We start from the raw sequence: 57,619 nt of genomic DNA, 5'->3' as shown, positions 1-57,619 counted from the left end.
CTTGCATCTTTGTTTTTGTTGTTTTCCAAGACACTTGAGCTTAATCTGGCGAGAGTTCATGCATCCATCCCTATGCGCTTTGTGATCTCCTTCTCTAGGGACAGATCGTTTTTTATTGTGTATCTTAAGTAGCAAAGCTCATGCACAGCATCCAGCAGGGATTTATTGTTTAATTTGGTTGATGCTGATGGATCATGTAATCCCATCACATATGTTTCTTATCTTATAGCGCACAGATAATTACGTCCAAGATCTAAAGGCAAAAATAAATTTCATTTGGCAACACTGACTATAGAAACGGTCACAACCTTGATTATACTCTATTGTTTGGCTTGATTGTGTACAGTCATTAGATCTACATAGGCCTATAACGTAAATAGATATTGATCTCTAGTCTAGATCTACTTTAATGATAATTTGTTAAAAGGCTCAATTTATTTAGAATCTATTAATCATCTTTTAAAATGAGTAGAATAAATGGACGTGGCTCACCACCGGACTTAAGAGGAATGTTTTCGGTTAAAGTTGACAATGTTGATTACAGAGCAACAGCCGATGATCTTCGTCCTGTCTTTGCAAGGTTTGGCATTTTGGCAGATGTTTACATTCCAAGAGACCCATCGACGAAAAAAAGTAGAGGCTATGCATTTGTGAGATATTTTGATAAAAGAGATGCAAAAGATGCAGTGAGAGCAATGGATGGCTTTATCTTCAATGGCAGAGAACTACTATGCAAAATAGCAAGATATGGACGACCCATCGACGAATACAGGCGTATTCGTCGAGAACAACTCGCCCATCTACTTGGGCAAAGGGACCGGTAAGTTGATTTTGATCTAGATTATAATAGATCTAGTCTAGATATTCTTCAAAGATTGCATGTATTTTCATTTCAAATGCATTTAATGGTGTGAGCAGGGCTGCCGCTACCTCTTTGCAATGTGTGCATTGCACGCAGGCGGCCAAATCATTATTTCAAGGTTAATAAAAAAAATTACTCAAATATTTTAATATTTTATATAATTTCTAATTATTCCATTATCCTGTGAAAACTATTTAATAAAAAGAAAACGATATTCGTTCATAAGAAGCTATTATGGAAACTTGTTAATAAGAAAAACTTGAGCGCGCGCGAGGGATTCCCACGGGTTTTTCCATTAGGCGCCTATTCATTTCTGACCTTGAATTTTCGCGGGTTATCTGTAATATTTGTTTCGAATGACGCTTACAGTAAGTTAAAACATTTTTTTTCTTCTAAAGTAGGTAGCTACTAACTACATATAAATATTGTTGTTTAGTCGAGTACCCCGCCTTGTAAGTAGACCAACAAAAAAAAAAGGGGGGGGGGGCGGCGATTTTCATAGTAGTTATTAATCCGTGTCTGAACAATACCAATGTTTACAAATTAAAATATCTTAAGTAAGAGATATCGTTTCATCTTCTTATAAGACCTTATCAAATGTAGACCGTTTTCGCGAGAGGCGTACCGTAAGCAACAATATGGGTTAAAACTTTTTTAAGAAAACATTTGAAAACGTCTCCGCTAGAGTGATTCTTCTGGATTTTCTTACCTGGGGCTAGTCGAATTTCTTGCGACTATTGTACTATTATAGTGACGATTATTGCGTGAAAAAAATGTACGAGACAGAAACGTCTTAAGTAGCATGAAGATGATCTTTAAAAAAAAAATCACGCCATTACAGACTTCCGTGTCCTATATATACCTACTTTTTACCTAGATTGTCCCTCGAATAATACTATTGACCAGGGATGCCTCTTTATTACTAGATATTTGTTTTACTAGTTTGAATAGTTCGCTCTTAAAGAAAACTCCTTATTATTGGCCTTTTTTAAATATTCTTTCTACTTATTACGAGAAAAGGTGTAAACGCTAGGAGAAAGAATTTCTGAAGCTGATAACGCCAAAGTACGCTGAGCGCAGGGACCCGGCCCCGAAATCAGACCCCTTACCGACTTGAGCAGAAACCCGCCGAGTGTTCAATTCGTTCTCCAGAAAGAACTTTTTAAAACGCTTAAAAATTATGTAGGCAACACTATTCCCCCCCCCCCAAAAAAAAAAAAGAAATAAACAACAACGGACTCGTTTTAGTTAAATTTCATTATGTAATTTTGGATTCTAAACATAGTGTTCAATTACTATAATGAAAAATAAAACTTAAAAATTGTGTTATAATTATGACGAAGTTTTTTGTTTCATTACATTATTAGAAAAACTCACGGTCCTCAATGTGGGAGCCTATATTGCTCCTCTAGGTCTCCAGCTTCTAAGGAGCTCGAACGAAAATTTTAATATGTATTGGGTCGCCACCCGGAAATGCTTAAGAAACACTGCCTTAATGTGTTTTATTTCAAGTCATTGTATAAGTGACTTGTACTTGGGCTTATTTGTTTTAAATCAATTCAAGAAAAATATTCAGCGCTGAGTTGCTTCATGTTGTGCTAGTGGTGTGCTGGATAAATTTGTAATCACCTCCGAATCGGCGAATATCAGATGATTTTAGACACAATGCATATCTCTCCAAAATACTATCGTGATAATCATTATCAAAGTTTACGAAACGTTTTGTGTTTCGAGTCACTTTATTTTGTATTTAATGGTCCATATCGGTTGTTTTAGGAATAAATAAATAAATAAATAAAGACGACATTACAGATAGAAAAGGAATAAATGATTAGGGTCTTATTAATTCTGAAAAGGCACGAATATATATCTAATGCAGAAAGAAAATTTTAAAAATGCTTTTGAAAAGAAAACAATAGATGCAACGCATTAAAGAATGAATGACTTTCAAAAGCAGCCTTAGCATACTTTATAGAATGAATTATTATCGGCTATGTCTCGCTTTTAAAGGATCCACTAATAGCTTATTTCACACACACACACTTATCAATTAATACAGGCAGTTTCAAAATTTGGGTGAAATAGAAAATAAAATCCTTAAAATTGTAGATGTAAGCACACAAATACTTTCACAAAAAAACAACATTAGATTGTATACCAGATATGTCTCATACGAACAAATCACAATTATTAGCCAATCGCTTCTGTTTCTTGCCTAATGTTGCAATACATGAACATTCTCAGGGTTTTGTCCATTACTGGTACAACTGGAGAAGGACTCTATGACTTTGTAATAGAAACAAAGACAAAGTTACAATTGGAACTAAAACATCTTAGAGGGCATGAGAGATACGACAAGGCGTGAATATTGTTGTAAACCTGGTGGTGACACAGATGGGGGTAGTGCTGTGTGTGTTCTTAGCCTTCCCAAATCGCCTCAGTCCAGCGCAGGACGAGCGGTCAACTGTGACCAGTGACAGTACACGCCAGTTCGGCAACGACCTGTGTGTAAATATTACGCACGCAAGTCACGGCGATTGTGATCATTCTGAGTGGTCAAGAACGTTCCATCCGATTCTATAAGAGCGAGTGTGTCAGAAAGACGGGACTTCACATTACCTCGCTATGTGACCAGTACGAGGCACGGTGTGTGTAGTCAGGCGGAGCAAGACTAGGTTTTTGTAAAGACAGTGTTAATGTTGTTGCCAATTGCGATGTATTTGAAATTAAACTGACTGATACTTTGGAGCCCTGAGTTGTGAGGTTCTTTAAGTTCGTTGTGTCGTGTGGTGCAGTTAGCAGAGAACCTGGATAGTAGGAAAGATCGTTACAATATGAAAGGGAAAAAAAGAATGATCTAAAAAAAATGGTAGGCTACATGGTCCAGCTCAGTCGTAATACTTTTTTTTTTTAGAAAAAAAAAAAGGGGGGGGGAGCGGCATTTTTTTTATTTCGCACGAAGGCGGCCACAACCCTCGCGGCGGCCCTGGGTGTGAGACAAATAGTATGATCAATTTCTTTGCAGAAAGCATATAGATCTATGAGATATTTTTCTTTTAATTTCAGATCCAGATCTCCCATAGGACGATCTAGATCTAGGTCTGCAGATGAATCAGACAGTAGTACTAGCAATGAGTCGGTCGGAGAATATTATAGACTTGTCAGAAGATAGGAGTCCTCGCTGTAACGGACCCTTTACTGATGTGTATGCTTGGTGGAGAAGAATTTAAGTTCAGATGAATTTGTGAGACACGTTTGTACTCAACATTTACTTAGATCTAGTTTTAAATGTTTAGAATATGTCCATTCATAAAATAGAGACCTAATGATTGATAAAGAAAACTGTGGAATCTTTGAGGAAAGGAAGTAGAGGCTGACAGAGTAAATGCAATTAAAGTATGTCTATGTTTCTATGTGAAATTTAAAAAAAAAAAGAGCTATGTTCAAAGACATTCAGATAAAAAATTCTTTTCATTTCTAGGTATAAAGAGAAACTTATTTGATGTGATTATTTTTTTTAATATTAAAGGGACATTTTTAGAGCAGAAAAAAAAGAAAGCATATTTAATGATTTTTTTTTTCTTTTAATTCGTAAAGGGTCTGAGATTGCAATGTCCATAACTCTCATGCCAATCATGTTAGAATGTCACTTTAGAAATTAGTTCTAAAGGGTTGGGGTTTTTTTTTTGGTCAGTATATATTTATTTTGAATACAGATATATATAAAAATACAATTATATATATATATATACACCCAATATATTTATACTGTATAAAATGACATATTTTTGTCAAATGACTGCCATTTTATAAACAGGCAATGATATGTAATATAATAAAATGTGTTGCAACAATGAAGAATGTATTGTTAATGTGCTACATAACTTAATGTTGTAAGTTTCTTTATAGTAAAAGTGTGGTTCGAGTAATGTACCTAGAACTTGGTTTAAAAAAGCAACAACTGTCCTTTACATTTAAAAGTAGACTCATGAATAAAGCCTATTAATATGTTTCTTAAACTAAAAAAAAGTATACAAGTACAGCAAAAGGAAAAGGCTTACAACCTAATATAGAAAGCAGTTACCACTTGCAAAATAGAATATGAACTGAAAATGTGATTGCCCGCATGCTTTGAAACTCTTCTAGACAACGTTTTGCTGCTGAGCTGTAAGCTCTTTTTCAGAAATAAAGTAATTAAAAATTGTAGCGAAATCTACTCTGCTACAAATACATTTAAAATGCATTGCTGTTGTCTTTCATTTATTTCCAGAAATATTCACTGACAAAATGAAAACAGTAGGTCTTTTAATTATCACGTTTATACTATTTTCAACCACTTGTAAATTCATTGTCCAATTGACTTAGGTTTAAAATGTTTCTATAGACTGAACTAAAACGAAATGTGTCATTACTTTTACAATGAATCGATTTGAACGGATAGCCACAGAAGGTAGATCACATCATGGACAGTCCACATGTAGTCCTCCTTTTGACGTCTTCACAAAATCCATATAAATGTTGCTGGTGTGTTTATTGATTCTAGGTTCAAATGACTGTGCCACTTGCTTAAAAACGTATGGTGGGTCCTTTTAAATAAAATGTGGTAACACATTTACGATTTAAATTAATGAATAATGTAATAAAGCAAATGTGTATTGTAGAGAAAAGAAATAATACAACTGTTTTAAATGTACAAATGTTCAAAACACTGAAACAAAACGCGAATGCACATCTGACTCACTACACAACACTTTATTCTCTCTCTTTATGTAGTCATTCGCTGGCATTACGCAAAACTAATTACAACGACAGCAAACGAAACGAACAATCATGCAACAGGTTACCTCAAACATAAGATTCACATGTGAAATGTGCTGTTTACGTTTGACTCTAGGATGTCTTTGTATTCTTCAAGTCTGTTTAGCTTTGTTAAAAAAAATATTTTTTTTTCTGAAATAGGTATCCAATTGTATCCAATAGTTATCCAATGGTTGATCTTTGCTAATTTTGTTTTTAGTTTCTAGAGGTCTCATTTTCAATGTTTGGATTGTCAAACCAGGCAGCATGTTGAAACTTAAACTACTACAGATAAGACCGAAATGAGGACGTAAAAATCGCCCCTGGCATTACGACCCTATCATTAATTAGTTAATATTGAATGCTTTATCAGATTATCATCATTATATATAAGTCAATATTGAGTGCTTTATCGGATGATTTTGAAGCTATTTAGACTCTTCTATTATTGAAGAATAATGCATAACACTTGAAAAAGGAAATTACTTAACGTGAAAAGTTATTGCTACCGTCCAAATTAACTGACTCGTATGTCTGCTCATCTCTCTATTCAACGATTTAGATGTACACGCTGGCACATCGTTTATGACTGGCTCCAAATCAGAATGTCTCTATCAACATTCTTCAAGTTGAAATCTACCAAGTACTAGTGTTCTTATGTCAAGATGAATTGTTATTACAATAAGAATGACATGTTTCTGCTGGTCATTTGAAAACATGCAATAATTAGTTTAATTTTCATGCTTAATATTCAATTCCTACTCCTACTTAGAAGATGAAACGAGCTTACTTACTTTAATGTTTTAAGTATTTGTTATAATGTCATTTTTAAAATTAATTAATTCAATACGTGCCTCAGGTAGATTTTTTTAATAAGGAACTGTGGCAAAGAACAAAGCAGCAGCACATCGCGAAGACGATATCCTTCAGAGACACTAACGATCGGTAGGCCACACGTCTGCATTCAACATCACAAAGAAAGAGGAAGAAAAGATAGCCCACAAATAACCTCGCGCCGAGATTAGGATGCAGATCCCAAGCAGATGGGCAAGACGCGAAGACAGTTGGAGAGACCGCCCAGAACCAAGACACCAGGAGGAAGCTGATTGGTGGCCTGTGCCCCTGACGTGATCACAGGCAGAGATGAGATATTTGTTTTGTATTCTCGGTTTTATCCTTTGTGAAGACCTTCAGCTTAGAACACCATTCATGGGCGTAGCCAGGGGGGGGGGTTCTTGGGGTTCAACCCCCCCCCCCCGAAATGAAATCCCCCCCCGGGGGGGGGGGAACGGAATTAAGTGACTGATTTTTGCTTTCCTTTTGTTTATTTTAGGTGAGATTTTAATACTAAATCATCACTTACCACAGCACAGCCGAAGGGGCTTTGAGTTAAAAACCCTCTACCAGGGGGTTTTGAGTTTAAAACCCCCTACCAGGGGGTTTTGAAATTTAAAAAAAAAAACCTATCAGGGGGTTTTGAGATACAAATCCCTCTACCAGGGGGTTTTGAGTTTAAACCCCCCTACCAAAGGCTTTGAGTTTAAAACCCCCTACAGGGGGTTTTGAGTTTTTAACCCCCTACCAGAGGTTTTTGCAGTTAAATCCCCCTCTTCTATACAACAAAAAAAAAATGCAAACAACAATCCCCAAATTCCAACAGCACAGTTAAGGAAGATTTTGATTTTAAAACCCCATCCAAAATTTACGATAAACCCCCTCTTCAATATAAAAAAAGAAAATTACACATTCAAAATTCTATGAGCGTAGCCAAAGGTGTTTTGAGTTGATGGCTTTTTCTTTAAAGTTTAAAACCCCTCTCTCTTGAGTCTACAATAAACAATAAACGTCTTCCGAAAGGGTCAAAATGTAATAAAGATTAATTATGTACACACACACACATATATATTTTTTTTTTTCGCGGGGGGGGGGGGGGGGAATCCCCCCAACCCCCCCCCCCCCCCGAAAAAAAATCCTGGCTACGCCCATGTCACCATTTACAAGTAAGTTGCAAACGATGCCTCAGATAGCGTCAGTGATAATTAAAGTCTAAATATGAGGTACACTTAAATATGATAAACATTTGCAAGAGAAGACAAAACATATTTGAAGAATGTTCAGTAGAGTTATGAGTTACGACAAAATACAAGCTCATCTCCGAAAAGTTTAATTCATTTCTATAGTCTAGTTCAACTATGTTTTTTTAATTGGTGATAAACTATTAGTTAAGCTATTTTTTTTTAGTTTAAAGTTAGTTATAGATCTAGTTTCCTTTCGACATAGATGGTATGGCAAGAACAGAAGAAGAATTTACTGACTTGGTGATGCGCATAGACAAAACTTCCGCAGCAAATTAAGATCAATAGCCAACAGGGATTTAAATGGGACATCAGTGTTGGAGGCGATGGAATTGAGATGCTACAGAAAGATCCTAGGTATCACTTACTAAGAACGCATCACAAAAGGAGATATTAGAAACTTAATTAATACAGCAATTGGATCCCACGATGACCTCTTACTACCGTCAAAAAAAACAACCTTAAACTCTATGGCCATATCACAGGTCCTCACTGCTCGCAAAGACTTTCCTTCAGAGAACAGTAACAAGAAAAAGAAGGAGAGCAGACAGAAAAAGTGATTGAAGACAACATCAGACAATGGACAGACCTGTCATTGAAAGAAATTTTATCCAAGGAAAAATATAGAGAAGAATGGATAAAGACTGTCAACAGATCTTGTGTTGTGCCCCAACGGCCTAACAGACTAAGAGATAGGTGAAGGTGAATTTAAGTTCACATCATTTTTGTTTGGTGAGATTTTGGAACTGTTACAACACCCCTACTACGAAGTCATTAAACAGATGAAAGATGTAAGCACATGACTACAGTAGTAATAGAAAAGTCAATTAGCATCTAGCTAATGAGTAGATTAGCTCTATCTAGATCAGGGGTGGGCAAATTACGACCCGAGGGCCACAAGCGGCCCGCCGGAGTGTTTTATGCGGCCCGCGAACACTTACAGAAACAGGTGTGTCCACAGTATATTTAAAAAAATTAAAAAATGCAAATATTTTCAAAATAATTATTAATATCTATATAAAGTATTGAAACTATTAAAGGTTCAAGTAAACGAAGATTATTCTTATTGATTTTACTTCTATACACTCAGTTTAAGATACAATCTCAGGCCAGTATTTATTCAATGCTATGAAGAGCTGTGTTTAGTGTTGGGTGTTTGGAACTTCCCTTGAAAGTGAGGCGTAATTTGACACTATACTACCTAGATATGTGAAGGGGTCTACCACGTTAAAGGGCGGTCCGTTTACGGTGATCTTTGGGGCTGAGTATGTTTTATTGGATGACTTCTGGAACATGACTTCTGTTTTCCCGAGGTTTATAGATAGACTGAAAGAGGCGGCAGCTGATAACCGTTGATAACCGTCTGGCAGTAGCGCTTTTGGACGCCTTCAGGAGAGAGTTTGGCTGAACAAATCGCTCCGCCTGCCTACAAAAATCAATGTCTACCAGGCGGTGGTTCTCTCAACCCTTCTATGTGGCTCTGAGACATGGACACTATACAGAAAACAACTAAGACTTCTTCCACCAAAGATGCTTGCGCACCATCATGGACATACGGTGGCAAGACCGTACTACTAACAGCGATGTCCTTGCGAACGCCGGTAAGGACAGTATAAAGGGACTTCTTAAGGTCTGACAGTTACGTTGGGTAGGGCACATGTCCCGTATGGGAGAGGAACATATGCCAAAGGCAGTCTTTTTTTGGTGAGCTAAAAGGTGGTCGACATAAACAGAGGCGCCCCACGGAAACGCTTCAAAGACCAGCTTAGGCGTCAACTTTCCTTGGCTGACATAGAAGAGAGCACCTGGTTGTACGCGGACGAGACAGCTGGAGGTCACTCACGAAGGCCGCGGGATACACATTTGAGACCAAAAGAAAATCCGCTGCCGAGGACAAACGCAGACGGCGAAAAGAAAATCTAAATCGACCACCTGCGGCCTGCGGACAATGGTTATGCTTGCCCTGGATGTGGCAAAATATGTAGGTCACAGGAAATTTTGCACAAAGCTGCATAAAATATCAATATAATAGAGGCACAAATATCACAATGATGAAACTTGTCAAAACTAAGGGTCTAACCAAAGGCAGTTCCGAAAAGTACTTGAAGATCTAGAAACAAAATATTCTGATGTATCCGCTGGCTTAGCATGGGCAAGGTAATAAGAAGAATATAAAATCTCAAGAAAGAAATTTGTACGTACCTTGAAGGACATTGACAGTGACTTTGTTACAGACTTCATGTTTTTCATAATAAGTATTATAATGGGTTGTTTGCATATGAAATGTACGAGCATGTTAAATCTTTTCAAACAAACCTTTTCCATTTCTTAAGGCAAGCAAGTGAAATCAGGCTTTGTCATTTTCCTTTGCTGAAAGGTGAAACTATTTCTAGTAAAATAGTTAAAAGACCTATTTAGATTCCTTAATTGTGGAATTTATAAAAGCAAATTTTAAGACGTCAAGAATCAGTTTTCAATAACCAGCTTATCATTTAGCGGAGAAGCTGATTCAGCTCCAGAGTACATAACTCCAAGCAAATTATTACCTGAAAGAGAAGTTCCAGTAAGTTCTTTCGCGGGAGTTTCATGGATGCCAGAATCCCTCTCACAATTACCAAAATTTTTTAATGCGGCCCTCGATACAAAAAGGTTGCCCACCCCTGATCTAGATCAAAGTTTCAATCATAGTTTAATAGAGGATATGGAACTAAATCCTTTAGATCTAGACATCTATTTCTTAATGAAACAAAAGATTTATCTCTAATCTTGCTGAATACATTCAGTACATTAAAATTAAAATACCCGAATGTGTTTCAGTGCACCGAATCAATCTATATTAAACGTTCTTTTCCGATTCAAAATAGATGGCGCTAAGAACGTTTTCACATGGCCAAGCTAGCTATTTTCGTACTAAATCTAGTTTTACTTATATTTGCACAAACTATTGTTTTGCATTTAATTCAAATGCATAGAATAACGCTAATGACTATATATTGGTTATAGTAATTGTAACAATAATTTTAAATCTAATATAAATCTATCCATTTTCTATTTCACAGACTAAACTCATACTGTCTCGATTTTCGGTTAAAATGTTTTCTGAAATCAGCATAAAATAAATTAACGTCGTCCTAACACGGATATCGTTGCCAAGTTGGAACTCGAGAAATCTAAGAAAAGTATTAATATAAAAGATAATATTAATAATATTCATCTATTTATATATCTGAAGTAATCTGAACTACTAAAAAATATTTCTTTCAACTTTGACAAACCTATTTAACTCCATTTCTAATGTAGTGTTAGACCTTGGACGTTAAAAAATTAAATTTAAGCTCGACTTCCACATGTGGAAAATTGTAAACGTAAACAGTTGATAAAAATGTATAATCTTTGCCTGACATAGGCCTAAACAGTTGATAAAAATGTATAATCTTTGCCTGGGATCTTTGTTTTCTCCTAACCGAAACAAAATCTGACGAATTGTAGCATAGCTTTAGCGCGCAGGAAGTCACACGAAACGGTTTTCGCCGTTAGGGAAAAGACGTACGGCTGAAAGTGTAAAAAGGGAAAATGATTTTTACATTACACCGTGGCAGCAAAATGATCTTTGAACTGCACGGCCCAAGCATTACGAGTTGGCCCACTTAACTAAATAAATACTTGTTCTCAATCTATAATATACTGCTATGATGAGTTGTGTTTTGCTTTTATTTTACTTAAGTATGCCTAGTTTTCTTTTCATTATACTGTAAGAATGGATGACGGTATTGATGCTGAACTACTTATTACGTAGATTGAACCCAGACCTGTTCTAGGATACAAAACTGTAAAAAGATCTCACAGCTACGAAAAATGCTTGGCGAGAAGTTTACACAATACCGATTGAAGTTTTGAATAACTTGGAAGATAAAGATAGGCTAAGTAGGCTATGTATGACATTCGTTGACAATTGCCATGGTACGCTTCCAGCACTTGTCTTAAAATTGTTTTAGTTACAAGTCCTCTTCTTATGATATTATCCTGGGACAAATCTTCCAAACCAATTATTGGTGTCCTCAACTATTAATCCACTTCTTTCTCGTACAATAACAATACTAGCTTTAATAAAAATTTACCACAATAGCTGGTTAAACAATTTAAGTCGTTCCTCAATTCTTCAAAGAGTGTTTAAAATAATCCTGATTCTTCTTTCCTCTGATTAATGGAGTGCACCCCAAAATCCGATTTCTTTTATTTCTTTTTGACGGCGTTGAAACAACCTCAAAGCAGAAACTAGTTTACGACTCATCTTACAAAAAAACAACAACTCACAAGTGAAATACTCGTACAATTTTTTCCAGTACTGCGAAAAACGTGTAGTCTATCTATGTACTTAGTCTGAACAGTAGCACGCTTTGCACACAACCCAGGCCTGATCTAGCAGTTTAATGAGCTTAGCAATAAATTTAGCTATTAACTTATTTTCTAGCTTTTTCAAGTTAGCTTATACACCACTTTAATTTGGCAACATTTATATAGCAACGGTCAAAGCATTGATTGAACTTGTTTTCTTAAGCTTTGAGGATCTAAATAAGACATTTATTTTTCGTCTCCAAACATGAATCGGCCATCAAGACGTGGTCCACCAAACATAGCAGGATTGTATTCAGTTAAAGTCGACAACATCCCTTACAAAACAACACCAGATGAACTTCGCGAGACCTTCGAAAGGTTTGGCGACGTGGGCGATGTTTACATCCCAAGAGACAGATTCACAAGGAAAAGCAGAGGCTTCGCATTTGTTAGGTTCGTAAACAAGCACGACGCACAAGATTCGGTTCAAGGACTGGATGGCGCTATACTTAAGGGCAGAGAAGTAAGATGTCAAATGGCCTATGGACTACCTCAAATTAGGGGCCTTGTTGCAAGGTAGGCTACGTTGATTTAGCCTTTGAGTTTGGACCTACTCTAAATCTATTGTTTTCGTTTGCTTGTAGTTTTAGTTGTTATGTTCCTTCGAAATGGAAGATTTTTAGGCCAACTCCCTAACCCAAAACTTAACTCCCTTAGCCTGTCAGGATTCGTAGAGTCGAGACGACAGTCTAGAACACAAACCATGTCCATTTGAAACTGTCGGTTGAAAATCTAGGCCAGCAAAACAAAGAAACAAAAAAAAAAAGTTCACTTTCACCAGCGTGATTGAACAGATTTTTCTGTTTGGAAGAGCTCCGAGTCGGTTTCTATAATGCACCACACCATTTCCAGTGATTCAAAAGTTCTGGACACACCGGCTAGACACGTGGTCAAAGGCCAATCATTAGAGTCCCGCGCCATCTTTTTTCCCTTTACCGCACTAACCGTCCGGGTCTCGTCATTGATGAAAGTCGTGTGGAGAGCCGGATTTAAGTTTTACTTTATCTTTTTATATCTAATATGCATCAGAATAATAATTAATAATAAGTACTAGTCGACCGGCGGCGTAGCATACGCCGCTATTTTGCAGGGCCGGGTTTAGGCCACTGCAACCTATGCGACCGCAGTGGGCCCCGCACTTTTATAGGACCCGCACTTTTATAGGACCCGCACTTTCATAGGACCCGCGCTAATTCAAGGTGTATAAATTATTTAATTAAACCATTTTATAACTTAAAACAGATTTCCCGCGGCCTTCTGTCGATTTACCAGGTGCTCCTGAAAATCAACCGAAATTGCAAAATATACGAAAAAGTCCTTAAAATATACGGAAATATATAGACAAAAATTGTCATTTTGGGGTGTCATTCAATACGTAAAACGCAAATCCTACGCGCGATAAATAAAAACGGCATTATGCATTAGCCGTAATTGTGTAATCTAGTGAAAGAAGCTTCTCGCGCCTCAAACTAATGAAGAATTACTTGAGGTCAACAATTCTCAAAGATAGATTGAAACATTTAGTAATTCTTGCTATTGAGCGTGATCTATGTAGGAAACAGAATTATTATGATATACTGTATGACTTTGCTACACTTCTTGGTCACAATGGTTAAGTCCGGCGCTGCTATTTAGTTTTTGTAAAATGTTTGCTTGTAAAATGTTTTACATGTTTCGGATGTTCCTTCAGATTTGACGATAGTTTACTTACTAGTCCAAACCTCCCACAGGACGAAGGGGGATGTAAGCGGTCAGGGTTTGAACCCGGGACTATCGATAAATCCAAACGACAGTCCAGCGCGCAAACCGCACGACCAGGCAACCATCCGTAGTGACTGGTGAATACTTGTTCTCCCCCCCCTCTATTGTTTTTTCGTGGGACGACTATCCGCAGAAATAAGAGAGTGATCTTTCCTTTACTTCTTCTTCTCGTCCAAACTCTTGAGCGACGAAGATAATTATATATATAGATTGTAGGTAAAAATTCGAAAAAGAAAAGTTATAAAAAAAAACACTAGTTTCTGCCCTGTCGAAATTCGAAATTTTAAAAATCTCTTTAGTGGAGGCCCTGGGGCATGCCCTCCTTAAATCCAGCCCTCGGCATGTGGATTGTTGACATGGTTGTAAAGACTCTCTTTGCAGCCTTGTCCTGTGCAATGATAGTGCTGTCGCACTTCTTAAGCAGGCCCACTGGAGTTTTGTTTTGCTAGCCTTTTGGTCTAATTGCTTCCTCTTTTTTTATCTTACAAAATACGTTAATGTTTATGATAAGAAATTTCTACAAATCAAATAAAAACATAAAACTAAAATGTTATTCAACCTTATTTAGATCAATAATAGAACACGCATCCACTTATGACCTTTTCCGCCTGGGCTTTACTATGAGGCAGTGTAGCGTAGCCCAGGCAAACTACACACCAGGCAGCCATCCGCTGCCAGAATGAGTAGGCCTACATATAAATACATTTTCACTTGCGACCGTACTGTTTTAACTATCGAAATAATTAGCCTAAATTGAGGGGGAAAAAAAGTCTTATTGGCCAATCTATGTAACCTACATACCTACATATGTGGTGTGCCATAATTAATCAGACCTATTTTGCGGTAGACCTAGAGATTAGATTCTAAAAATTTAGTTTTACTTTGAAGCTTGCAGTTATGCTAAATGATGGTCTTATGCCCTAATTAACTCGATCCTAAAGCATTCTTCTTACCTATTTGTACACATTTTGCACACGTTATTACTCCGACACTCAATCTCAGATCAAGCTGACATTTAGCACACGTTATTTCTCCGACACCCAATCTCGGATCAAGCTGACATTTTGCACACGTTATTACTCCGACACCCAATCTCGGATCAAGCTGACATTTTGCACACGTTATTACTCCGACACTCAATCTCAGATCAAGCTGACATTTTGCACAATTATGTCTTTTACCTGACAAAACAAGAATCAAACTTTACCTAATTAACTAATAATTAAGTTAGTTAACTATTGTTGATTAATTATTTTGTTTGGTATCACGGACGAGGGAAAGAAATTGTACTTGACTGAATTGGTGATATAAGTTGAATTAGTCCCCTTTATAGGTCGCTGCTTTAAATTAAGTTTGAACAAAAAAGCAATAGATAACTATACAATCTTCTATAGTCATAAGCACCTCACTAGTGGTTAGTATGTCGGCTTGAGGAGGCGTGAGCCATGAGTTCGAATTCAGGTCGTTCTCTCCCCCACCTTTTTCTTTTTTCGTTTGCTTTTGTAATTGCTTCTAAAAACGCTTACGGTAAAATTTACCCAGATAGCCCTTCCTTTCTTCCGCCCCCCCCCCCGCCCATTTTCAAAACTGGTCCAGATAAGTGTTGTTAGGATCATAGGGTATTGAGAAATCTAAAAGTATGAAATAGCGCTAAGCAAAACAATTGTTAAAAATATTTCTAATTACAGATTTGTTGTTGGTCTAGATCTATTACAAAATTAATGACATGGCTGATCCAAACTAATTGATACCATTACACTTCGTTTAAGCTTTGTTTTTAAAAAAGTATTTTTCAAGTTTTTCTTGTTTTCAGGTCGCGTTCTCCCAGAAGGCGCAACGATCCATCTCCGATAGCACGCCATCGATCTTATTCACCTGAGTGGGATAGTGATTTTTCCGACGACTGATTTGTTTCCTGATTGAACAGCTTCTTAGAGTGACACAACAGTCAAACAAAAAAGTGTTTCTAAAGAATCTGTTGGAATACATTGTCATTGAACTGATTTGTCTGTTTTCATGATGTCTCTATGTATGTTGCCCATGCGAGAAAAGGTACAATCTCATTTCGAATGCGTGTGCAATTGAAACATTTCATCAATGTTGTCACTGTGCTGGTCTAAAGTCAAGTTTTGAGATGTGCATTTAATTGTTTCACTATTGTATATATTCCTAATTTTAAATTTTAGATACAATTTTAAAACTATAAAAAATGTTTGCTTCTTTTTATTACTAAAGACACACAGATCTCTAGATCTGTTTATTTTACTTTTAAAATAAAAGCTTGTAAATGTGTATCTTTTTTTTCTTATTTTATACTAATTGTAGGTGCTGGGTTGTTATGTACTAAAACTTATAGTTTGATCTTGTGCTATTGCCATACTGTTAGCTATTTGGCAAGGCTAATGTAATAAATAAGCATCTAGCGTCATTTAAAACACTTTCACTTGTGCTTTTATATCTTTTATATGTCCCATGCAGTACGGCGCTTGTGTTGTGCTGAGGTGTGATGAGTTGCCAGAGTTATGCTTGCAGTCGAGAGCTTTGAAAATTATGCGAATGTCAGCCAGACTGCAGATCTAGTCTCTATCTGACACACAGTTCGTACATTTCCTTTAAATACTTAGCATTTGCAGATCAGTGGTTATAATGGTCACCTATTGAAAAACGCAGTTCCCAACTTTCTGAGCGAGACCCTATTTAAGATCGCTATGGTTTTATTTTACATCGACAATAGTCAGGTCTTGGTGCATCGACAAACTATCACAATTGTTTAAACATTTCTTTGTATTATTCACTGGTAACAATTACTCTCTTCACTCCTTCACCGTTTAGGCCAAGATGTGTGTGCAAGTAAAGCTTACTTTAGTCTTCTATAGCTAACACAAAGTCATGGGTTAAAGAAAAGTTGGTACATTGACTTGTAATAACATTTTTTAAGAACAATAAAAAGTGACATAACCTAAATCTATATAAAAACTAAAAAGTTATTAGCAGTCTAGATCTAAATCTAAATCATTGTTAAAAATGAATAACCCGAAAAAGAAGATCCTTGATCTTTGTAGCGTTTGATTCACTTCACTCGAAAACGAGCATACAGTGATCTTTGTCCTCCAAGATCTAGATCTAACAATAAGAAGAGAGGTTGAGACGTTTGACATATTTGATAACAACCCGGAACACAAATAGATTGATGTATGGAATTTAGAGCGCCTTCTTTTTGGTGATAATTTATTTACATTTAGCTTTTGAAACTGAAACTCACAAGTTTTCTTGTGGATGAAGAGTGACCTCACATTTATTTAACGTCCATAAAGTTGTCCACTATTGAATTAAATAGCCTAACAATGAGATAAGAAAGTCTCCTGGCTAAGCAGCCTATTTATGTCTACTGTACAGTATTGTCAGAAAGACATGTCAGTCATGCTATTTCAATCATTAAAAACTTTTTTTCGGAACAAACTCGCTCTCTTCGTTCTTAAGACAGAAGAGAAAAGGATAATCGGGGAACCAGTTTCTTCTCTCATCTTGGCATTTCTCACAAGTTATCTATTAATCTTGACCATGTGAAATGTTGGTCAGTACATGGGCCGACTAGGTGCCAAAATCTGCCCTGGCATTACTTACTATCGGCCCAATGTGGCCCACATATGATAAGTATCCATTCGTACCTGTCGTCATAATATGATCATATTTATATAGATATGAAGAAAACAAAAAATCAGAACGCTTATTGGTTGTTTTTATCACAAAATGTTTGGGAGTAAATCCTAAGAAGAAAAGAGAGAGAGAAAAAAAAGAACTGGAATGTAGGGAGGGGAGATCATCCCGATGTGCTCAGAATTAGTTGCTCAAGCAATCCGATCTATAGTTAGACTGATGCATTTCATTGGTGATTCTGTGAGGTACACAGCTGTAACACACGTTGTATATGAAGTACTCGGCTTTATATCTGCAATAGCATGTGTACTAGTAGATACACTGACACGATCCTTAAAGATAAAAGTGTTGTTCTCTTTAATCTCCACAATAAAAGAAAGTAGATTGTTGGTCGAGCCTGAGAGTTTCCATGACAATACCATGTTCGTCTCTCCAACCATTATGCTAATGTTTGGCTTTGGGTTCAGAAAATTTATGTTATGGGAATCTCCGCTCTGGGTACTGGGCTGAATGTTACCAAGAGTTTTAACTGACTTGCATGATACAGTCGAATTAGTAATATATATAGCTTTGACACACACAGTATACTGGGTATTGTTTTTAAGATTGGGGAACACAAATGTTGTGTTTGACGTGGAGAGGTTGAGACTTTGTACAATCATACCATTCTCATCAATCTCCACTTTGATTGATTGAAGTTTTATGTTGCTGGTAGTCGTGGCTATTTTCCAGGAGACACTGATGTCAGTAGTGCCTGCTGCCAGTGTGATGTTTGGTGATGGATGTTCATAATAGTCTGTACACGACACGGTAGGAAGCTCTGCACAGAAATCTGACTGTTGTAGATCTGACAGTAGTTTTTGGTTTGAAGAACATCTTGGCTCATGTCCTGGCAGAAAAGTGATGCTCCCATTTTTTATCTTCATCCACCACCAGTAAATGTAACAGTCACATTCAAGGTAGTAGCCACCAAATAGCGACATTGTGATGGGGAAGCTGGTGTAACCATGAAACAAACAAGGTGAAAGTCTGGACACACTGCTGCCACTCAGATAAAATTCTTTGAAACTAGCACGTGGCCCTGCAAATACTGCTGGTTGTATGACAGAAGTGAATGAATTATGAAATGAAGTACTAGAGGAGCTCAGGTCAAGCACACGAAGATTTGTCATGTTTTCAAACACAAACTCTGGTATGTTGTTGAGCCCAGCGCTTGATAAGTTGAGAACCTGTAATTTGATAAGAGGCTTGATAACTGTCCAGATATTTGTGGGTAATTTTTGATTGGACAGATTGAGTGATACTAGTGATGTCAGACTATTAAATGTATTGTTGTCTATAGAAGTAATTGCATTGCTGGACAGGTCAAGTGTGTGTAGGTGACTACCTGAACTGGCTAATGAATTGGTGTTCAGAATTTGTATGTCATTGTTTCCTAAATATAGCCTTAAATTATTTTCTGCTAAACCAAGTAGAGATAAATCTGGAATTGAAGAGATACCTTCATTGGCTGACAGATCCAACAGAGTTAGGCTAGGTAAATTCCTCAATCCCTGTAACCTTTCACTGTAAAGAATATTTCCACTTAGGTTTAATGTATATAAGCTGTTGGCCAGATTATCAAAACAGTCTTGATCCAACTTGTTGACATGATTATGACTTAGATCCAAGTTTTGAAGTCTGGTAAGCATTTGAAAAGCATAGTCACTTATCTCCTGTATATTAGAGTTTGAAATAGTTAGTTGTTTTAGATTACCCACATTTCCATCTCCCAAAAAATTAATAGGAAGTATAACTAAAGAATTATTATTCAATGTTAAACTAATCAAGTTTTTAGGCCCAGAAAATGCATGAGAAGCTATTGATGTTAGTTTCCAGTTTTCCAATGACAACTTTTGAAGGTTGAAAAACGTCGTAAACAAATGTTTCTCTGATACATCGCTTAGCTCAGCTTCCCCATAATTTCTCATCGTCAGTTCAGTTAGACTATACAATTTAGACAAAGCAACTTTGGGTGGATCAGATGTACCATTGCCATCAATAAAAAGATATTGTAAGCTATTAGTTAAGCTGTCAAAACATCCATTTTCAACAGTGGCTATTTTATTGTCTCTCAAGTCCAGTTTCCTGATACCGCTACTAAATCCATTGAAGGAATTATTTTTTAAAATCACGATGCTGTTGTTGTTAAGACGTAACTCGTAGATAAAATTTATTGGGCTCCGGGGTGTGAGCACAGAAGTTAGACCGAGACCCGAACAATCAATGACACCTTTGCTGTTGTTGTCATCAGCCGTCAGGCATTTGCAGTCAGGAAATGCAGTGCGATACATGCCACAGTCTGGGGGCTCTGCACTCTTTACCATAATAAACAGGGAGATAAGTAGACATTTGTCCAACAATTTTGCGAATGCAAACATCTTATGGAGTCTGAAACAAAGAAAGTTTAACATTAAATAAACTCTTTTATATTAGAAACAAAAACGTCTACCCATTATCCACTATTAACGTTGCATCAGTTCTCGCATTGTCCTCTCCCACAGATCATGGAACTATACTAATAGTTCCATGCTCAGATAGTGTGTTCATAATGCTCCCAAATACTTTGCTCTCGTCCTCTTTTACCATTTTGTTATAACTAAATGTGAAAAAATCTCTGACGCCTATCTTACCTATGCTTCATAAAAACGTTCCCAAGTAAATCCAAACTATTCACTTAACTGTCCCAATGCGTTTCAATACAAAGAAATTGTTTTTTAGCTACTTTTGTCCGTCTGTCACGTTTAGGTCACAACAAAAACAAAAACAGAAAAGATATCGAAAATCTGATTTCACCATATGCTGTGGCGTGCAAAGTTTAATACTTGAATAGCTTAGAGGCTAGCACATCGGCCCTTTATCATGGAAGCTTGAGACGTCGAGTTCGAATTCAGACTCGAGCAACTTTTTTGAAAAGGCTGCATGGAAACCTTCTACCAGATACCCCTTCCCTCACTTCCCATTTGGTCCACAGAAGTGATTTGACTATACCGCACTAAGGATGCTAACAGCATTAAAGTTGCACTAAAACAAAAATAATTATTAAAAATATTTCCAATCGCACAAATGTATTATTATAAGTGTAGATCTGTTTTTAACAAAAATTATTACATGACTGATTCAAAATAACAGATGCAATTTCACTCAATATAAGCTTTGTTTTGTTTTTTTTGTTTGTTTTTTTAAGTATTTTTTTTTAGATTTTACCTTTTTTACTATACATTTGTATTTGTAAATTTGATTTTTATTTAAAAAGATTATTACGTCATGAGAGAGAGAGAGAGAGAGAGAGAGAGAGAGAGAGGTGGAGAAAGATATATATTGACTTACGTTAACTAATAATGTCATTTTTCTTATGCAGTAATGTATGACTTGTAAATAGATAGATAGATAGATAGATAGATAGATAGATAGATAGATAGATAGATAGATAGATAGATAGATAGATAGATAGATAGATAGATAGATAGATAGATAGATAGATTTATGAATTTAGTAGCATCAAAAAAATGGACTCTGACATGTGTGTGTGTGTGTGAGAGAGAGAGAGAGACAGACAGAGAGACAGAGAGAGAAATATATTTTTGAGTTTGATTTGATTGAAACGCCCCACCGGTTCAACAGACAAAGCCACTAAGGTGAAAGTGAAGGAAACAACTTTCTCAGAGTTTGTGTACAGTGTAATTGAGTATTTGTACAGGTAAGAAGGGGACATTCTCTTATATTCGGTTTGTTATTGAAGGAAATGTTTCTTCCATTTGATATTAGTAATTAAGGACAACAATTCTTATCAACACAGCAGACGACAAGTATCCATGACCTTGTCTCAGCAGACAGAGCTCTCTCTCTCTCTCTCTCTCTCTCTCCCTCTCTCATTCTGAGTCAGCTATAAAATCCCATATAACTGAGGGTCTGTTAATATGAGGTGTAAGTTACCTTGACGAGACATGCACAACACTGTCATTTAGAAACTCAAGAGTAAGCCTTGTAGGAATGTCTACAGCGCAGTAGTTTTAAAATAGCACTGGGGTGCAATGTAAGGGATAGGTTAACATTGTTGATCCGATTAAGAAGTGAGTTTTATTTATTATGAAGGTAGGCTGCATAAGCATTTTATAGAGACAGAAAAAGAAAAGAAGCCTGAAAAGGTTATAGACATAATTTTATATAATCAACTATGGCCAGAGAGAAAGCAAGACATTTCTTGGTAGCAAATAATGTAACGATATCATTTCAGCTTACTAGAACCTTAAAACAAGTAAAATATCAAAAATACTTTAAAAAAAAACTAACTCTATATTTACAGCCATAGGTCTAAATAGTGTAAGATGTATTTCCCTTTTTCGATATCAGACAAAATTAACTATAAAACAATAATTTATTAATTAATAGGTTAATTTTTTAAATTGATTCGTGAATAATTGTTCGAAATTTTAACTTGATCCTAGAATGGGAGATGAGAGGAATAACGTGTTCCAAATGTGTATCAAACAGACAGACAGAAGGAGTTGATGGAGTTGATAGTAAACAAAAATTGACTTTCGAAAGTCGTCAACTAATGTAAAACTATAAACACTCACCTGATTATTCTGACGCTACATTAGTTTTGTTTCTTTAAAAGATCAGCTTATTTATTTATGTCTTTCGATCCGTAGGTCTCAACACACACTGACAGGTAGTGTCACTGTAATTGGCACATATGTTCCTCTCCCAAGATGTACTGTTTAAATAAGTCTTTTTTTTCTTTCCTTCAGTGTTATATCGTCTTATACTTCCGGGAATATTCACGTACCTGTCGACCTATTTTGGTAAAAACGAGTAGCAACAATAGCCTTTAGAGAGCTGTTAGAACAAGGCGGGTATGTCACATATAAACTACGAAAATCAAGTTGTTAATAGAGTTTCAATCTCTAATTCAAATGCCCGACTAGATTAATACATGGTTACACGTATGGCGTAATTATAGTCTTTTTTTTTTGAACAAGCGTCAATAATATTTGCACCTGTATAAAGTCAAGTCGAAATCTACTCATATATATAATATATAATTAGTATGTAAACTTCATACTAGACGACAGAACTGTAAAGTTAGAGACATGTCCTCTTGATCACACATATAAGTAGGCTTGGCGCTCTTAATTAGTTCTTTTAGAAACAAAAAGATGCAACTTTAAAAAAAAAAGTTTATATATAGGCCTTGTTATGACATGATTAGGAATTAGTTATTTGTTTCGGGAATAAGGGGAAAGTTTTAATTAGCGACAAGTGACGTGACAAATCTTTAAAAAATAAGGACGCTCTAAGCGACGCTAAAAGGAAGACGCTTCTTGTAGAGTAGTAGACTTGAGTACGACATAATTGACATCGGACGATTCCCTTCTTGAGTATTAAATATCTTTATAGAACAACATATCAGCGTCGACTACATATTTGCTTGTTTCGGCCTTTCGCCGGTGTTACTGAATTAGTTTAGTTCAGCGTTACTTCCAGTCAGATCTACACTGGACATATTGTCAAGAATCAACACCGTGCGGAAGCCTTTACAACGTGGCGACCCCAGACTCGGAGCTCACTGGCATCAACATCCAGAAGGATAGAAGCCCTCTGTTAGGAGGAGGCAGAAGTTACGTCATCGGCCTAGTCTGCAGCTAGACCCTGATTATATAGCCACGTCGGCGAAGGAAAGCCAGTGAGATCCTGGACTCGTAGACCTAGGAGGTAACGAAATATAGATCTAGATCTACATTTGTAATTTGTAAACGCCCATACGTTGGGGCATCGTATTGAAGCCTGTAGTTCGGTATCGAGAAGGCTACAGTTTGTGGAAGGGAAGAAAACCGTCCTGTCGAAGCCTTATTGAAGAGATATCGCCGGGCAGGTTACGCTCAAAAGATAATTTGATTTATAGAACATAGGTAATAGAAGCTATTAGGCTTTTGGGTAAGATAATTTAAATAAAAAGCGAAGTAAAGAAACATAAAGGTAATATGGCAACTACTTCAGGTTACGACCTGGAATAATTTAGAAAAAAACTAATTCATGAAGCTAAGACAGAACTAGAACTGCGCGGCAAAGAACTAACTGCTTATGTACAGCAGATGGTGGCGGCAGAAGCAGAACGCTTGGAGAGAGAGAAAGCTAGAGGCAGAGAAAAGGAAAAAGAAGAAGCAGATCGCATAGAGAGAGAAAAGGTTAGAGAGGCGGAACGTGTAGAGAGGGAGAAGAAAGAAGAGGCGGACAGAAAAGTGAGAATTCAAGTTGAACAGATGAGGATAGAGGCTGGTGTAAGTGTGCCCACCGAAGGGAACAGCAACAATAGTGCCAACATAGAAAGCCATAGTAGTGCCGCATGGATGAAAAAGAAAATACAGCCTTTTGCGGAAGACAAAGATGACATCGGCGACTATCTGAAACGATTTGAAATTAAACTAGCAAAGTTTAATGTCCAGGAGAAGGAGTGGTCCGAAATCTTGTTGGACTTCGTACATGGGAAAGCCCTCACGATTTGCCAAAACAGCTATCAGGTGCTAAAGAAGGAACTGCTAAACGCATACGGGCACAACGCGGCAACATTCCTAAAGAAGTATTACGAAAACACTCCATCCAGCCAAGTTGATCCGCAGACAACCATCAACTCAGAGAAGGACTTCTTCACTAAATGGCTCGCATTCGAGAATGTAGAGAACAACTACGAAGGGTTGAGGAACTTTATTCTGATTGACAATTTTATCAATAAGTGCGACCCTCAGCTACAGTCCTTTGTAAAAGAAAGAAACCCGAAGGTAATTGAAGACTTGGTAGAAATTATTAGGATCTTTAAGAATGCTTACCCAAACAACCCACTTTCAGTTAGCGACCACAAAAAAGTTATTGACCTGGTAAATTATGTAAAGAGAAATGATGGTAATGATAGGGATTATGGTAGTAGAAACGATAGGTCCAGGGAACGTGGGAACAATGGTCGGGATAGTTATGAGGGCATAAAGGATAGATCCTGGGAAAATGAAAACAATGGCAGGGAAAGTTATGATAGGAGAATAGATAGACCTAAAGCGGGTGATAGAAACTTTAGGGATGTTACATGTTTTAACTGTCAGGAAAAGGGACACATGGCATACCAGTGTAAGAAACATAGAGGGAATGGAGTTGGCAATAGAAATGCACAGGGTAATAGTGGCACTAGTGATAGGAGAGGCAATCAAGAAAACCGTAGACAAGAGAGGGATAATCGGCCACCAGATAGGGTTAATTTTGTGAGGAACATTCAAGGTAGGGAGCAGGATAATGGAGATAGTGAACCAGAAGAAGAAATTAACTACGTTGATTGTGGGGAAGACAGGTTTAAATTATATCCAGGCATGATAAATAATAAACAGGTAAATGTGATCCGGGACACAGCTAGCAGTACACTCGCGGTTCGAGGGGGATTAGTGAAACCTAAGGATTATTTAGGATATACCAAATCAGTTAGGTTGGCAGACGGCGCAGTTAAGAGGTTCGAAGCATGCAAAGTGTTCCTTCGATCTCCATTGTACACAGGGTATTGCGAAGGGGTAGCCATGCCAAGGTTATCTAGAGATGTTTTACTTGGAAATGTAGCAGGTGTCAGAGCCGCTTCTGACAAACAGGTTAGAAGTTGGAAAAGCAGGTATGGCAATATGAGGCGAAATAAACCTAGAAATTACAGAATTTGTTTTAACTGCCATAAACATGGGCACATCGCTAAAGACTGTTGGAGTTGGGCAGAACAGTCTAAACAGAAGATTGCGAGTTCGGATAGGAGGCACAGGTCTGTATCCGACAGTGATGGTAGAAGAGATGACTATGGTAGCGGTAATCGCAAGTCATACAGAGGTAGAAGGCCACAAGCGGGCTATAGTGGTGTAAGAAGAGATGTTAACTCCAGTTGGAGAGAACAAATGTATGAGTCGTGTAGATAGCCTGTGAAACATAGCGCTATGAGACCGTAGTGTGTAAATAAGTTGGATTTATTTAAATTGTTTATTCTTAATTAATTGACCTAACTAGTAGTCATAACTAGACGGGTATTAGGTTGTGTTAAGGTATTTTTTAATAGGATATTTATGTTATAATATAAATGCTATTGCGTTATTATTAGATTAACTCATGTTGGTTATTGATTTCGGGTAGTATGTATGAATTGTATGTATGTTGGTATGAATAGAAAGGGGCATTTATAAGGCGACGATGTAGTTACATCACGAAAAAGTAAGTTTTATAATTTATTCTTTGTATTTGATCATGATCGTACATCAGTAAAGAGTTAGGTCGTGTGGGGACAAGTAAGTGGAGAGAGGAAATAAAATACACTTGTAAATGCCCGAAAGAACGTTAGGTGTATAGTGGGAGAACGAGTATTGATAAATATCAATTTGTCATATTAGGTAAATTGTCTGTCCTGACGTGTGAGGGAAAGCGGTGTAACCTCTGGAACGTGACGTGATGATGTATAGATAGACACACCTGTAGTGTCAGCGCAAACGAACTATGTCTGCGGACACCTATGACACATCACATTGGACAGTATCAGTTAGTGACACGTGAGGGAAATATGTATTCAGAGGAACTTGATTGTGGACACAGGAAGAGAAGTTGAAACCGCAATCAAGACTCAAGTTGTGTTGTCTTTTATGTTTCCCTACATTTTGGCCCTTGCACATTGTAAGACTAAGACAGTAGATTAAAAAATTGACAGGCAATTTTTTTTAGCGGGAGGGGGAGGAGTTGTTATGACATGATTAGGAAGTAGTTAGGAATTAGTTATTTGTTTCGGGAATAAGGGGAAAGTTTTAATTAGCGACAAGTGACGTGACAAATCTTTAAAAAATAAGAACGCTCTAAGCGACGCTAAAAGGAAGACGCTTCTTGTAGAGTAGTAGACTTGAGTACGACATAATTGACATCGGACGATTCCCTTCTTGAGTATTAAATATCTTTATAGAACAACATATCAGCGTCGACTACATATTTGCTTGTTTCGGCCTTTCGCCGGTGTTACTGAATTAGTTTAGTTCAGCGTTACTTCCAGTCAGATCTACACTGGACATATTGTCAAGAATCAACACCGTGCGGAAGCCTTAACAGCCTATATATATAGAATGCACTTTTTTAAACCTAGAAATAATTGGCTTATAGTAGTCATAACTTTAAAAAAGTAGCTTTTAGATGACGACTATTCTGAGACATGCATCTGGTTAAGTCATGTAAAGAAATACATTTCAGAACCAAACAATAATATGTAATGAGCTAGAGACAAACCATATCATTAAGAATACTTTTTTTTTGTTACAAAAGACAAAATGATTTAAAACATAAACTTTGAAATACATTACGATAGATAGGCCAACATCCAACAAATTACAAGCGCACGATTATTTTGAAGATCATCGAGATAAGGAATTGAAGTAACACCTATCACAGTGAGGAAAATTAAAACAGGATCACAATGGCGCTCAGGCCCCATGATAACCTTCTGGCCATTGTCCAAAACAACAACAACAAGAAAAACGCAAGCTAAGACTGTTCGGCCATATCTCGTGATCCACAAAGTTTACTAAGACCTTTCTGCAGAGAACATACCAGGACAAAATGGAGAAGCAGAAAAAAAGATGCGACTAGAAGGAAACATCAAATAATGGAAGGAAATATAAATAAAAGAAACTCTGATCCTATCAAAAGATAGAGAAGAATGGTGAGAGACGGTCCAGGGACCATTTGTGGTGCCCCAACAGTCCAAAAAACAAAATACAGCTGAAGATGAAAGGATAACGATCAAATCGACCAGCAACCACTTTTATTTGACTCCTCTCGCCATGTTGAGGCTGCGGCTGAGCACCACGACGGGAGTCTTCGTACTTCTAACATATAAATAGAGTGTCCTTCTTATTCCTAAAGGTTTGCCTCCACTAGAACCTATCTGGTAACCTATGTTGAGATCTATTGACAAAACTACTTCAGAACTATGTTGAAAACCTTATTTCTTATTCTTAGAGAATTGTTTCGAAATGTTAAGTTTTGTTTTATTTTTCACATTAAGAAAAAAGGATTAAATTAAAGTCTAAATATTCTTGACAATAATTACATCTTTGAGTGAACATACACAAACGTTTAGTAAATGGTCGCTAGGCCGACATATTGTCCATGTACTTAAAAAATTAATCAATATTTATTATTTATGTACTTGCGACATTATCTTATTTTATTTATTTATTTTGCTATTTGAACAAAATATAATCTGGTTTAAATTACATTTTCTGTCAAAAAGAAAAAACAACAACAACGTTAAACCGTACTAGTAGGCCTAACAATGTAGACAGTATTCTGGGTAGAGACCTGTGACATGGTCTAGACTGCCGCCTACATGTTGTGACGTTGAAGGTCAGGGTTCAGGTCTTCTATAACGATTGGTCTCAATATAAACAATTTTGTAACATATCATTTTCTTGACTAATCTTGAGTTTAATATTAAGTGTCATGTTAAGATAAAACACATTTGCCCTGAGGCTGATATGAGTCCGCCGATGCTGAAGAGACGAAAAAGTCTTTAAAAGATGGAAATGATGTGTTGTGTTGTGGCAGATTGGTGCAGTGCGTGTGTTAGGCAGCTAGCGCGTCCCTGAGATTTGATGAAGGCTTAAGACTACATATTAGACAGAGTAGCAAGTTTTATTGTCTCAGAAGGTGATTACCTTAAGTTTGAAATTTTGATCCACTTTAAAAAGAAATGACAATGTTACCAGAAAATATGTTTCTATTTATTTGTTTTTTAGATGTTCAACAACAATTATTGCTATTTAATGTTTAAATGACCACGGATTGATCAACATAGAGTAACAACACCGAGCTTGAATCAAGTATCATTCTGCCCTGTTCAAGTACTGATCAAACAATCCGCAAGCTAATCACCAGAGGCAGTCCTCCTTCCATCCCAGATCTTTGTACATGTTATACCGACTTCGTGGTTTCACCCATTGGTCAGTTCTGTCCACAATGCCCTTGCCGATCTTCCATCCATACATTCTGCTTGACCTTACGGGAGGCACTGTATCTTTTGGTTCAAAACTGAAACATTGTTCCAAGCATGAGTCATGAAATTAAACTGATAGAAAGCTGGCTAGGCGAACTAAACAAATTACATAACGTTAGCAATATTTGAAAACTGTACTCCATACCAAGGCTTAAATTCATTTATTATAAAGACCTTTCAAGTAAAATATGTGAGTTTAAAATAAAAATCTATTTCCAACGGTTAAAATCAAATCGACTAGCAACCACTTTAAGTACAAAGATAAACTACTCTTTGAGTTATGCGCACTAAAAATTCAGATTCGAACAAGTGTCCTCTGTAGCTAGGGCATCACGTCCTTTGTAATAGTAGGCTAGTAGAGACTAACAAACACTTTCTTGTCTGTTTAAATGCTGCTTTATTCAAGTTAGATCGTTCATGTATATTATTATTATTATTATTATTATTATAGCTTTTATATAGCGCTACTTTCATGCTTATAGCATGCTCAGAGCGCTTTGGTCCAATCTCATTTGTGGACCGGTGGGGGGGGGGGGGAGGGGGTATCTAGGAGTTGGTTTTCCGTGACGCTCAGTAAACGCAACTCTGCCCGAGTCGGGTGTCGAACCTCGAGCCCCCTTCTAGGTAGCCAAGCGCACTTAGCCTCTCGACCACGCTTCCCACCTAAAAGGCCTAAAAGGAATTCAATTATCCCCCCTATCTGTTAATTAGCACATTCTTTCAACATGCCAGCAATGTGGGTTACTGGTTTACAATAACAGGACGGGGCTGACAAGACAATAACATTTACTATCACATCCTTATGTTAATTATAATCGTTTTATATCCTTGGCGGCAATCAGCTATAACTGGTCACGGGTGACTATGTAGTCTAGTGGTAAGTTATTTACTATTACTGTCATGAAAAGGACATTCACTAAGAGTATAGAACCAGATGATCACGACCCACACAAAAATATATATCTCGCACCGTTACCTGTAGGCTAGCGAAACAAAATTTCCTGAGTTTCAGACGGAGTTTAAATTACTTTTTAACTGCATAATTGGACTGGGCTGAGACCTCTATCCTCAGCCAAATACTTTTCATATAGTTCAAATTTACAGGAATAAGCAAACAAACAAATCCAGACGATACAAGAAACTCAATTCTCGTGAAGAAAAACAAAATCCAGTTTCTTGTTTCGTTTATTTTACATATTTCGAATGAAGATTTTTAGCCAACATCCTAGTTCGCCCTCTCGCAAGCTGGCGAGAGAAGACGGCGAGCAGATTCGAACCCGGGACCATTGAACGACAGTCCAGAGCGCATTCCACACGACCAGGGAGCCGTTAAAAACGTACTATCGAAGATCAATGAGATATTCTTAATAAAGATGATTTTGGAATCTTTGAGAATCACTGCTTATGATATAATCATGGCTAGATCTAAAACCATAGAAGAAGTAGACGTTTCATTTCCACCGTGCAGATAGAACAGAAAGTAGAACTTCGAAACAAAAAAAGTAGAGTAGCATGCACACAGACAGACCATGGGCGTAGCCAGGATTTTTTTTTCGGGGGAGTTTTTTTGGGGAAAGGGGGGAGGGATTTTTTTTCTTCTACCCCCCCCCCCGGGCCAAAAAAAAAAGAAATATATATGTGTGTATGTGTGTTTGTGTACACACATAATTACTCTGATCTCATTCTTTCGGAATACGTTTATTGTACCCTAAAATAGGTTCTTCCTGGAGTTAGGGGAAAAATTGTAGACTTCCCGCCATTGCCAGCAAGGGGATCTGGGGGAGAGCTGGGAGCCCCACCGGCAAGCACTATTTCTGGTATTGAAAGCCAACGAAATGCATAATCTGAGGTATCTACATTGCATTGCTATTAAAAAGTTTTAGTTCAAAAACCTAATGTTCTATTCTAACTGACTTAGATCCTCCCCCGTCGTTTGGCGCATTGGTCGGCAAGCTGTTTCCACAAAAATCTGTCAATGGCAAGGTCTGAAGCCTCTTCCCTAATGCTCTGAGGACCTCCGAGAATGTGTGGCGCTAAGTTGGATGTCATTGCAACTCTTATAATGCGTAATTCATTTTGTCGGAGAACATGTCCCGCAAACCTCATCGACGCTCTGTCACCTTACTAAGGGGTCGACTCCCAGTTCGGCATAGGATTTCCTTGATTGAAACCCGATCTCTATAACTGACTCCTAAAATCCGCCCTAGCCATCTTTGTTGAACCACATTTAGTCTTTTTCAATTTCGGCAGATGACTATTCACTGCATTTTATTAATGGAGCCCAGCAACTGGTAGAAATTTGTAACCTCTCTTGACTTCGCTGTTGGAATTAGGTGACTGTAGTTTGCTTTAGATTTTATATCGAAAAGGGAAGTTTTATCGTCAAAAGCATCTGTTGGGGCCTAAACTAAACTAAAAAATCTCTGGAGTTTTTTTTTTTGTTTTTTAAAATTCAAAACCCAATTTAGCTACGCTCATAGAATTTGGTGACTGTAGTTTGCATTAGAATAATATCGAAGAGAGAGGTTTTCAACCTCAAAACTCTCTGTATGGGGATTTAAAACTCAAAATCTTCGGGGGGGGGGGTAAACTTTTTCTTAAAAGCCATCTGGAGGAGGGGGGTTTAAACTTAATAGCCCCCATTGGCTTGGCTACGCTTAAAGAATTTTAGTGTGTAATTTGCTTTTATATTGAAGAGGTATTTTTTAGTTTCAAACCCCGCTGAACTGGGGTTTAAACTCCAAAGCCCTTTGGCTACGCTCATAGATTTTAGAAAGTGTAATTTGTTTTATATATATATATATATATATTGTAGAGGTATTTTTTTAGCTTCAAACCCCACTGGAGGGGGGTTTAAACTCAAACCCCCCTTTGGTTACACTCAAAGAATTTTGAGTGTGTAATTTGGTTTTCTTTTTTTTTTTATATTGAAGAGGAATTTTTTTTATCTTCAAACCCCACTGAGGGAAGTTTAAACTCAATATCCCTTTGGCTACGCTCATAGAATTTTGAGTGTGTAATTTGCTTTTTATATATTGAAGAGGGGGTTTTATCGTAAATTTTGGAGGGGGATTTAAAATCAAAATCTTCCTTAGCTGTGCTTTTTGGTGGAATTAGGGGATTGTCGTTTGCATTTTGTTTTGTTTTATAGAAGAGGGGGATTTAAATGCAAAACCCCTTGGTTAAACCCCCAGCACAGCCAAGGGGGTTTTGAGTTTAAAACCCCCTTGGCTGTGCTGGGGCAAATAATGGTTTAGTATTAAAATCTCACCTAAAATAAACAAAACCAAAGCAAAAAATCAGTCACTAAATTCAGACCCCCCCCTGGCTACGCCCATGGGACAGACGGTAAAGATCTTAACACAGCTAAAGAAAATACCTTACACACACACAGACGCGAATATAGACCTTTATGAATATTATTTTATAAATGATGATGATTAACAAATTAATTCAAATTATTTCTGCCAATGTCAGGATGTCCTACCTACCCACGTAAATCTTGATTGGGCCAAACATGAGAGAAATCGTCAGGATCAACACGCACTACTTGAGATGGCAGTGGCTTTCTCTTTCCTTTCTCTAGCTGTTCAGTCATCTGGAACAAACACACGCACACAAATAACTCCCAGAAGCACTTGCTACATGCAGGCAATATATTAGAAAATGTATATGATTTTGATGAATTTCCTGTAAGATTACACATACATAGACACACATATAATTTTCATATCAACAAGGTAGCCTAAACATTAGATACTTTATATAAAAAAAGACAATACCTCCTTTATACAACTTAATGAGCGATTATTTTTCTCTTAATAACTAATGAATTATGTTAGTCAGAATCCTGGTTAAGCTAAATGTATAGATCTACTAAACTTTTTAATATTCCAATGGTAGACCTTTAGATCTAAACTTAAATAAGTAGACGATGCGCAACATTGTCCTGAACATTAAGTTATTAAAATCTTGAATGAATGCGGAAATACTGGAAGGCAAGTAGCTCATTTAAGAAAAATATTTTTTAGTTCTCTAGCCAAATTTAAATCTATTTATTTAAATTTTAACGGTCAAAGTAGAGTTTTCCCAGTGTGGCCAACGAGCGAGTAATTTTATCTTCTTATCTTATATAATACAGACGTTACTTTAAAAATAGGCCTAGGCCTACGTCCTTCGCGTCATGCATCTAGTCATGCATGTTAACCAATGACTTAAGTTCTGCCAAGTCACATGTATTCCCTGGCTGGCTCAGGCAACTCATTCTAATATCACTAGGGAAGAAGGAGCATTTGTACAAATTTGTCCTAGCATATAGAACGAGGAATGTGCCTTTATCTTTATTGTGTCTTTCTAAGTATTTTATTAGATTTTATTTTGTATTTGAAGATTATGGTTCAGTGTTTTGTTTATAATTGCGACTTTACTATTGAGTCTTCTCTCCTGAATGATTTATAAATTAAGTGATTTTATCAAAAGTGTTATTCTAGTCAAATGGGAATATTCGTTTGTTATGAATCTCACTGCTCTATTTTTTTGTCTGTTCCAGTTTCTTATTGTTTTCTTGAGTTGAGGGGTCCCAAACAGAGGATGCATATTCTATTATTGGCCTAACCAAGGTTAAATAACATTTTAGTTTTATGTTCTTAGGCTATTTGATTTATAGAAATTTCTTTTAATAAACCCTAATGCTTTGTTTGATTTTTTTTGATACTTTCAACAATATGGTGATTCCATGACAATTTTTCATTTATTATAACACCTAATTTAATAATTTTGCGTTTTTATTCTGTGTTATTGTTGTTCTTTCCCAACGATATACATCAACTGTCAAATTTCTAGGAAAATCGTTAGATCCGTTTCCACCTAGGTTAAAGGTTTCGCCTACAAGTTTCCACGAAGGTACGAGTTAAATGGAGGTTTTGTAAAAAGCAATACACAATTACTGAGCCCCTTACCTCGTTATAGATTGGTGCAATGTAACCCCATCTATTTGGCCAGATTTTGCGATGAATCATGTTCTCTTTGTTGATCATTTCTTTACTTCAAACATGCAGAACACAGGAAAAGAAATACATTACAAACATACAGAACACAGGAAAAAAAATACATTACAAACTTACAGAACACAGGAAAAGAAATACATTACAGACACACAGAACACGGGAAAAGAAATACATTACAAACTTACAGAACAAAGGAAAAGATACATTACAAACTTACAGAACAAAGGAAAAGAAATACATTACAAACTTACAGAACAAAGGAAAAGAAATACATTACAAACATACAGAACACAGGAAAAGAAATACATTACAAACATACAGAACACAGGAAAAGAAATACATTACAAACTTACAGAACAAAGTAAAAGAAATACATTACAAACTTACAGAACAAAGGAAAAGAAATATATTACAAACTTACAGAACAAAGGAAAAGAAATACATTACAAACATACAGAACACAGGAAAAGAAATACATTACAAACATACAGAACACAGGAAAAGAAATACATTACAAACTTACAGAACAAAGGAAAAGAAATACATTAAAAACATACAGAACACAGGAAAAGAAATACACTACGAAATCACAGAACAAAGGAAAAGAAATACATTACAAACATACAGAACACAGGAAAAGAAATACATTACAAACTTACAGAACAAAGAAAAAGAAAGAAATTACAAACATACAGAACACAGGAAAAGAAATACATTACAAACATACACAACACAGGAAAAGAAATACATTACAAACATACAGAACACAGGAAAAGAAATACATTACAAACTTACAGAACACAGGAAAAGAAATACATTACAAACATACAGAACACAGGAAAAGAAATACATTACAAACATACAGAACAAAGGAAAATAAATACATTACAAACATACAGAACACAGGAAAAGAAATACATTACAAACATACAGAACACAGGAAAAGAAATACACTACGAAATTACAGAACACAGGAAAAGAAATACATTAAAAACATACAGAACACAGGAAAAGAAATACATTACAATCACACAGAACACAGGAAAAGAAATACATTACAAACTTACAGAACAAAGGAAAAGAAATACATTACAAACTTACAGAACAAAGGAAAAGAAATACATTACAAACTTACAGAACACAGGAAAAGAAATACATTACAAACATACAGAACACAGGAAAAGAAATACATTACAAACTTACAGAACACAGGAAAAGAAATACATTACAAACATACAGAACACAGGAAAAGAAATACATTACAAACTTACAGAACACAGGAAAAGAAATACATTACAAACATACAGAACACAGGAAAAGAAATACATTACAAACACACAGAACACAGGAAAAGAAATATATTACAAACATACAGAACAAAGGAAAAGAAATACATTACAAACATACAGAACACAGGAAAAGAAATATATTACAAATATACAAAACACAGGAAAAGAAATACATTACAAATATGCAGAAAACAGGAAAAGAAATACATTACAAGATTCAGCGCCCACAATTAAATTGGCTATAATAAGAAAAACATTTTCAAAATTACTAATAAAAAAATAACACCACCTCCTTTACAAAGTATAGAGCGAATGTTTTTTCTCTTATTAACTAAAAATTGTTAGATTTTTTTAAAATTGAATATTTTTAACTCACCCCATTTCCCCCCTCCCTCGAGAAAGAATCCTGGTTAAGCAAATATTTAGATTTATTAGACTTTATAATATTCCAATGATAGTCCTTTAGATCTTGACTTAGAAGACGATGCGTAAAATGTTCATTAATTTGTTAGACTTTTCAATGAAAATAGTCCGTCGGAGATAAATATTTCCAATTTCTCTGGCCTAATATAAATTTAATTATTTTTATACTTTGAAAATTATTATTATCAAACTAGAATTTTCCCAGTGTGACCAACGAGTAGTAATTCTTTTCCCAACGATTGTACAATCAACAGTCAAATTTCTAGAGCCTTTTTCAAGTTTTTCTGGATCCGTGTCCAGGTTTTTCCCACTCAGGTTCCCCCCCCCCCCTCGAAGTTGCCAAGAAGGTACCAGCTGAATATAGGTATTGTGAAAACGGTCATTACATATACAAAAGACTCTTAAAAGTTGCTGATAATAAGTAAAGACTCCTGCAGAAGTATAGGGGCATCTCTACTTTTTGTTTATTTATTTTTTTATTCTAGCTTTCAGCAAAGCTTGAGCTTACTAGACTAGATCTACAAAAAATAGGTAAAGCTCGAAGTTGTCTTTCTGTTTCGCTGAAGGAGTAGGCCTATTTTAAATACAATGAAAGCGAGTTTGGTGAAGAAGACTCATTTCACATGTGTGTCCTTTGAGAGAAATCCAAAAGTCCAAAACTACAGATCTTATCTAATAAATTATAATATTCCTTCAAAAGAGTTATCACGTCCTACTCGTATCCATGAGTTCAGTCGTATATGCCTATGCTAAATAAATAGTTGGAGACCACAACGTGTACTCTGCTTAGTTATTGGATAGATTACTGATTAGATAGTAACAGTTCTACTCTATGTACGGCTACTGGTCCAATGCGGCTTCGACTCGACTCTTTAACATAGTTATGGACACTCAAACAAGAAGAGATATGTCATCTAGCGCTCAGATTGGGCAGGATTTTTATACTTACGAAAATCTCATTTTGGCGACATAATTAATAAAATTTTCGTCGCAATTTTCACGACTGACCGCCATTTTTTGTTTCTGACATGAAATGCTGATTTGGTGCTAAATGGTTAGGAAGGCGCGCTAGAGTTTTTTAATACACGTGCTGTGAAAGCAAACAGTCAACACTTAGATATACATAGTATTATAGTCATGGTATAGTTCCATGCATAGATCAACTAGCTCTATAACATGCCGTTTATTTTCGAACGAGCCTTTTGTGGCATTAAATGAAACCACGAGTATGTTACATAGATATCGATTCTAACATCTAGTATCAACTTTTTATTGTCACTTTTTTTTTTTTCCCTCAAAAAAAAAAATAAAAAAATCTTGCAGATAAGGTCTACATATTACGTCCTTCTGAGCGCTAAAAAATCCTTCTCACTGTCCATGTGACCCCCTTCCCGGGCCTTCCTCCATTTTTAGGATTGATTCGTTCTCTGTCATTGAATATAGATTTCAGGTAAGCTGCCGTAGGCTCTACATCTAAATTGTGCTAGATCAAGAATCAACATTGCGATCAACGCTTGTAGGTACTTTTTTTAAAATTATTATGCAGCTTCGGCATACCAAATCAATTAGCCTGGAGACCAAGATCCACCACCCAAATTCAAATACGACCGTCCACATTTAATATGGCGTCGTGTCTTCTTAGAAGACCTAAAATCTATGACACCAGCTGGGAAGATGCTGTGGAAGTCGCCTATAATCGATCTCTTTGGGGAGCCTGCCGCACTATGCGCTGAACGGCGCTGGAGGATTAAGTCGAAGTAGGCACCTATGCGGCCGCAGTGGGCCCCGCACTTTAATAGGCCCCGCGCGATGCGAATTGTAAGTGTAAATTATTAAATTAAAACATTTTAAATTATTATTAAAGGGTTCCTGGAATTCTCCTGAAATTATAAAATATAAGAAAAAGTCATGAAAATCTCCTGAGATTATTAAAATCTTCTGAAAACTGATGCAAATCTTAAAACAGACAAAATTGACATTTCGATGTGTCATCCAATATTGAAAGCGCCAATCCTACTGGCGATTAAAAAAAGGCATTTTCAGCTTTCATTGAATAAAAATGTAATAATAAGCCGAATTTTAACCAAAACAAGAACTTCTAATACTTATTTACTTAGATAGCCACTAGCATACAGATAGAGATCTAAATCTATGTGATAGAGCTCTTGATCACATTTCAAAAACAGATGTTGGCTGGCTTTCAGAATGTGATCAAGGGCGACTCGCAGAAAGAGACAGGTGAAGAAACAAGAGAAGAGAACAATAGCTCAACCAACGCTTTTGCTGTAGACGTACCTGATCTGAGTGCCTCCATCAGCCAGACAGAACATGACAACGTTGTGTCTTTCCCCAAGCTCGTAGCTGAGGACATTAAAGACATCTGTCAATCTGCCAGTGTTGATGGGAGGAACTCGAATCCTGGTGGCTGCACCCAGCTGTTTGGCAAGAACTTTGTGTGTCGAGCTTTGCAGGGAGAACGCCAACTCCAAGGAACCCATCGGCAAGGTCTGCACCCAGCAGACGAGACCAGAGTGAGAAGCCCTGGTGATGGTGAAGTAAGTGAACTGGAGCCTGATGCTGAAGATGAGGGACCTTTGCAAGTGGAGTGCTGCCAACTTGCTCCACTAGTTTGCCCTCCGGGCAAGCCTGAAGATGATGTTAGCCACAATGTCCCCTCCTGTGAACCTGAAACCCAAACCCCAAGTCTTTCTCTTCAAAGCCCTATGAAGAGACCTGTTAGACCAACGATCTTGGTGACCCCTGTACTGACATATCCCTCCCCATGTGTTGTGTTTAGCAGTGTTTACAGAAGGCCTGAGTAGGAAGAGAGAATCGTAACAGTATGAATAAAATGCAAAGACGAATTTATGTTCTAATACAAAAACTTAATTTTCACTTATTATCCTTATCAAAACCCAAATTATATATATATATGTAGCCTATGTGTGTATAAGATACTACAATGATTTGTCTATTTTTTGCTAGCTACGCCTCTGCTTTGAAATGACTTAACAAGTGATATTCTAAATCAGGTTCTTAATTCAAGAGGGACATTAATTGACCTTGTAGAGAAATGCGTGACAGCGCTTGTCCCGCTCTTACATTTTATGAACAGTGAGACAGACTGTCGAAGGCGGGACGTCTGGTCACATTAGTTGCTTATAAGACTTTTTTTTTCAGGACAGAGTGTGCATGAATTGTGTGTTGTGACTATACCTTCTCTACCTTGAAGTCTACCAATGACTTATTTCCAATAATAGGCCCACCTCATAAAATGTTTGATATTGTCTGAACTCAACCTTTGGCTCTGTCCTAATTTCTCGACATTAACTAATTGGGAGTGTGGGGGTGTGAAGGAGTTGCTGTTTTTTTTTCTTTCTTATAGGCTATAGTACAAGTTTTTTTTTCTTTCTTTTAAATTTTAAGTTGTGTACTTCTTTGTGAATTAATGTAAGCTATAATCTCATCCACTATGAGTAATGGATAACTCATAATTCATACCGGTAATTAATACACAGCTAACCCCAATCCAGGGGGAAATGTCCATAATGCATAAGCCAGAATTATTAATTAAACAATTCACAACGACTGGGTCATATATTAAAGGAGAAAATCAATACATTTTAAAAATTTCTTCAAAAAAAAATAATTCTGTCTGCAAGTTTAAGATGTTAAAGTGTTTTTCAAACCATTTTTGAGTTTTAGCTCATAAACTTACACAAGAAAAAGTTATGAACATCCAAAAGTACACCATTGGAAGAAAACAGGAGACTTGATATTTTAAATGATTATTTACTGCATTCAGGAACAATCAAAAAATGTTCAATGAAAAAAAACAACATTTGAACTGGTAATATTCAATGATAAATACAATCAAAAGAAGAAAAAAATGATTTTAAATGTACACATTACACCACCATTGTTAATTATTGATTTATGAAAAGAAGAATAAAACATGTTCTCATTAAAGTAATGAAATATCCAATCCATTACCTTTACAATACATGCACACATACTCATATGTATTATTAGCATCACATTTAAACTGAAGAAATTAATGAATTTCCATTTGTTTTAATTATTGCTAAATTTCAATTTATTTACTGCACTTATCTTGAGAAAGAAACAGTCTAATCAACTGAAAAGCCTTTTTCATGGTATCAATATCACATGATACTTGAACAAGAAATAATAAAACCTATTAAATCAAAGTTTTAAATGCCTTATGATAGCCAATGAGTTTTGACCTTTCCATGGCTCTTATCAAATCTCTGCTGTATTGATATTTGAAGATGTTACACACACACAAAATTTGAATTCTCTCTCTATTACAATATTAGACCTACATTTATATACAGCAGTAGCCACAACATAAATAAATATGCCTTTATGTTCTGTTATTATCATTGTTTAAAATAATTTTTTAAAACCATTTTGTTTAATAGATTTAGAGCAATACAGTTGCCAACATTTTATTCAATGACATAAAAAATAACAAGAAATGGACAACAAAATGATTTTAAAAAGCAAACCACTTTGACAGCACAAAGTGTGAATAGTCTTCCATGTGTACACTATTTTAAATGCATCACTAATAGATCCAGCCTTTAATATGCAATCTAAGAATTCCACAATTGAAAGTTAACTAGTTTTTGAAGCTATGCTTTTTAAATAAAATTTAATTTCAATTATTTATATAATACTTGAATAGAATCCTTCTAAAACAACATTGGTTTCACAACTTCCATGATTACCATATTAAAAATGGCTTAAATTTTTTTCCCTTAATGTGTGAATATGAGCTGCGCAAGTTTCAGGCAAATAATAATTAGAAATTTAAAAAAAAATTTTGTTGTTGCTTCTTTTTTTTTTAAACATTAGATGCCAAAAAGATTTATCCAGACCCAATAAGTTATATAAAATTGTCCTAAATTAATTTAGAATGAAACTATTGTGTAGCCTTTGCTTTTTTCCTCCCTCTGGCTGCCTTTTTGTCTTTCTTTTTCAACCCATCAATGTTGGCCTTCAAAAGATTCCCATATGCCTGAAACATAATGAATGCATTTAATATCCATAACTGGGTCATAAGTTTAAAAATTATAAGTTGATTAACTGTCCAATATCTTTTTAGTAAAATATCTACAAGTGATCTGAACAATAAACTGGTTTAAGATGATGTTTTTTGAGGGTTTTCTTATGGCATTTGTATTTCTAAATAAAACTGTTGCATCATTAAGCAAATGGAAACTAATATTTGGAGGCTGATTCAAGTTAGCCCATGACTATTAAATATACAATGGACTAATGGATAACAGCTAATAACATTAATAAGGAATGAGCAATAGCTAATGAACTAACCAGAGGCAGGACAGAATTCTACATAGATATACTAACTCCTGGGGGGGAGGGGGGCATGGTGGCTGAGTGGTTAAATGCTTGGCTTCTGAACAAGTGGTCCTGAGTCGAACCTTAGTGAAGACTGGGATTTTTAATTTCTGGATTTTTAGGGCGCCCAAGAGTCCACCCAACTATAATGGGTACCTGACTTACGTTGGGAAAAGGCGGTTGTCGTTGTGCTGGCCGGATGACACCCTGTTCGTTAACCGTTGGTCACAGAAACAGATGACCTTAACATCATCTGTCCTATAGATCGGAAGGGGAACTTAACTAACAACTGGGCTACATTGATAACTAACAGGCTATTACCACCTAAATTGTAACACTAACTTAAACCAATCACAGAAACTGATGAATTATACTTCAATAAATTTTGATTTTCTTTAAAAAAAATGTTTTTAAAAAAAACTTTAAAAGCAAAACACAACCAACCATTTGAAACTTGGTCACATCTTTATGATTTATCTGTAAAAACAGGCAGAAAGAAAATTATGTTTTAATAACATGTTTATTCTCAATTCTGAAACAGCTACAATATTATTAGCAATAAAAATATCTTACCACTGTGGTTATTTTTTTGTTACCAAGTGTAGCCCTGACAAGACATTTGTATTCATTAGGCTCAGGGACATTGCCATTTCTAGGTTTCGGCTTTAATCTGCCATCATCTGCATATTGAGAGAAGAAAATTACTGCTTTAAAAGAGTTGCTTTGTGAGGTCTCTTGTATACAGTCAAACCTCATTACCTGAACATCAAATGCAGTTATATTAAAACTTCAGTTATATTTTAAAGTTTTTCATTACAGCTTTTTTTTCACTTATGTCAAACAGAATATTCCTTACAATTTTATGTGATTCTGTCAAAATAGATATTAAGAGGTTTGACTGTGCAATTAATTGTGAATGTAGTAAAACACTTACATCTTTTCATGGTCATGCAGACAGAGCCTGATGTTTTTCCTTTTTGGAACAGTTTAGTGAGCTCTGTTAAAAACTGTGAACAAGAAAAACATGACACCACTTTAAATTATCTTAGTAACTCTTAATTACTTAGGTATTAGAACAGTCAAAACCAGTTAATTTTAGAAGGCAGTGTTCAGAAAAATAACTATTGTGCTTGCCAGCTGTTAGCAGGCCTTATATTATATTCTGTTATTGCTACCTGCAAAACAAAATAAGCTCAAAATTGTCATTGAGAAACGTGTGCTTCATTCGGCAATAGAAATATAAGAAGAGTGACTAGAACTAAAAGTCTTAGTGTGACTGCTCAGTAAATCATCAAGTCAGTGAAGTAGATAACTATAGAAAAATAGATCTTGATCTAGATAGTATAGACTTAGTTAATTCTTGTAGTTCTAGATAGACTAGATCTAGATCTACCTCTAGTCTAGCTAGATATTGCTCATACTATAGATCAGTATTCACTTTCACTGATGTCTGTTAAATGCGAGAATTGTGACTTAGATCTAGGTATCTACTATACTCTAGATTTAGATTCTAAGACCTCAAAGTAAATCTATAGTTAAATTAATAATAAAATGATTTTTAAAATGTGCCCAGAGTGTGAGCCTATGACGAGTCTCTATATATATTAGTCTATGATTATGAAACTATGGCTATGGTTCAGACCCTGCCCACTGTCATCCCTCGTTGTCCTGTGGCAGGTTAGGACTAGGAAGTAAATTATCTTCAACTCTGAAGGATCATCCGAAACATGTAAAACAAACAAACATTTACCATGTCACACTATTGTAACACAGTATGTCTGTTTATGGCACTCTTTCTACTTCTATGACGACTTTGATAGAATGATAAAATATGCATCCTCTGTTTGGGACCCCTCAAATCAAGAAAACATTAAGAAACTGGAACAGACACAAAATAGAGCAGTGAGATTCATAACAAATGAATATTCACATTTGACTAGAGTTACAACTTTAGTAGAATCATTAAATTTGGAAAGCCTTTATGATAGAAGACTCAGAAGTAAAGTAACACTGAACCATAATCTTCAAATACAAAAACAAAATCTAATAAAATACTAATAAAGACACAAGATAAAGGCACATTCCTCCTTCCATATGCTAGGAAAAATTTGTACAAATGCTCCTTCTTCTCAAGTGTTATTAGAGCATGGAATGGGCTGCCTGAGCTAGCCAGGAAAACCAGTGACTTAGCAGAATTTAAGTCATTTATTAACATGCAGGTCATGCATGACTAGATGTTTTAAAATGTTTTACATGTTTCGGATGTTCCTTCAGAGTTGAAGATAATTACTTCCTAGTCCAAACCTCCCGCAGGACGACGGGGGATGGGAGCGGGCAGGGTTTGAACCCTCGACCATCGATAAATGTGAACGACAGTCCAGCGCGCAAACCGCACGACCAGGCAGCCATTATGCGTATGACATAATCATCTTCTTTTTGAAGTAATGTCTGTATTATATAAGTATATATAGATTTAGATCTATATCTAAACTAAAATCTGGCTAGATTTAAATTTACTAGATCTAGAATTCTACTAATTCTAGATCTAGAATCTAGGATTCTAGAATCTAGATCTAGAGTAGTTTATATATATAAATGCTATTCGGACACCTGTAGGCCCAAATTTGAAAGTTTGACTTTGACAGCGCATTATTTTACAATGGTTTGTCATAGAAAAGAAAATGACGTATCAAAATCTTCTTTAGTTAAAGGAGAATAAGGATGACTACTTATATTTGTTCCACTAACCTATATTTGTTATTATATTTAAGGTCAAAGAGGCCGTGTGTTTTCATTTATTTCGGACACATTTGACCCACATTATTTGATTCCGGAGACCATAATTTATTTCGAACAGTCTCTATATTTAGGCATCAATAAACTCAGATTTTAATTCTATATTAACATTATTTAAATTTTAAGATCCCCAGGCATAGCCCCTCACATGAAATCATTACGATGTTTTCAAACTATGCATAAATACAAACACAAAAAATAAAAATATGAACACACTTATTCTACCAAAATTAGATCACTGGGATAGTGATTTCTGCACCGACTTTAAGACTTATTTTATGTTTGTTTATTTTATGTGTGTTGAATGTTTGGGGTTTGCATGATTAGATGTGTGTTGAATGTTTGTGTTTTTTGTTTGTTTATTAATTTAATAAATTTCTAATACAGATGATCTTTCGTAGTAGTGTAGGCCCCTACAGGTTACGATAGCCATTCTTGCCTAACTGAATCCTCTATATTCTCTCTATATAAATCTAGATCTATCTAGTAGGTCTAGATCTAAGCATTTAACTTCATTCAATGTACCAAGCTCACTCCAAACATTTGCCCATTTATTCTCTATTAAAAAAAACAACAAAAAAACGAATAAATATAATATAAGATCATTTTATTGATGTCCAAAACTGTCTGTCCGAAATAAATTTTGGTAAGAAAATTGTAATTTAATTCGGACAACGTATTAATTTTTTTTTGTATGGAATTAGAAAACTTGGCTTATGAATCAAATAAATTAGCTCCAAAAACAGAATAAATATTGCCGGGCTCATTAGTATAGACTTAGCCAATCAAAAAATATAGTCTTAACTCTAGGAAGAGGTAAAGTCGTCCGGGTAACATAGGAAAAAACAACAACCTGACTAACACATTTGAAATTCGTTTTTCTTACATAAAAAGAGAGCTAAATGGAAGGAAATTAGGTCAGAATCATTGGAAAATGGACAAGCACATTATAGTATACAGAGCGCTAGTTTTATAATAGTTAATACATATTAAAATAATTATTTAATGACCACAAAAAACAGTGAATGTCCGAATTCATGTAATGTCCGAATTAAATAAACTACTATATAATGTATTAAATGTATATATATATATCTAGATATAGAAGTCTATAGATTTGATTATTCTAGTCTAGATTATTGAATCATTATTTATTGTTTGTCAGTGAATATTTGTCAATATTGTCATTATTGTCAAGATTTAAGATCTACACTCTACACTAAAAATAAATTAGATATCTAGATATTTATAGATGTAGATCTGTATCGATACACATACTGCATCATTTTCCATAAGCATCTTTAAAATAAAGGATTCTTGATCCTTTATACAGTTGATTTGGTGACAACGAGTCAAGTTTAGCTAGAAATACTCTACTGACTGTACATAAAAAATATCCACATGAAGTAAATAAAGGATAAACTCAATGAAGCATACACTATTAACTAGCTATACCAGTATTATGCCATCGGCGTTTCTCTCCCCTTCCTCTGCGCACTACGGTATTTGTTGAAAAATAATATCTGCGCTCAATTTTAAAATAACTAACAAGAAAAAACATAAAAATACTTTAAAAAAAAAAAAGCTTATAAGAAGTGTAAAAGTATCAATTATTTTGGATCAGGGATGTAATTAAATTACATTAAATTAATAGATCTAGATTCTAGACCAACAATTAACATATATACTTAGATTAGGCCTATATACATATATCTGTGCGATTACAAATAATTTTATCCTTAAGAGTTTAAATTGTTATTATTCAGCGCCATTTCATGCTTTTAGCTTTCTCAATACGCATTAATGATCCTATCACTTATCTGGTCCAGTTGGAAAAAATGGGGGGGGGGGGAAATAAGAGGATATCTGGGTGAATTTTAAAAGCATTTAACATAATAAGAAGAAAAAGGGGGGGGGCACAACCTGACTTTGAACTCATGGCACAAGCCAACACACTAACCATTCTGCTAGTGAAAGATGCTTATGAAAATGGAAGATTGTATAGTGTTTTTTTTTTATTTTGTTTTTTAAATAGTGTGTTTCAAACTTACTTAGCGGCGACATATAGAGGGAACTAATTCCGCTTACTTAATTCGGTCAAGTACATTTTCCCTTGTTCGAGATAGGGCCTACCAATATTATAGTTAATTAACTTTTTTTTTATTATGCCCCTATTATTATTATTACTGATTCTTGTGATGTCAATTTAAATAAAAGAAATGATTGTGCAAAATTTTTAGCTTGATCCGAGATTGGGAGTCAGAGAAGTAACGTCGTGTAGGCTATAATATATACACAATTTTTACCAGACAGACAGAGTTGATTTAAGCTTTGTATAAATCCTATAACGCCGCCGAGCTATTATAGTATTGGAATGGTAGAAGAAGGCCTACAACATTCAATAATATTGATGCTATCACGATTCACATTTGCCTACATGTAGGCCTATGTTGCCTGAATGCACATATTGCACTTTCATCACATTCACAAAAAGTTTGATGATGGATTCGATGTTTTAGCAAAAATTTCACTTGCCATTCTCACCTCTGAATCTGTTCAGATCAGTGTTTCTTAAACTTTTATAACTTTCTTGTGCGCCCCTTCCCCTTCTTCTGCCAAAGATAGGCCTACTAGATCCAGATCTAGTCTAGTTTTGAATCCATCTTGCTGCAGACGTAATTGTAAAGTAAACTTAAATTCCCCTTTCAGACCTTCTTATCTATGAGGCAGATGATGTAAAGGTCATCAGTTTCTATGGCCAGCGGTTAACGTGGCTGTCATGTGGTTAGCACAACGACCAACTGCCTTTACTTTTCTGGGTGGATTCAGAAGTGCCCTAAATATATTCCGAAGGTAAAAATCCCAGTCTTCTCCAGGATTCGAACCCCTGGGACCCTCGGTTTGGAAGCCAAGCGATTTACCACTCAACCACTGTGCTTCCTATTGCTACATAGGCTACGCCCGATAGTAAAAAACAGTTAAAAAAAAAAGAAAAAAGAAAAAGGTCTTATTGGGAGATGAAACCATGCAACTTATTTAATTATTTGATTAATTAAATTAAACATTTGTGATGATGTCATTTTTAAATGATTTAGGCCTATATCAGATATGTCTACCAAGCAGTGGTTCTCTCAACCCGTCTATATGGATCTGAGACATGGGACCGTATTACACAGAAAGCAACTAAGACTACTTGAACGCTTTCACCAAAGATGCTTGTGTTACATCATGGACATGCGGTGGCGAAACCGCACTACAAACAGCGATGTCCTTTCGAACGCCGGTATGGTCCGACAGTTACGCAGGCAGGGCACGTATCCTGTAGGGGGGACGAACGTATGCCAATTTAAAAGAAGACTTTTTTTTTTTTTTTTTTTGGTGAGCTAAAAGGTGATCGACGTAACAGAAGTGCCCCACGGAAACGCTTTAAAGATCAGTTTGGCGCCAACTTGCCCTAGCTAACACAGAAGAGAGCACCTATGGTTGCATGCGGCTTCAGAACGAGACAGCTGGAGGTCACTTACAAAGGCCGCGGGATACACATTTTGAGACCAAAAGAAAATCCGCTGCAGAGGACAGACGTAGACGGCGAAAAGAAAATCTTAATCGACCTTCGGTGGGCAATGGTTATGCTTGCATGTGGCAAAATATGTAGGTCACAGCTGGGGGTTGCGTAGTCACGAGAAATACTGCATTCCTCATTAATCTTCGAACTCGAAGACAAGCCTTATTATTACTATTGTTAATATCAAATGTGGATTTAAAACTACAATTGATTTTTTGTTCTTGAATAAAATCGCATTCTTTGGGTGACTTTCCCCCCGGAGCGACGCGCTGTTTAATTTTCCATTCCTTGAGGTTGTTTTCCCAATGTTGCTGGGGGGGGGGGCTATATTAAATTGGAAGAACCACATTTTAAAAAATCCTTTGAAACAAATTAATATCCAATCAAATGACAATAAAACATAACCACGGTTAACCAACCATGGTCCTGCAACTGATTGAATAACCTAGTCAATCGAAAATATCTTTCATGCAGGCTAAACACATTTAAAGATGTTGTGCCTGTTTTAAAAGGCATCACGCACTCTCCCCACATTCTTATTTTTCTTTGGAATGAAACCCACTATGAACTATGCATTTCCATATTGAGGCTATTTTTATTTATTTTTTGCTCTATTCTAAAAGCCAGCCGATTATTAAGTAATCTTTAAATAATTTAATTCATGAGCACAATAATAGTGTTCATAGTACGATATGCAAACTATGTTACCCGACCCTTCATTCTTTCGGAAGACGTTTATTGCATCCTAGAATAGGTTCTTCCTGGATATAGCAAGATTGTAGACACCCCGTCCTTGCCAGCCATGAGGCCTGGAAAGCGCTATGAGCCCCCGCGCCAAGCACTATTTCCGGTATTTAAAACAACATTTTTCTTAGGTATCTTCTGTGCATTATGCTGCTCTAAAAATCTTAGCTAAAAAAAAACAACAACAAACAGATCTGTTATTCACAGCACTTTAATAAATCTATGGAAGTTTTTTTTTTAACAAACGCAATACTCCCTTAGCTACGCTCATATAATTTAGTGACTAGTTTGTTTTAGAATGATATTGAAGAGGGTTTTTTTTTTCTTTAATTAAAGCCCTCTGGAGTTTTTAAACTCAAAACCCCACTTGGCTACGCTCATAGAATCCGGTGACTAATATATCCTTTAGTCTTATATTGAAGAAAAGGTCTTAGCCTACAAAAATTTTGGAGAGGATTTTAAACTCAGAATCCCTCTTGGCTACGCTCATGGAATTTGGTGACTGTCGTTTGCATGATTTTTTGTTTTATAGAAGAGGGGGCCTGAGGGTGGGGGGTTAACCTCAAACATTCCCCCCCCCCCCTTTTATATATAGATAGATTCTTGTATTTTCAGGTAATAGAAATAATTGTGCAAAATTTCAGCTTGATCCAAGATTGGGTGTCAGAGAAATAACATGTAGGCCTACATACTTTTGGCCAGACAGTGAGTTGACAATAAGCTTTGTAAAAGGAGCTTGATTGCAACATCATTTTACCTTCACGTCACAAAATCATAAAATCTTTTGTTCACTAGATAATTAAATTAATTAAAACCCAACTTTCTGATGTAGACTTCGCTTGTAGTGTTGAGTTAAAATTGTGGTATGAATGTACATTTTGCTATGGTTGTAATGTTTTCTCTACTTTGCCATAAACTATTATATGACTAATTTACTCTTGGATAGTAAAAATATATTAAAATAAATTATTCTAAATTTCCTTTCATTGGTTTAAAGTCGTTACACATGGCCTTATACATAAAAACATTAATGATATCTTGTACCAAGTTTATATTTTATGCATTTTTAAATATATATATATCAATATATTGATAATTTTATATAGGCAATGATTACAAGAATGTATAACAGTTTCCCTTCCGTCTTTTTTTTACATTTTAAATTAATAGCCCATGTTTTAGATGATGTGTTTTCATTTTTTGATAAAATAATCTTGTCATGATGCTAACTCAGGCTGGAAAGATTCGTGGGAAATTCATGTTATATAGATACACCCCATTCCATTTTTGTGTTTGTACAATTAGAATTATGAGTCAAGTCAATTTTATTACTAACAATTTTGAAACCCAACATTTTTATCTGCATTGTGACGAGTACTCACGTTTATTGTACTTTAATTATTTTTTATTAATAGCAAGCTAATTATGCCTTTAATAACTGATGGCCAGTAATTAACAGTACTTATTTAAAGAGAGGAAACTTGGTTTTAAAAGTTTGTTCAAAATTCTCATTACACATACATTGTTTTCTGTCATTAAAAAAGTTAAAGTGAAAATCAATTAATTTCTTATCCATAAAGGCAAGTAACACATAGACCCACACAAAAATATGTGTGTAGAGAGTAAACCAATTTGTTTATTAGCTATGCCAAATGCTGGGTGAATTTGCATCATAATAGTGAATATTCCATAGGAACAAAAAAGAAAACAATTAGATGTAATTTTTGTCAGAATTAGGCTATGCTTTTCCTTTTAATGACAAAATCCTTTTGTGATTCAACTGGCCTGATTCAGTAGCATAAAATCAGTGTTTGTGTCATTATTTTTAGTCAACATGCTGAAAGCATAACATAAACTTCAGCATAAAATACAAAATAATTATTACTGTACACATTTTAAAGATAATTTTTTTATGAGACTGACACAATATAGAAAAATAAAATATTTCATTTATTACACAAATTTAGTGGCCAATGATAAAATTTTAGTCAAGTCACCACCTTTTCCTCGAAGAGCTGAAGGGATAGGCACCATCACCCTAGTACCCAAAGGATCTCCTTTATCATCTACTAAAACTATATTGTTAGTGTCCATCCTGGGAACATTAGGAAGCTGTTTTTGCCGTAAGCCAACTATGTACGCTTTTTTCATTTCTCCTTTAACTGTTACCAGTACTTTATCTCCTAGGAAACCAACCTGAAAATAAGTTTGAAAAAACATAATTTTACATACATCTATTATTGATATAGATGTAATTGTTTTATCATTGTTTGTGGTGCTTCACGAACACTGGACGAGTCTTTATCTAAGCACCATGGACAATGAACAAGTCTTTATCTACATCTAGGCCTACTCTACATTTCAATTTATATGTCAATCTAGTTCTAAATTTTTTTCCTAGTGTATTGATATTCAGAAAGCTGCACCTTTTAGTCTATGATTAGGTCCTGTTAAGGCAATTATTTCTACTATATTTTTAAAAATATTACTGAACACACACTAAAAGGCCTAATACATTTATATGTGGTTAAAGAATACTATTTTGTAAATCGCTAATAAAAGAATAATTGATAATGTATTAACAGACTAAAAAAAAGTTGTATTTCAGAAAATATTGAAAAAAAAAAGCTATATAATTAAAATTGGTGTCCCTTTTATAACACCCAAAACATTTTGTCATAATAGTCATGTGTTATAATTTATGCTTGAATTATTGTGGTGATATTGCAGAAAATAATAGCCTATATATTTAGCTACAATGCAAGCATAGTATAAATTCTATTATCTTACAAAAAAATTTTATTTAAAAAACTTTTACCAATAGTAAAAAAAAACTTAAATTTCTCTTTCTAGCTGCCTAATACAATAGAAACATTCAAATTATCTATAAAAAAAACAACGACAAACAGTTACTTGTACTTTAATCATCAATGGTATCCCAGTGATGCACCTACAATGCATAAATGGGTACCCCCTTAACCAGCACTGCTGTGTAAATGGATGTATTCCAATTCATTTTCTATTGATAAATTCTTAAGGTACCGGTACAATGGCTGAAGAAGTGAATACACTTGAAATGAAACAAAAAATAATTTTGAGCCTAATGTAACACTTTTTGATACCAGTACTGGACAAACTCTCAATATGACAAAAAATGTATGCTACCTGTCGTTTATTGTAAACATGAATGACTTTTGGAGGTTTCCCGATTTGAGCGGCAGCCTTCCCTATAGCACTGTTGTCAACAATTCTCATTCTCATTAATTTACGAACTTCATGAAGTGTTTGTGATGTGCTTAAAAAAAAAAAAGAAATATTATCATGTGCAATACAGGGAAGAGTCTACATAAATTAACATTTTAGATTGTATATATCTAGATCTATACTCAGTGGCGTAGCTAGAGTATATGATGCCTGGTGCGGGACCTCATCTTGATGCCCCCCCCCCCCCAAAAAAACCTAACTAATTAATAACATTGCAAAACCTTACTTTTTTGTTCAAAATAATGTCTTCATTAATCAAATAGTGTTAATTAAAAAAAATCACTTTTAAATAAACATACTACAAATGAATTTTATGCGCTTTCTTGTTGGCAAAAGCATCAATAATTTTATCGAAATCAATTTTTTCCACCAGCTCTTGTTCAATGGCCAAAATGGCCAAAATTAGTGAGTCGTAAATTTGTCATCGTTGATCGCAAGTAATTCTTAATCAGTTTAAGCTTGGAAAAACTTCTCTCGCATGTAACGACGCTTACCGCAATAGTAAAAAATATGCGAATCGTGATGACGATATTAGGGACTGAATCATCTAGCTGATATTTTTATAAAATTCAAGAGCTCAATAGGTCCTTGTTTTGGAAGTTCGGAGGCTTCTGATGAAACAGTGACAAACCGTTGAAGCCTCTTTCGCTCCAGCAGAAATTCGTTTTTATCAATGTCGCTAGGAATACTATCGAGATTGATTTCGATCTGAGGATTTAATAGCTGGGAAGGCGACAAAAATTCATATCAATCTGCTACATCATGAAGTTGCTCAAATCAGGTGATTATTTCTTGAACAATCCTGTCCAAGGTAGAATAAATTTCCCTTCGTAGCTCTTCTTTGTGTGTAAGTACAGAGTAATCACTTTTCTCACCAGGCATCTTTTTCTTATGGCCAATAAGTTTTTGAGGTTCTGTACTGATTCTCAGATCTGAACACACGCTTTTGGCAAAGGTAATGCTGGCTTCAGCGATGTCCTCTCGATTACTACTTAAAAATGTCTCTAATGTTTTTAGTTTGAGTGAGCAGTCTCGAATAGACAATCCTTGTTTTTGAAGGTAGAATTGCTAGTTAATGTCTCTAGAGTTTCTATAATTTTAGAAAATTTATCCCTAACCATCTTGATGGCTTCTCCTCTGGCGCTCCAGCAGGTCTCAACTAAACGTTTAAGACTAGTTCCGGTTGTTTTGATGAGCATATCCCAGCGGTGTGCTGAAGTTGAGAAAAAGGCTAGAACGGTCCAGTGTACCAAAAAATGTTACCGAATTGACTTCAGCTTCTGTAGCTCAAATTTCTGCTAAATTAAGAGAATGGTTTGAGCAGGCAAGGAATAGTGACTTCTAGAATACGTTTTTGGACACCGTAATTTTGACCGTTCATGACCGCAGCATTATTATAGCCTAGACCCCTGCAGTCCATTATGTCCAAGCCATTCGAACGCAGTTTCTCTAGAATCATCTCAGTGGTTCCAGCAGCATGCTTGTCCTTTGTGTCGATGAAGTCAACAAAAGACTCACGAACCTGCACCCCTTCATTATCCATGACAACATACCGTAAAATTTGATCCAGCTTTTAGATGTCAGGGGTACTGTCAAAAATAATAGAGAAATATTTGGCTTGTTTTACTTGCTGTTAGATTTGTTTTTCAGCGTGATCCCCCAATATTGTAATAAATTCATTTTGTATTTGTGGAGACATGTATATATTCAGTCTGGAACAAAGCTTAGTTCGAAGCACATGCTCCCTCAAGAAAGGATCGTACTTTGATAGTAATTTTACTAACTCTCCAGGTTTTCGTCTTTTGTATAATCAAATCTTGGGCCTTGTTGTCAATATTGTTCCCTACTCTCAGGTGAACTTCAAGTTCCCTCCAAGCAAGCGATGACTGAATGTGAGCTCTCCTGGTCTCATGGTTTTCTATTTCTGGGGATAACCTCCACCACTCATTGAATCCATCTTTGGATTTAAAGGAAGATTTGGTACTTGATCTTGTTGAGAAGAGTATGTAGGGGAAGCAAAATAAGAATTCTTTTTTTTTGGCGAATAACACATCCACTTTCTAAGAACTTTCTCGCCGTTTGACATTTGCCGGAAAAAACAAGCCTTTGGTAGCTTTCTAGCCTATCCTTTTGCTGATTCTTGATGTCTATATGCCTCTCTGAATTGACTGTCCATACGCTGAACTGTTTCAGATCCTTGAGTGACAAGGTGTATGCGAATATTATCTGTGATGACATCAGGCCAATCTCCAATGTCGTTCAGTCTAGAGTTTATTATCCTGCTTTCTGTATTGTTTACACAGTCTGATGGTTCAGCTTCTTCAGTAGGAATTTTTGAGGAGTGTACTAAAGACATGCTTGTGTGCTGTCCTTTAGTCTCTAGAACCTGCGGTATTGAAGCATTTTCTTCTTTTTCATCATTCAGGATGTTGGCTTCATCATTTTTTTCTGGATTCTATGATAACCGTCTCATCTTGCTTTGTTGCTTTTAATTGTTCAATTAATTCATACCCAATAACAGCTCGCCTATAGTCGGTGGACTCTGGCAATGATGTGACTTGAAATTGTCTCGATGCTTCTTTAGACTTAGGAAATTTAAGAAACAAACCTCACTGCGGTCAAAGAAACTGCTTTATGCGGATGACATTGTCCTCTGGTCAACCGGCAAGAAAGCAAGACATACAGGTGGCATTACAAGCAGACCTCCAAACCATCTCCTCGTATTTCGACAAATGACAGATTCATATAAACGTTGCCTAAACGACCTGGTCTTTGTTCAGCATAGGGATCGACATTCTTAAGGCTCCATTCGAGCTTCAACTCGGTGGGCTGCGACTCCAACGTGAAAACACGCCAAAATATCTAGGGTAACCCTGGATAGAAAGTTGTCAATGTTCCAGCATGTCCAGGAAGTTGAAAGAAAAGTCTTGGAGAAGTTAGCGTTACTAAGAAAGCTAGCCAGCACAAAATGGGGTGCCAAAGCTTACATGCTACGCACATTGTACTAAGGGGCAGTCAGATCACAAATTGAGTACAGCTATACAGTTCAAGTATATGCTAGTAAAACTGCCCTCGTATCACTCGACCGAGTAGAATCACAAGCACTAATGTTCATTTGTGGCACCTTTCGGACAAGCCCAAAAAAGCTGCTGAAATCTTAACAAACGTGGCCCCTTTACAGTTAAGGAGGGAGAGGACAGTACTTACGGCCTACGAGCGCTACAAAGGAGGCGACTCTAGGCTACTAACCACAACCTTAGTGCAACAGTGGAGAGAGAGGAACCGCAAAATCAGCTGGGCTCTCCACTGATAAAATTCCTATTAGAATTAGTACTTGCCCTCCGTGGAGAAGAATGCCGGCCCCACAAATAAACATGTCCCATATAGGGAAAGAGGGAGCCACCAAGAGGCGATTAACACCTGCCATACTCCAAAACTTGGCATCAGCTACACTAAAGTCCTACCCATCAGATGCCATTTTCTGTTCTACCGATGGGTCGGTAATGAGGGACCCTGATAGATCTGGGTATGGGGCCCTTATAGTCTACTCAGACCGGACAGAACCACAGATGCCGATTTCTTCATCTGAGCTTAAAAGGGTTATGAGGCGCCAGCCAGACTAGTCAGTCTTGAGCACTGTTCATCATTTTTTTTTTACGTTACAGTATTACAATTAACTAGTTAGTTTAAAAAAACTTGTAGAAAACAAAGGTTAAAAATATTGACATTACAATAGAATTATTTCCAAAATTAAACTATAAAGAATCATAAAGAAATGAATAAACTAAGACAATTGTTTAGAGCTAGAGTTTAGAAATATATTTGTAAACTCAATATCTAGATTAAACCTATGGACTACAATGAAGTAAAAAAAGGTTGGCCTATCTTCTTCTTCTTCTTTATATTACAGAGCATTGATCGATCAGTGTAGTAACAACATTTACCGTGTGTCCGAAATAAATCTAGTAAATTATATTCAAACTGTTTTATAGCTTACATTGTATGGAAGAAATAGTCAAGGAGATGAAACAAAATACCAGCATGACTAGTTTATAAATCGTTAGTTCATGTTTAAAATACAGCAGTTTATGTTTGTTCATGTCCATACAATTAGTCGTTTTTACTGAAACGCTCAGGGAAATAGGAAATTAATACATACTGGGGGAATTTTGGTGCCCCTCTCCACTTGGTGCCCTGTGCGGCCCGCACCACCCGCACATTGGTAGCTACGCCACTGTCTATACTATAGTGAGTCATAGACAGTATATCTACTAGATTCTACAAATGTATAGTCTAAGGCTATAACTATAGACTAAATACTAATTATAGACTAGAGTCTACATTTTCTATATTATTATTAAATATTCTCTATAATGGATCTATAATATATATTAATATTATAATTTTTAGACTAGATTTTCTATTATGTATACTCTACATTGAGTCTATATTATATATTAGTGACATAGTTTATAACTATAATGTGTATCTAATTCTAATAGTAGTTATATAGCCAGTATTGTATACTTTTGAATCTATACTCAGTATCTAGTAGATTAGATCTACTAGCCATTACTCACTACTAGAGTCGACTAGACTACTGTACTCACTGGCTGCTCACTGGCAACAATAGATTCTAGATCTCTATAACTTAACTATAATCTGGATCTAATTAATAATCTAATAATAATCTAATACTATTCTAGAATACTAGATTCTAGTCTAGATCTACTAGTAGTAGTACACCACTAGTAGTACTAGATTACTAGATACTAGATTTGACTAGATTGTCACTAGATTTAGATCTATGTCTACTATCATCTAGATAATAGTATTAATAGATATAAATAATAAAAAAAAAATACATATTAGATCTATACATAGTGTAACATAGACTCATAGAGTAAGAGTACAGTGACAGTATGAGTATACATTATCATATATAAATTAATAATAAATATATGATAATAATATGATATAGAATATACTATAATATAGACAATATAGTAATAAAGTAATAGAATAGATAGATCTAGATTATTCTAGATCTAGTGAAGTGACATATACTGATACTGATATAGTCAATTTTTCTAGAAATAGAATCTACTTATCATATCTACTAATTGTAACTAATCTAGACAATCTACTAACTTAGCTAGACCACTGCCACTGGCCTACTATTTATAGTAATTTATACTAACTTAACTTTTACTTTAGGACTATAAATATAAAATTAATATAATAATTTAATTAAAAATAAAAATAATATTAATAGACTTTAACTTTAGAACCTAGATTATATTATTAGTAGTATATAATATTAACTATATACTATAGTATAGTATATAGTAATGTAGTGTCTACTAGACTGTCTAGTCACTGACTAAAGACTAAAGTAAAAGTTACTTACCTAAATTGACAAGACTGACAAGTTGAAGTTCCTACCCTTTGCGAAAAAGATCTACAAATTTGTTGGTGAATGCTTAAGGCCATTTAAGAATCTTTCAAGATTCGATTATAGATATAAACTTTATTGTGACAGGGTTGCAAACATGAGTTTCAAGACATGAAACTAGAATCTAAATAAAGGATGAATAAAAAACAAACAAAAACCTAACACTGTCAACCTTGAAAACGAAACGGGAAGTGGTTGATGATTTTAATAATCCATAACTTCTACTGTTACTGGATATTTTCCACTAGATTTGGGTATTCTTTTAACAAACCTTCCTTCAAAAAAGAGAAGATAATTTGGCAATTACTTCGATTCCGAGAGTGCAGTGTTTCACATTAATACGCTTCAGAAACTTCTTCTCATGGCCATGGCATCTAAAATGCTTTTAAATTATACTTTAGTAAGAAGAGCACGTAAAAAAAGAAAAGCTTCAGACGTAGTGAAATGTTTTTTCCGCAAACAGAGCCTTCTATTCTGGTTTTAAAAAAATGTCCCAGGTCTACTTGAGTCTAAAAAAAAAAAAAAAGGCAGCGAGCGCTGGCCAAGTGGCTATAAAGTATTGAACTTGGCTACCTACGAAGGGGGCCTGAGGTTCGACAACCAACTCAAGCAGAGTTGTGGTTACTGAGCGCCTAAATGCAGCACGGAAAAACCTTCTCCCAGATACCCCCCCCCCCTTCCCCCAACTGGTCCACCAAAATGGCGCTGCACTGTGGCGACATGCAATTTGTGCTTTCATTATTCATTATTATTTCTTTGCTGGATGTATATTGAATGTTCTTTTGTAATCAGTTATGCAGATGAAGACTTCTGTTTTCAAGGTGGGCTCCACAATGAGTATTTACATTAAACGTTTTACTAGATCTAGACTTGTTCAACTTTGGTTATTTGGTTAGAAATAAAAGAAGAAAAATGGCGAGCCAAGATGGCGGCCGTTCTAGTACTAGATCTATTCATTATAGCAAAGATCAACTCCTCGGACTTCGTTCAAAGAGGAAGCCTCTTCCACCGTGTTATGCACATATAAATTGTTTCTACCCTCTCTCTATTAGTACAAGG

General features: G+C 35.7%; 6 protein-coding genes across 6 annotated transcripts; 2 read left to right on the top strand and 4 right to left on the bottom strand.

Moving 5' to 3' along the window:
• Positions 1 to 274: 274 nt before the first annotated feature.
• On the top strand, positions 275 to 4,723 carry LOC106056926 (serine/arginine-rich splicing factor 2-like). Its single transcript, XM_013213859.2, has 2 exons — positions 275 to 820; positions 3,929 to 4,723. The coding sequence occupies exons 1-2, from the start codon at positions 465 to 467 to the stop codon at positions 4,032 to 4,034; spliced, it is 462 nt and encodes a 153-aa protein (XP_013069313.1). The 5' UTR covers positions 275 to 464; the 3' UTR covers positions 4,035 to 4,723.
• Positions 4,724 to 12,244: 7,521 nt separating this feature from the next.
• On the top strand, positions 12,245 to 16,328 carry LOC106056928 (serine/arginine-rich splicing factor 2-like). The gene is made up of 2 exons (XM_013213860.2): positions 12,245 to 12,645; positions 15,704 to 16,328. Exons 1-2 carry the CDS (start codon positions 12,335 to 12,337, stop codon positions 15,795 to 15,797), a joined length of 405 nt encoding a protein of 134 aa, XP_013069314.1. The 5' UTR covers positions 12,245 to 12,334; the 3' UTR covers positions 15,798 to 16,328.
• A 1,284-nt stretch (positions 16,329 to 17,612) lies between these two features.
• LOC106056925 (leucine-rich repeat-containing protein 15-like) lies at positions 17,613 to 22,377 on the bottom strand. The gene is made up of 2 exons (XM_056023772.1): positions 22,167 to 22,377; positions 17,613 to 19,977 (listed from the first exon to the last, which is right to left on the bottom strand). The coding sequence occupies exon 2, from the start codon at positions 19,965 to 19,967 to the stop codon at positions 17,739 to 17,741; it is 2,229 nt and encodes a 742-aa protein (XP_055879747.1). The 5' UTR covers positions 19,968 to 19,977; positions 22,167 to 22,377; the 3' UTR covers positions 17,613 to 17,738.
• A 5,969-nt stretch (positions 22,378 to 28,346) lies between these two features.
• Positions 28,347 to 36,435, bottom strand: LOC106062765 (uncharacterized). Its single transcript, XM_056023531.1, has 4 exons — positions 36,301 to 36,435; positions 33,592 to 33,676; positions 32,125 to 32,231; positions 28,347 to 28,668 (listed from the first exon to the last, which is right to left on the bottom strand). The coding sequence occupies exons 1-4, from the start codon at positions 36,363 to 36,365 to the stop codon at positions 28,509 to 28,511; spliced, it is 417 nt and encodes a 138-aa protein (XP_055879506.1). The 5' UTR covers positions 36,366 to 36,435; the 3' UTR covers positions 28,347 to 28,508.
• A 2,688-nt stretch (positions 36,436 to 39,123) lies between these two features.
• Positions 39,124 to 44,968, bottom strand: LOC106056929 (signal recognition particle 14 kDa protein-like). The gene is made up of 5 exons (XM_013213861.2): positions 44,811 to 44,968; positions 41,671 to 41,743; positions 41,310 to 41,416; positions 41,181 to 41,213; positions 39,124 to 40,395 (listed from the first exon to the last, which is right to left on the bottom strand). Exons 1-5 carry the CDS (start codon positions 44,829 to 44,831, stop codon positions 40,300 to 40,302), a joined length of 330 nt encoding a protein of 109 aa, XP_013069315.1. The 5' UTR covers positions 44,832 to 44,968; the 3' UTR covers positions 39,124 to 40,299.
• Positions 44,969 to 49,772: 4,804 nt separating this feature from the next.
• LOC106056930 (39S ribosomal protein L14, mitochondrial-like) lies at positions 49,773 to 56,764 on the bottom strand. The gene is made up of 3 exons (XM_013213862.2): positions 56,516 to 56,764; positions 51,007 to 51,136; positions 49,773 to 50,037 (listed from the first exon to the last, which is right to left on the bottom strand). The coding sequence occupies exons 1-3, from the start codon at positions 56,596 to 56,598 to the stop codon at positions 49,795 to 49,797; spliced, it is 456 nt and encodes a 151-aa protein (XP_013069316.1). The 5' UTR covers positions 56,599 to 56,764; the 3' UTR covers positions 49,773 to 49,794.
• Positions 56,765 to 57,619: the final 855 nt, after the last annotated feature.

Source organism: Biomphalaria glabrata, chromosome 3, assembly GCF_947242115.1.
Source record: "Biomphalaria glabrata chromosome 3, xgBioGlab47.1, whole genome shotgun sequence".
NCBI classification, from domain to species: domain Eukaryota; kingdom Metazoa; phylum Mollusca; class Gastropoda; family Planorbidae; genus Biomphalaria; species Biomphalaria glabrata.
This window is presented reverse-complemented; position numbering and strand designations above follow the sequence as displayed.

What these genes read in the sequence shown, in the direction of transcription:
- LOC106056926 (XM_013213859.2), top strand. Translation starts at nt 465, where the DNA reads ATGAGTAGAATAAATGGACGTGGCTCACCACCGGACTTAAGAGGAATG. An exon ending in CTACTTGGGCAAAGGGACCG is followed by an intron (nt 821 to 3,928) that starts GTAAGTTGATTT and finishes TTTTAATTTCAG; the next exon opens with ATCCAGATCTCCCATAGGAC.
- LOC106056928 (XM_013213860.2), top strand. Translation starts at nt 12,335, where the DNA reads ATGAATCGGCCATCAAGACGTGGTCCACCAAACATAGCAGGATTGTAT. An exon ending in ATTAGGGGCCTTGTTGCAAG is followed by an intron (nt 12,646 to 15,703) that starts GTAGGCTACGTT and finishes TCTTGTTTTCAG; the next exon opens with GTCGCGTTCTCCCAGAAGGC.
- LOC106056925 (XM_056023772.1), bottom strand. Translation starts at nt 19,967, where the DNA reads ATGTTTGCATTCGCAAAATTGTTGGACAAATGTCTACTTATCTCCCTG.
- LOC106062765 (XM_056023531.1), bottom strand. Translation starts at nt 36,365, where the DNA reads ATGGCGGTCAGTCGTGAAAATTGCGACGAAAATTTTATTAATTATGTC. An exon ending in TTGCACCAATCTATAACGAG is followed by an intron (nt 32,232 to 33,591) that starts GTAAGGGGCTCA and finishes TGTTTGTTCCAG; the next exon opens with ATGACTGAACAGCTAGAGAA. An exon ending in CCCAATCAAGATTTACGTGG is followed by an intron (nt 28,669 to 32,124) that starts GTAGGTAGGACA and finishes ACAATGTTTCAG; the next exon opens with TTTTGAACCAAAAGATACAG.
- LOC106056929 (XM_013213861.2), bottom strand. Translation starts at nt 44,831, where the DNA reads ATGCTTATGGAAAATGATGCA. An exon ending in ACAAAAAAATAACCACAGTG is followed by an intron (nt 41,214 to 41,309) that starts GTAAGATATTTT and finishes CTGTTTTTACAG; the next exon opens with ATAAATCATAAAGATGTGAC. An exon ending in ATGTGACCAAGTTTCAAATG is followed by an intron (nt 40,396 to 41,180) that starts GTTGGTTGTGTT and finishes ATTATGTTTCAG; the next exon opens with GCATATGGGAATCTTTTGAA.
- LOC106056930 (XM_013213862.2), bottom strand. Translation starts at nt 56,598, where the DNA reads ATGGCCTTAAGCATTCACCAACAAATTTGTAGATCTTTTTCGCAAAGG. An exon ending in TGTCAGTCTTGTCAATTTAG is followed by an intron (nt 51,137 to 56,515) that starts GTAAGTAACTTT and finishes TTTTTTTTTAAG; the next exon opens with CACATCACAAACACTTCATG. An exon ending in ATGTTTACAATAAACGACAG is followed by an intron (nt 50,038 to 51,006) that starts GTAGCATACATT and finishes ACTTATTTTCAG; the next exon opens with GTTGGTTTCCTAGGAGATAA.